Below are 72,089 nucleotides of genomic sequence, written 5' to 3' on the forward strand. Positions count from 1 at the left end.
ATTGCTGAGTAGCATTACATTTGCAAATACACCAAAATTTATTAACCTTTCCATCGATGGACCAATTGTTTCCAAATCTTTGCTATTATAATTAAAGTTGCAATAACGATTCTTGTTGATAGAAAGCCACTAGGCTGATAGTTCTCATTATCTCAAAGGGCCTTTGGTGTGGACCCCATATTAGCACAGCAGAGCAGTATGTGAGTAATGGGGTGAGACCTGGTATATATGCAATTTGAAGAGTTGTACCTGAGGTCTCATATTTATAAACAAACTTCTTGAACTAGTCCTTGGCTAGTCAGAAGGTAGGGAAATAACAGTAGTTACAACAGGACACTCTGAATGGAAGTATCCAGTTACTCTTTACGCATTCTGTAAATATTATACATTTGATAGGTGAGTCATTTGTCTTGTTTGAGGAGACATAGTAATGGAGTGACTTCCTGCATCTGATGATATTTTCCATTTGCCTGTCAGTCTTATTGACAGCTTGTTGAAAATGGACTTGGAAATCTTTGGGCTTTTCCATAACAAAAACAATATAACAAAACAACAAAAACAAAAATCAGACAAAAAAAATGAAGGCCAACCAACAAAAATCATGCAATTTTGGAGTTCATAGAGTTGGATATTGTCAATGATAAAAACTTGATGAAAGAAAAAGTAGCTGTTGGAATGTATAAAGTGCCAAACTGTGAAGGATCTACTACCAGGACAACTGGGGGTACAAGTACAAGATAGGCGGTAGTTGGTGTGCCCTAGTCAAACCCCAGGTGTAATAATCACCTTTGCATGGTTTCCAGAGGTTGCTGGGGACTTTACTCCATATCAGGATCTGGTGACCTACGGAGAGGGAAACCAGGACTTCTGAATGGAATGCTGCTTTTGCAATCAACTTCAAAATCTATACATTCTCTTTGCCCTGAAAAAGTTGATAATGGAGCTGTTGAGATCAAAAAGTGAGGAACAAACCATCAGAAATACTAATGGAAACCAAAGAACATAGGATAAAGTTGATATATAGAGCATTTCTGATAACAATTTGTGTATTTATCACTACAGTAATAGAAATTAAGGTAACAGTTTGGTATGAAGGACATAAATACATTGTAAGTGTAGTTCATCGTGTGTGTGGGCAGTTCATCCACATGGGCACAAATCATCCAAGTGATGGAGCAGTTGGGTGGGAAGATGGCAGCCAGTGTCAGAGTCCTTAGTGAGGGCTGAGGAATGACTGGGAGGCAGGAGTTGGCTGACCATACCCAGAGATAGAGAGTATAAAGCTAACTATGAAATCAGAAGATGATAAAACAAAATGTACAGTTGCCCTGTCGGAAATAAATTGTATTGCTCTGAGAAAATCACAACCGAATCATTCCATTGGGCCAAAAACTAAAATAATACTGTTGGCAACATGTTTTACTCTGATGGCAATAAAGCACAAATAGTTATTCATCCGCATCAGAGAAATGATCCCTAGTAGATGTTATATTTCTATATAAAAATTGTTAGATATGTACAACTTGATAATCTATTCTTAAATGTAAGTCATCCTAAATTTATTTTTTTCATCCTAAATTTAATATAGTGAAATGACTTTGTCCAGATAACAAACGTATGGGCTTTTTTTCCCTCTCTCTTTTATAGCCAAGAAGGCACCAGAAAGCTGCTCTAGCCTCATTACCAGCAGCTTCCCTTCAAAAGGGGATAGGATAGCTTAAATTCGTTGAAAATAGTTACTGCCCCAGAATCTGGTGTGTACATGCATGAATCTCTTGGAGAATCTCCTCTAAAAAGGTGAGTTATCATCATGGCCTTCAAAGCAGTAATATTTTCCAAGTTGTATCCCTTAGGGAGACTGATGGTCTACGTGGGGAAATATTGTGTGTTTTGAAGATTGAAAACTTTAAAACTGTTTGACTGATCCCTGAAAGTGTGGACCTCTAGACTGGAAACAAAGCCCAGTCGGTTCTGGGCAACAGACACCAATTTAAGTGAGTGAGCTCAGCTGACACTGTAAGAGATGACTGTGTATAAATTCAAATGCTAAGCGTTAAGAACTGCCACACACCAAGCTTCAGCCACTTTGGATCATTCTCTGGAGGAGCCCAATGAGCCACATCAAGTTTGTGCACACCTGAATCAGCACAGGCCTCACCCAGAAAGGAGTGGCATCATCTGCTGGGCTTGAGAACCAGCTTCCCCACGGTACCACCACACACTGGGGAGAAGAAACAGGGGCCGACAAAGCAGAAACGGTCCTCCTGCCTTGGGGGGCGGGGAGGGGGTCAAACATACCCCCTAACCATTATGAATGACCTTGGCCTTTCAGGCAAGTCAGGGAAATTGGAGAGCCCCTAAAAGAGCATTTCTGACTAACAAGGACTATGAGCTCTAGAGTAACACATTAGTAAATGAAGCATGATGCAACTGTGCCCCCATATTATGGAGCAGTTTATATTTGTGACATCAATAATGATAAGTCACTTCATGCTTCCTTGACTTTTGGCTCTTTCTCCCTCAACAGAAACAGCTAACTGGGTGTCTCAAGACGAGCAGGGAAGTAGTGAGATATGAAACTCAAACTAGTTGACATGTAGCCCTGGGAGGCAGAGCCAGCCATACCCCCCACCCCCACCCCAGGGCAGCAGGCCCAAACATCAACAGAAGGGTGGTGCTGCCTGGTGCTCAGCGCTGGAAGGGGAGCCAGGGCTGTAGGGGGCTGTGCTCTTCATCACCACACCCCGCTGCTTTGTGATCACAAGGCTGGTGGTTTCCTCCCGAAAACCTCCCTGCTCAGGCCCAGAGATGCCTTGTGACCTCCAATTCACCCAGGGGTTTTGTTTGGCTTGGTTTTTTGTTTGTTTGTTTGTTTGTTTGTTTGTTTGTTGTGGGGGTTTTTTTTTGTTGGTTGGGGTTTTTTTCTTTTATTTTTGGTGTTTTTTTAAGATTTTATTTATTTATTCATGAAAGAGAAAGAGGCTGAGGGAGAAGCAGGTTCCCTGCAGGGAGTCCAATGTGGGACTTGATCCCAGGACCCCGGGATCACAACCTGAGCCAAAGGCAGACGCTCAACCACTGAGCCACCTAGGTCCCCAGTTGGTTTTTATTTGTTTGATATTTTTTAAAATTGGTAGACAAACACCTCCATCTTTTACAAGGTTTAACATAGTAACATTAATTACTCTGGCTGGCATTTTTAATAGTTTCCCAGGTCTCAGGTCTATGTCTAGAAAGCAACCAAACCCTGAAGCTTAGAGTTTATTTACAAATTCCCAGAGATGAAAAAGACTCTCTGGCAGGTGTGGGTGCTACCAAATCAAGTACTTTATCGAATGATTGCACTTGGAGTACCACAAATCAAGATGCATTAAGGCTCACAATTCTGCTTCTACTAAAACATCCATGTATTTAAACGACGATTATTTTGTTTAGGAATTAAAACAATACTTTGCAACTTGATTACTCTTTTTTACTTCCTTCTCTTATTACTGACTGCCATTTCAACAGTGATAGGTAAAGCGGGCATTACTACTTCACCACAGCATCCTGGTATGGTGGTCAAGAGAGTGCACTCTGGAGTCACACAGATGAGCATCTACGTTTCATAAAGTTGCTTAACTTCTTTAGGTCTTCTGATAGATGCACACAAATACACTCAGGCTTCTCCCTATCCAAGAACACAGCAGATCTGTATTTCTACATCCTTTTGAATCTGGACATGGCCAAGTGATTTGCTCTGGCAGGGAAATATAAAAGAAGGTGCTACCTGTCACTTCCAGACAGCCTTTGAGAGGCAGGGGAAAATTTTCTATGATTTTCTCTTTCCCTGTTAGGGCTGTTCCATTAGCCAGGGCCCTGGAGCGAGGACAACTTGAAGCAGATCCATAGTGGACATGGCACATGGCCAAAAATTAAATCTTTGTTGCTTTAAGCCAGTAATATATTTGACATTGTTTGTTATAGCAGCATAACCTAGCCCACCCTGATGGATAAAGCCCCAATTTTCTCACTTGTCAAATAGGGGCATAAATAGAATCTACTTCCTTAGAATATTGTGAAATTTAAATAAATAATGCATGTTTTAAGAAAACTTAGCACACTGTCAACACAATACTGCTTCTGGATGAGTAAGAGGTATGAGAGGAAGAGGCAAAGAAAGGGGCAAAGACTTGCTCAAGATCATCCAGATTTTTAATCAGAGAACCATGTTCTTTCCACCCAAGCACTCACTTGGAGATTCTATAAAAGTGCTAGCTCTCTATATGGACGTGCAAATTCTGGCTTCCGAATAGTCATTCTCCCCAATGTTCATGTTAACACTGGGGTGATCATAATTTCCTTTTATTCCTTTTGGTTTAATTTGCTTGTCATTTCTCAGTAACACTTGTCTACCACAGGAAATACAACCTACTGATCCAGGTGTGAGTTTCTCCCAGCTAGTGCAGCATTTCCTCACTATCATCTAGAATTCTTTGTTCTGCCCTTTTGCAGTGATGCCAAGAATGAGACTACCTGGGAGAGACTGATGAGCAGTTCGTGGATACTATCCAGCATCATCACACACAGCAAATCATCTTTTGGTTTCTTCTATCATATAATTATGATCTACTTTCCAAAACCAAAAATAATGATTCACAAGTTGAAGATTGAATAGAACATGAGAAACACATGATCAGTAAATAGAAATGCAGTACTACTGAGTCCCTGTTATTTTTAAGGCTTTATGTTAGGTGTTGTGGTGAATGTTTTAAAGTGAATGTTTATGAACTTTTTCTCATTCCATTAAGGTTTCAGTTTGCCACAAAGTAGGACAAGATCTGTACACATGGATCTTACATTTTCATTAGAAGGGTAAAATAGTCACATGGGTTGCTAATTAGGTAAATTAGCAATACAATGCAGAAGGTAGACTTCAAATTCATGATTTTCATAGAATCCCCATTTTCTTTTTCTTTCTTCTTTCTTTCTTTTCTTTCTTTCTTTTTTTTTTTCTTTCTTTCTTTCTTTCTTTCTTTCTTTCTTTCTTTCTTTCTTTCTTTTCTTTCTTTCTTCTTTCTTTTTTTTTTAATTGGAGTTCAATTTGCCAACATATAGCATATCACCCATTGCTCATCCTGTCAAGTGCCCCCCTCAGTGCCCATCACCCAGTCACCCCAACCTCCCACCCACCTCCCTTTCCACTACCCCTTGTTCATTTCCCAGAGTTAGGAGTCTCTCACGTTGTCACCCTCTCTGATATTTCCCACTCATTTTCTCTCCTTTCCCCTATAATCCCTTTCATCATTTTTTATATCCCCCAAACGAATGAGACCATACAATGTTTGTCCTTCTCCAATTGACTTATTTCACTCAGCATAATACCCTCCAGTTCTATCCACATGGAAGCAAATGGTGGGTATTTGTCGTTTCTAATGACTGAGTAATATTCCATTGTCTTGCACTGTTGGTGGGAACGTGAACTGTTGCAGCCACTCTGGAAAACTGTGTGGAGGTTCCTCAAAGAGTTAAAAATAGAACTGGCCTATGACCTAGTAATTGCACTGCTGGGGATCTACCCCAAAGATACAGATGCAGTAAAACGCCAGGACACCTGCACCTCATTGTTTATAGCAGCAATGTCCACAATAGCTAAACTGTGGAAGGAGCCTCAGAATCCCCATTTTCTTACTTTAAATATTGATTCTGGGAACCTGGATGGCTCAGTGGTTGAGTCTGCCTTTGGCTCAGGGTGTGATCCCAGGGTCCTGGGATGGAGTCCTGCCTCAGGCTCCCTGGAGAGAGCCTGCTTCTCCCTTTGCCTGTGTCTCTGTCTCTCTCTCTCTGTGTCTCTCATGAATAAATAAATAAAACATAAAAAAAAAAAAGATTGATTCTAAAAACCAACTTTTGAAACCCCTGGGGTGCCATCCATAATACCAGCCACCTAGGACTCCCACCTTCCCTAATTTCTTCTTGTCCCATGCATCCTTGTCTTGGGGAATCCACAAACGTGTCCTCCTATAACCCAGTCAACCTTCTTCCTAGGAGATTAGCATGCAGTCATTAAACTCCAGGCAATAGGAAAGTGGCCGGCTCCCTACAAAGAAGCCTCCCAGAGTCTCCTGGCCTGACCTCGAGTCTTCCTGCTCTGCTCCCCAATGAGATGGGGGCATGACCATGTTCATGACCCAAGAGTCCTCAGGGAAGTACACTATGCTCCCCCCACCAGACAGATGTGGCTCTCACCTGAGCAGGAATCAGGAATTCAGCCCTTGGCTCTGCCCCTCTTGTCTAATCCTCCAAATTCACAACAGATAGACCAAATAAACGTTGTATACCAGTTGTTACCAAGTAAAGGTGTCATTTACACTCAACCAACAGATGGACTAGGGAACTGAAGTTTCAAAGGAATGCCTCTAGGTGTGTCAACGGTGGGGGCAGATTCTCCAAGGCAGCTGCAATCAATCTTATTGACAAATTTCAGGAGAAATAAGATATTGGAGGGTGGGGTGGGGGAAGAGTTGGTGTTCTTGGTGACAGTGGTGATGGTGGTGTGTCTGTGCACGTCCCCACATGGAAAGGTGTGCACTGCTCTAGCAGCCTTTTCACAAAGACCAAGCTGGATGAAGTCTCACATGGGCTCACAAGACCAAAGTCAAGAAAGAAATCTGGAAGAATGAAAAAATATTAAATACTTAGGCAAAAGTGGAAAAGCACAGTCACCTAGCAGGAAGAACATCACATCTGTGGTCAGTGAAGGTGGGACTCCGTGTGGAAACTCCAGCTTCTAGCTCTGCGAATCCTCCCCATCATACCAGAATCCAGCCTCTCTGCTGGGCAAGCGGTGGGTAGTAACCACTGATGGTGGGATGATCTCAGGGAACCATCTGAATACTTGCTATATGGTCATGGAGTCAACAATTGTTCAAATGACTTTGATGTTTTTTGTGGGCATCACTTCTGTTTCCCTTTCAACCTAACTTTCCTCCCCCAAAAGTATCTGCATTTTATTTTTCTAAAGAATTTATTTGAAAGAGACAGAGAGCAAGTGAGAGGGAGCACAAGCAGGGGGGTGGGATGGAGGGAGAGGAAGCAGCAGGCCCCCCCGCCCTCGCTGAGCAAGGAGCCCGATGTGGGACTGGGTCCCAGGACTCTGGGATCATGATGAGCTGAAGGCAGATGCTCAACCACTGAGCCACCCAGGCACCCAGTATCTGCACTTTAGGTGGCTCAGTTTGTTGAGCAACCGACTCGTGATTTCAGCTTCTCCCTCTCCCTCTACTCCTCCCCACCCCCTCTCTCAAATAAAATCTTTTTTTTTAATTGCTCAAATTAGACAATATCGAAATAAAGTGTCCAAACAAACATTTGGGACATTAAATCCTACAAGTAAAAATTCTGCTGTTCTAAAGAGCCCGGACGCCCCTGGGGATAGCATCTCTGGCTGCTGGACGCTCAAAGCGCCCAAAGACTACGGAGAACCGCATGTTCAGCATTAATTTCCTCATAAATCTCTTGCCTTTTAATCAGCTAAGTGGCTATCTGCTGAATTTCCCTGATTTATGGATATCTTTTGAGGGCTGAGGATATGTCCAGATACTAAGTGATTAAATGTGGATGAAAATGGCACATCACCATAATAATGACAGAAGAGAGAGTCGTGACTAGGCAGACAGCTTCTCGAAAGGGCAGGCTCCGGGCTGCAGGGAAACCTGCAGTAACAGGCTGGGTTTTGCACGAAAATCTTCCCACCTCCTCTGCCAAGGCGCTGTGCTGGCTCAGCAGGGCCCGGGCGGCCAGCCCCTCGGCATTCGGGGTTGCAGGAGCAGGAGCGCGGGCCCTGCAAGGAGCCCTGGCTTCGGTGCCTGGGAACGCCATCCTCTGGCTGCGCATCAGAGACGGTGCCCTGCCGAGGGCACTCATCGCAACACCCTCTTTGAAAACAAAACATGCTGATTTAATGGGGCATTGCGGAGGCGAAGATGAAAGAGGACGGTTCAGGTCACAGGTCTTGTTCCACCTGTTAAAGCGCCACCTGCTGGACAAGCCGTGGAGAACACGTGGGGGGCGGGGCCCGGGAAGGTGAGACGGGGGTCGGGTCGCCGTCTGTCCACAGGAGAACCTACCTTCAAAGCGCAGTGAAACGACCCCAGCACTCTTCTTCCGGCATGACCACAGGCCAAATGCACAATTTATTACCTCTATACAACATGAGGGAACAATCCAGCAGCCCTATTATACTATTCAGCAGGGGCTTTTTTTTTTTTAATGGCATGAATATCTACAAGAACATATTGAAAAATCAATATTGTCCTAATAGGCTGGAAAAGAATTTAGGAGAGGTTCTCAGCTTAAGAATGTGTTATGTTTCAAAAGCTTGTAGGTGAGCCAGATGTTTGAAAGTACATTTTCCATGAAAGTGGTTATTATAGAGACTGGTGAAACTCTCAGTCTTTACAAACTTATTTAAACCAGGATGCACAGCTTTGCAGTACTATTAATTGCCGACTGTCATTCACAGCATTGCTTCTCTGGAACACTGAATTCTAAGTGTTAATTTAGGATGCTCAGGTTCGAGAAACAGTAGAGCAGGGCAGGATAATACTGCCTGTATATGCCTGCACAAAAGGCCTTACTTGAGGTCTTCCCTTAAATGTTTTTAACTTTGACCAAAGACAAAGTTCATTTAATAAATGCCCAAGGGGGTGCCTGGGTGGCTGTCAGTCAAGCGTCTGCCTTCCACTCAGGCCATGATCCCAGGGTCCTGGGATGGGCCCCATGTCAAACTCTCTGCTCAGTAGGGAGCCTGCTTCTCCCTCTGCCGGCCAATCCCCCTGCTTGTGCCCTTTCATATAAACAAAATATTTTTTAAAAAGCTTTAAAAATTAAAAATAAATAAAAAGTTTATTCCAGCTAAAGATTGTGGGCTCGCTCTGAAATCCCCTCCATCCCAACTTAACCCGGGATGGGTCTGCATTACCTTACAGAAGACATGATTCTGAAAAGTTGCCTATGAAGAAATCCTAATATATTATTAAGTCATTGAAAATCCAGAAGGGGAACTGGTTAGTCAAAGAAACCACACAATGACTGTACTTCCATGAAATCAAAAATTTTTAATAACATGAACACTTACTCTCGATTTCTTTATTACATTAAAAAAAGTTTACATACAGAGTTTTTGTAAAGTGGCAGAGTGGTAGTTGATATAATGATGCTACATGCTTGCACTTTGTATTGAAGAAGTATCATAAAAATCTCATGGCACATTATAAATATTTGGTGAGAAGTAGTATAGAGAACAATGCAGAGAGGGTCCCTAGGTTTTCTGCACCACCCTCTTTCTAGCTTCTATGGTACACTTGTTTCTCAGGATTTCTCAAGTGCTACTCCACCCATTTTGCTGCCATATGCAATCAATCAGCAGACTTGATGTGGCATAAAGGCCACAAGGCTTGTGGACAAGGACTACCTCAGCAAGACAAAAGCCAAAAGCCTCCAACGGTGGAAAGCTACTCCACGACCACCCTGGACTGCCCAATCCCGACTGGTCAGCCCAGTGGACAACCTGCTCCCGGCTCTGTCTCAAGGCTGGATCATGCCCCACCGTGTGGGGCACCCCATTTCCCTGACGCTAGCAGGGATGGATCCTCAAACCCACAGAAACGCAATCCTAGCCATCTTGCCTTCTGCTCTATTTTCATCTTTCTACTTTTGATACATTATTTGTATTCCTTTGTAAAATCTAACCCCTGGATGCAATCCAGTGTTGCAGTGCTCGTTCCCCAGGTAGTAATTTTCCAAGCGTCCCCTCCGGGTTAGCAGGCTCAGCCTGCCTCCAGTGATAGCCCCCCATTTCCCGGGGAAACCTGGGAGGGCATCTCCTTCTCCAGCTACAAGGCGGCAGAATGTATCTCTTGCAGGGTCTCCTCAAGCTTTAGTCCTAGGTTGTCGATCCCAATGCTGGTGATGGGCGGCACGCTGCTCTCTGCAGGCTCAGCTGTGCGTGTCGGGGTGGAGCAGTACAGAATGAACCCCAACATGATGATGGTGAAGGACAGGATGTAGAGCCCGGAAAACTAGGAGAAGAACAGACTATGGATCACAGTCTCTGATAAACATGGTTGCTGCTGCCTTTGCCAACTCTGCTTTAAGGATTCCCTTCTCATCATCTTTTTTCTGAAAGCTGCCTAAGGAGAAAGTTGCCCCAAGCCCTCCCGTGTGTATACTGGTCAATGCATGGTTTTGGACAACATCACCTGCCACATCAGCCAAGTGGATCCTTGGATCTCTAGGAAATGGAACTTCTGCCTTTCTCTGTGATAGTCCAACTGTACTTTCACCTTGCAACCAGTCCCACTTAGGGGAGAGAATCAAAGGTCAGCATGAATACCATGACAGAGCCAATTTCAGACCCGAAGTACCGCATATGAAGTACTGGTATGAAACAGAGAAACACCTAAGATAAAATGTGGATGTACAGAGGTGACAAGTCCCCAACAACCCTTCATGTGTGCTATGCCATAAAATCCATGTTGTTAAAGTTTAATAAATTATCTTTCAGGAGACCAGTGTTACACAATTTTTTGAGAGAGAGAGGCAGAGACACAGGCAGAGGGAGAAGCAGGCTCCACACAGGGAGCCCCATGTGGGACTCGATCCCGAGACTCTAGGATCACACCCTGGGCTGAAGGCAGGCGCCAAACCACTGAGCCACCCAGGCATCCCTACACAATCAAATTTAAGGTGGACTGGGTAGATGCAGGTTTTTAGAGCTCATGAGACATCGTTTTTCAGAAAAGTCTCAAACCCAGAGAGGGTACAGGCCAGAAGACCACAGGGAACGATGCTCTGTGGGAGGAATCTCCTACACTCTCTGCTCCCAGCAGCTCTGGCTGCAGCAAGAGCCCATTCTGACAGACACACCACAAGGACAGACAGGAGTTCCTGGTGACCTTCTCCAACCCACCCCCTTTTCAGGAAAACAACCATACAGGGCAAAATGCAGTGAAGATAAAACATCAATTCATTGTGTATTATACTGAAAATGGCATTCTGACATATGCCCAAAGTTCAAATAAATAATATTATACACTCTATTTGCTCTGATTTGAACTGAGGATCCATACAAAAGTTCAAGTATTAAGGAAATTAATATTTGTTTTCAACAGCATGAAAGATAAAACACAGAAAGAGAAAAGCTAAAGACTGACCAAGGATGATGTAGTAAAAGTTAAGGAAAATAATGTATAATTAAATGCCTAGGATCATTTCTTTTCCTTGAAACAGTAAACTCAAATTGATGAATGGTCTTGCTAATCTGATTTTAAAGTTAAGAACGGAGCATATACTGGGGCACCTGAGTGGTTCAGTCGGTTGACTTCTGCTCAGGTCGTGATCTCAAGATTATGGGATCAAGCCCTGCGTTGGGTGCCCCACTCAGAAGGGGGAGTCTGCTTCTCCCTCTCCCTGTGTCCTCCCCACTCCTCATGCTCTCTCTCAAATAAATAAAATCTTAAAAAAAAAAAAAAAAAAAAGAATAGAGCACACTATTTTTGGTCAAGCCAATAAGATATTTTTAAATAAATATTTCATAGTATGCCCCCAAAGAGTTCTAATGCCTAAAAGGAATTCTAATAAAGGGATGACAAAGAAAAACAGTAGGAAAACACAACAGATTGGAAAAGGAGAGGAGAGGAAGAGAAAAAGAAGAAAAAAAAACAGATACTGTCCCCAAATTAGGAGGAACTAAATAGGGTTTTGAAATGAATATTAAGTACAGTGCTGGTCATCTTCAGCTCTGAGCTTCTGTGAGTCATCACTGGCTTCCCCACGTTAGTTTTTTTAAAGATGCTCAATTATTTCTTAACCGTAAGACTCTACAGCTTTTTAAGGAATGGGACAGCCACAGCCCTCTCCAAAGCCACAGCCCTCTCCTCAACTGCTGAGCCACCCAGGCGTCCCTGTGTCTGGATTTATACAGGAAGTTTCTTGTTGCTACTTTGGTCAGTATTGTTTCAAGATCAATTTCAGAGGAGGCAGAGTCTGACACTGAGGAGTATGGAAATTCTTAAACTTCTTTTTCATCCATCCATTTAAAAAAAAACAGAGCCAGGAGACACCTGGGTGGCTCAGCGGTCGAGCATCTGCTTTTGGCTCAAGGTGTGATCCCGGAGTCCTGGGATCGAGTCCTGCTTCGGGCTCCCTGCAGGGAGCCTGCTTCTGCCTCTGCCTGTGTCTCTCCCTCTCTCTGTGTGTGTCTCTCATGAAATAAATAAACAAATAAATAAATAAAAATAAAAAAATAAAAAATCAGAGCCAAAGTTATTGTAGATACTACAATTTTAAGAACTGGTAGTATATTGGGCTTATAATTTTGTCTTTAAAAACTGTTTCTAAAATGCCAGGTCTCTTCTTTAAGCTCTGAATGGTTTTCCACCTCTGTAATTTACTCTAAAGATCACACAAGACTTCCCCTTTGGTCTACAAGTCTTGAAACGGCCTTTGAACAAAAACAATCAAATCTGATCTAAGAGTGAGCTGCTAGACATGCAGGGACAAAAATACGTAAGGCAAAAGAACTGAGAAAGAACTGAAAGTTTGCATGCTCTAATTTTGAGAATAACAGTTTAAAGTTACACAGTCAAAAAAATGACACACAAAAAGGCTTTTGCATGTTAACATTAAGAGCAGTGATGGGCAGCCCCAGTGGCTCAGCGGTTTAGCGCTGCCTTCAGCCAAGGGTGTGATCCTGGAGACCCGGGATCGGGTCCCACGTCAGGCTCCCTGCATGGAGCCTGCTTCTCCCTCTGCCTGTCTCTCTCTCGTACGAATAAATAAATAAAATATTAAAAAAAAAAAAACATTAAGAGCAGCGAAAGAGCAAATATCTACAGAAGGGAGCTGACAATAGGTAGTGGCAGGTATACTTTCCCTTCAAAGCTTTTATTTCTGTAACCTTACTTCCTCCTTCCCACCTGGATACTATTTTACTTAGAAGAAGTTAAACTACTAAAGCTAAATCAATATACTGGGTTTAAAAAGAAAAAAGCGCAGGTGAGTGGGGCCGTATGTCCCATAGATAACCCATCACCACTAAGCTTCACCGTAGAGTAGAAACACCATCATCCCCTAGTGGCGGCCACCTGAAATGCGAGCACAGCACCACAGCTCACTTCTAAGGCTCACTTTGCAGCCCTCAGCAATTGTTCTCATTCAAAAAGAGAAAAACCTGGGCCTGTCAGATCATTTCTCTGATTCTCTGCATCTGTTACTTTTTAATGATGCTACTAAAAAGCTATAAATACTCCTCCGGTCTTAGTTCAGGAATACCTTAACCAGCAAGTTTGTAAAGATAACACCCAGTTTCTGTAACCTTGCAAGGCAAAATGGTCTATGCTTGTTAAGCAAAAATTTCTGAGAACTCACTGAACTAGGCATTGTGAGCTCATGGCCAGTTCCTGGGAATAGTGTAAATCAGTGCCAAACAATTTCTGCCTGGATACAAAATTTTTACAAGGACAAAGAAATGTATCAAGCAACAGTCAATATTCTAACTTATTTGTTCCAAGGTGGTCAACAAGCATTCACTGAAGGTATACTAAAGAAAGACTCCAGTGTAGCAGTTCTGAAAGTGTGCTCCCCAGACCTTGAGGGTACCCAAGACCCCCTTCAGAAGTAACATCAAAACTCTTATAACACTAATAAGATGCTATCTGCCTGGAGTGTGGACTGTCCAATGAAATTCTTGCCAGCAAGATAGGTTTTATTTTTGGATCTAAAATATTAAAGACACCTATTACTTCTTTTAGACCAAGCAAGTGTTCCTCTTTGAACATGTTCAATTTGCTTACCTTGTAGCCAAACAGAAAGAGTCCAAAGAAAAGACTGTAGAGGTCGGCTGTCAGGATGCCCAAGTTGACAGAAGTGGCACTAGTGACTTTAATCACTAGTGGCATGAAGCTGTATAGGCAAAACATACAGAGGGCAAACGCCACAAACAGCAGGGCTATGGGGAAAAAAAGTGGAGTACTTACTTAAAATTACGGGAGAAATTCCCTGATCCTTTAACACACCATATACAAAGCCACTTTGTTAACGCTCAGCATTGCACATGAGACACAGAAAGTGCTTGGGGAAAAAAAATAATAATAACCAGATATGACACAGAGGAAGGACTTCAAAATTGCAACAGGGTGTTAGATGGTGAAGGCCATGGACTTGCTCATGGCGTTACTAACAGCTCTGGCTGCCACTTCATCCACCCACCCCAGGCAGCGGGACGCCGGGATAAAAGGCCAACCAGTGATCCTGAAACCAGGATCACTAAGAAAAATCACCCAGTATCTCTCGTGTGCTTTTATCTGGTTCACTGGTTGGACATGATTTGTGTAACCTGATTCAGAATAAAGTAATTTTATTCATCCAAGGCAGCTGGCTGTTAGATCCATTATCTTTTGTTCATCTCATTAAACTGAGCACTTCCAGAAAGCACAGTGTAACCACCCTCTTCAGGACCCAGCTCATCACAGAGGGGCCTTGCTATTTAGGTCCACAACCACTCTTTCAACTCCACCCCCATATTCAACACCCCCACCCCACTCACACTCTCACACACTCTGGCAATCCAAAGTTACTTAATTGAATTAAATTATCCAAGCACAGCATATGAACTTCAATGACATTTTACAGACTATTTTTAACTTCTTTCCACCCACCATTAAGTGGCTCGAGTCTTTCCTAACTGTTCCACCACTGTTTTCTACATTATTTATTTGTGCAGATGCCCAGGAATATGAGGCGAGAGTCATAATGGAAGGTGGTGGGTGATGACACGCCATCACATTATTTGGGTTAATGTTTCACAGATTACATCAAGCAGACAAGCTGCACACGAAGTTTGAAGACTTGCCATGCAGATCTAATTGAAAGTCGGTGTGACCAAAGGTCAGCCTTGTTCAGAATTCCTAGTAAAGAAAAGCTATTCCTGAAGGTAAAGATTAAGAATTAACTCCTGTGGGGGTTCATTTTCAGAGAAAACTCACTATAAACCCCTGGAGTTCTCTGTGTATCGAATTACTCTGTGATTTTACGTAAAGGTTAAATATTACTTAAATGAAGTATTTATTTCTCAACGTATGTTTTTGTCACTTGGAGGAAAGGATACTGACCAAAAAAAAAAAAAAAAGATGATCATTTATGTACGTACCAATTTTCCAGTCCCACTGAATGCTGGCAATATCCTTATATTCCACGATCAATCTATAAGATTAAAACAAGAAGTCAACGAGAGATCCAAATACTCATTTTCACTAGTTTATAAGCATTTTATTTGCTATCCTTCAGCTAAGGTGAGGAGTTATGTTGACTTTTAAATTTTTCTTAGGGTATAAAAATAAATATCTTTAATATAAGTGACAAAGAATAAAAACAAAGGAGCCCACAAACATGCTTGACACCCTTCAAAGCACTTTTCCAATAGCAGCCAGCATGGCATTATGTTTTCCATTTGAATAGGGAGCTACTATTTTCTGGAAATAATTGAAAAATAAAGTCTGTACTGGTAATGCCTCTACCACACTGTAAGCAGAAATCCTAAGCATTGCACACACATGGAAAATGAGGCAAAATCCTTGCTATTTCGAGAATCTTCTAACAGCTGGTTACACGTTACTGATTTCAAATGGGAATGGGGGCCAAATCAACAATGAATATTAGTAGCTGGAAAGTAATCATGTACCATATATGTGCTTATTTTGGTTTTTAAAGGAGATTTTAGACTCTTACAGCTGTATGCCGCTGATGAGTGTCCCAAATAAGCCCACCATCCCTAAAAACTCCTGTCTGCTCAGCTTCTTCACAACATATTCTTCACACACGTTGGAAACAGCATAGAGGGATGCTCCAAGAAGGACCAAGATGTCACCAATCAGTACATCACTACCTACAGGAAGATAAGACACAGAAAGGTAGAAGGTATCACTGTAGGGGATCTGCTCTAGCTTGTTTCTGGGAGTTCATCTGGTTAGCATTCATTTAAATAAGATTTTACAGAAGGAGAAACCCTGGTTTCTGGACATTTAAGGACTCTAACTCCTCCTCTCACTTCCTGGCACAATCCTGCTGTGATGTTTCATGTTTTGACCCCTTAGGAGACAATGAGACTGGAAGATGGAGTACATACGATAATGTAAGGAAACGATTCTATGACATAGAAATTAATGGAATTTATGGAAGGGAATTCACTAAAAACTACAGAGAAGGAAGTGAGGTGGTCAAGGGAATTGTCCTTCAAAGGACACAGTGAAGTCACTCCCTTCACTATGAACTCAAAGACTGTTTTTAGATTTTATACCATCAATTGCCTGAACTTTGACCCAAAGAATGTCCAAGTGTTCACGCACAGAGCGACTGGAAAAGAAGTCATACCAAGTTTCCTTTTGATAAAAACCCAAGAACCTACAGTAGGTTTTCCAGTAGCTAATCTAAATGTATGGACCAAAAGAAGACTACTGCAAATATTTAAAGACACTTCTCTCTCATGAGACAAAACAAAACTATTTAGTGTGACAAAAATGAGCAAGGACCATGGGTGAGGAGGAACATGAAGTGTGCTTTGTGGAAGAGGTTTCCATAGCAGAAGCAAGTAAATCTGAAAGTAAAACTTAAAAGACAGTCTAACCAGGACATGTTTTCTGTCTTTTGCCATATATCTTTTCAACAGAAAAGTAAAAACATGAGTAAAACTTTTTTCTGTGAACTGAACGGGAAATGAGTACCACAGCCTCACCTGAGTTGTCTTCCCTCCCTGCTAGTATGTCTGCACCAACCATCGTCCCCACACCCAACAGACAAACAGCCACAGCGATGAAGTGGATCACTCTGTATCTTGCATAAAGGATAAACCATGAGAGAGCCATCAACACAGGAATCCCAAAGCAGTCCAAAAGCTGCAGGGAAGGAAAAACAAACAGCTTCAGGCATCCGTCCTTGGCTAAAAGATGGGTAAATAATAATTAGCACTGATTACTGCCAGCTCTGGATATTTCATTCAGTGATTTACCTGGATTAACTCTTTGAATCTTCACAACCCTGTGAGATTGAAATCACAATACCCATTTTTACACATGAGGGAAACAAAGGCACAGACAGGTGAAATGAGCTGCCCTCAAATCCTATAGATTTGGAAGAAGTGGGAGAACCAGCTGAGGACCCCAGGAATCCTGCCTGACAGCCTGTGCTGTGCATTCATCCTTAGGCCCAGGAGGCTGACCTGCCTTCCCTCCTGCACCAGCTCACTCACTCAACGAATACTTTCGCATCTCACATGTGGGACACATGAAGAGAAGAGCTGGAGTGTAGAAAACAGGAGGGACACAGCCCAGTCCTCAGGAGCATGCAAAAGGCTAGACAGACAGACTAAATAGTCAAGCAAGCAGATACTTAATTGTAGTTGGGCTGAGTGCCACTAAGAAATGCAGGTGATCGTCAGAAAGGCTAAAGACGCCGTCTCCCTGGACAAAGTGTCCAACCCCACCCTAGCTCACAGCAAATCCTCTCGTACATCTTCAACGTATATTCATTCCTCCATCACCTGTTGTTTGTGGGTCCAGAAAATACTTGCTATACCTCTGATACTGCCAGCCTAAAAGGCAGTGCCAAAATCACAATGAATTCAAAATCACTTGTAAGATAAAGGGAAAATGGAGATTATATTCACTCCATTCTTGAATTCACAGATTTTGTGAAGTGAAATCAAGGATAAAATATATTCCGCATACTAACAACATTCCTGAACCCGTTTTATATCTCCTGCTGTTCTTTTTTTAACCTTGTCTCTGACTCCCTCTGTATCTGTCTAGTTTTGGACAGGGCAGGCCCTAAATCTCCAGCAGCCTGTTTGATCCCGTCCATAGCTGCTGACTGATTGCCTTTCAAGCAATGCCATTGTTGGAGGCCGGGCACCTTGCCTCCTTATTTATTCCAGAGGCAGAACTCTAATCCCCTAAGTGGTTTACTGAGCCTGCCTGAATAACCATAAAACGATGCAAATGATAACAGTCTGTCCCTGAAGACACCAGCACAATCCAGCCATAATGACTTAACAAAGTCATTAAATATAAAAAGTAAAAAAAGGTCACTCTCAAAACTCTCACAGGAGATTCCCTACCCTTAAATTGTGTCTTAAAATCAAACTTAAATTTGTTCTATTTTGGGGGGCGGCTGGGAGTCTCCGTGGGTGGAAGCATCTGCCTTCGGCTCAAGTTATGATCTCAGGGTCCTGGGATCAAGTCCTGCATTGGGCTCCCTGTTCAGTGGGGAGTCTGCTTCTCCCTCTCCTGCTCCCCAAATAAATCATTTTCTCTGCCAAATAAATCAATAAAATCTCTAAAAAAATTTTTTTGTTCTATTTTTAACGATTTTTGGTGGGCAGTAGGTGGCCATATAAGGGAGCCGCCTGTGTCATCCTGCCATTGACCAGCTGTGTGCACTCTGAGTCCCTTGGCGTGACAGTATGAAATGAAGAGATCAGACAAATGATCCCCCAGGTCCCTTCCTACCATAAAGTTCCACAACTTTTCATCTGATATCCAGTATACTCAGCCATCTATCTATATCGATTCCCCTTTTCACCTGTACTATTGGTGATGGATGTCTTCTCTTTGATGCTTTCAGCCCCAAGAGCCTCCCTACTTAATTTAATCTTTAAAAATTATTGTTCAGCCACAGTAGGCAAGGTACTAAGACCCTCGGGTAGGGGAGGCATACATACAAAATGAGTTAGACTTTGTTAGAAATACTTTATTAGAGATAGTGCACAGAGGAGAAAGTGAGATTGAATTAAGCCTTAGAGAATGGAGGACAGGGCTTCAAAAAGTATTGTGTTCTAGAAAGACCAGAGAAATGCAATGGAGGAGAAGCTGGCTGTGGGTGGGGAATGAGCAGAAGTGGCCGTCAAGTGGGAGCCCTAGTCCACGCAGTGCCAATGGCCATGTCATGAACTTCATCAGTGGCTGCAATTACAGAATCTCTGAAGGAATCCTTAAGGAGGAGGTTCAGAGACCCCCTGAGGCAAGCTTCCACCTGCCCCGCAGATTTACCCAAACAGAGAATCAGCTTAAGGAATCCCAGTGACAGTCACCACCCACTGCAGCAGGGAGCATTAGCTCTTAGATGCCCTTTTTATAATATACTCCTTGCGAGGATCAAAAGCACCTAACTTTTGACAACCAAATGCTTAGGTTCTTCTAAGAGGCTAGAATGAAAGAAATTGTTTTTTTTTTCTCTCTCTCTTTTTTTTTTTTAAGATTTTATTTATTTGAGAGAGAGAGCATGAGAGAGATTACAAGCAGGGGGGGGGGTCAGGAGAGAAGCAGACTCCCCGCTGAGCAGAGAGCATGATGTGGGGCTTGATTCCAGAACCCTGGGATCATGACCTGAGCTGAAGGCAGATGCTTAACTGACTGAGCCACCCAGATGCCCAAAGAAATTGTTTTCAATAATAAGGCATGGACTTCAGTCACAAAGACCAACTGTAAGTGTTTTTGCTTAGCTATGTTTAGACCTTGTACCAATTCAAAACTGACAATCATTGGTCATCAAGCAACCAAAGTTTCTGGGAATTATAATCAAGCAATTAAATTGCATATGAGATTAGGAGGGTAGATGTGACTAGAACAATGCCATCGTCTACATACATATATGCTTAGTACCCATAATTAAAAGCACACGTAATCCTATTTGTGATTAACTTCATCCTTTAGATAACTTCTGGCTTTAATTTTTATGAATGCTGGGTTGTCTGCGTGCCTCCTGTTGATATCTGTCTGAACGCATAATTCCCCAAACCAAAAGGTCTGATGAAGACAATGCTTAGCACAAGTCAGCACAAGGTTGGGACGCCTGCGTGGCTCAATAGTTGAGCATCTGCCTTCAGCCCAAAGCATGATCCTGGGGTCCTGGGATTGAGTCCCATATCAGGCTCTCTGCATGAAGCCTGCTTCTCTCTCTGCCTGTGTCTCTGCCTCTGTGTGTGTGTGTGTGTGTGTGTGTGTGTCTCATGAATAAATAAATAAAACCTTAAAAAAAAATAGTACCAGGTTACAGAAGAGGAAATATTTAATATGATGCATTTCCAATAACAGTAGCATTTAATGTATATTCATGCTGGGACAGTACTGAATTTTCATCAATCCTTATGTCTTCCAAGTCAAATAAGTCTCATTATACTACAATTTTTCCAGAGATGAAATAAGGACATCTCTGCTTCCTAATGAGAAAACTGATGCACCCAAAAGTTGCAGATTTACTATACTGTGAAGACTAAACCTGGTATCAGAGTCTCTCACCTTCACCTCCCTTCTTAAACCATTTCATTGTTAGCAGTGGTGAGTCAGTGTCATGATACAGCTCAGAGTCTGCTAATATTAAGACAACTGAATCAGTCTTCTCAACATTGAATTAAAAAGTTCTGCTCTGCAGGAACATTTTTCTTTCAATCCAGCCAGAATAAACCTAAAAAAGGAACAGGGATACCAGTTTTACCTCTGGCTACCCAAGATGCTTAATCTCTATCCCAGATATCTACAAGTTTCCTTCCAGTGATCTCAATGGTTCCTTTGTACTGAATATCTACTTTCCTAGAAAACTTCCTACTGGTCTGTAGCACAAAAGTATATTCCCTTGATATGCCATCTTTAGGCAAACTTAAAAAAGAACTCTTGTCAACATCATAGCATCAATTGCCAACTAAATATTTATGCTTATTTTGGTAGAAGCTGTTCTCTTCTGCAACAGCATTGGCAGTTTGGGAACCTATTAACTTGTATACATTTTCACTAATTCCAGGAAGTTTTACTCATTAGCACATATGCTCCATGAAGAAACAGATAGTATCCACCTATGTTTAGGTTTTCTGCAAGGAACAGGTTTTCAATAAAATTCGGTTAGCACATATGGGTTCAGATTCTTTTCTTGAACCTGGAAAACCCACACTGGTCAGAGGATGCCGCCTTACCTGGACGCTGGTGAGAGTCGTGTACTGGTATGCCCTGACGATCAGGTAATTAGCTTCCACGTCCGCTAGTCCAAGCAGGATATATTTCCACCATTTTCTCTTCAAGATGCACAAAAGGTTATCACCACCTGGATTAAAGAAACTTGGGTTGGGACATGTGACTTGAAAATGATGCTAGGTAGGTTAATTTAGAGATTGAAGAGTCAAAGCAAGGGTTTACTATGTATTTTGAATGCGGCCACTCCTAATTTCCATTACTTATAACCAAAATGCCTACAATAGCATTTTTTTCTGAGACCCAAGCTGTCAGCATAGATCAAGTGTTTAAAGAAAACACCAGAGACAAAGTAAATAGGACAAAAGTGATTAGATTTCCTTTCCTACTGTAACAGAAATATAATATCCAGGTATGGGTTTGGATGCTGTCATTTCTGACAAGCACAGATTATTCTAAAAAAAAAATCTCATGTTTTCTTATGAATTCATTGGTTATTTAACCTCTATACATGGTCATTCTTTTGGAAGAGATGTGCTTTCAAGAGAAAATTAAGTCAGTGATGGGTTTGGAAAAAAAAAGACTTGGTGGGACCCTTGAAGAAACACCTTTTATCTCCCAAATTCTACTTTATTCAAGTTTAACAGCAATTCACTCCTTTTGAGAATCTAGTAGGCAGGAGCTATATAGTTAGCACAGATATGAGAAGGCTTTATGGTAAAAAATAATAATAATAATAACCTACAAGTGGGAATCATAATCAAATAATTATCATTAAAGCCCAATTAGCAGGAACATCTGAAAATACAAAGTTAGTCTTCCTCAACACAATATGGCATGGCAGGTACCCACCAACCATCCCTTTGGGGAGACCTCACCGATATATTTATGAGTCACACTGACTTTCTCCTAAGGCCAATGCTTACAGAGGAGCAAAGTCCAAAGCTATCAACCATGTGTCCAATTCTACTTCCAACTCCCGAAGCTCTTGTCAAATTTGACACCTTCCCCATAAGAAGTTTTTCCCCCTCCCACAACTGGTTTCCACTTTCTTTCAAAAGTCAATCACCAATCCCGACACTGGAACACCACTGATGCACCCAGGTTCACATTACATATGATTCGCAAACACTACTCATTTGTTACAGACCTTAAAGTGATGAAAATGGAAGGTCTGCCCTTCTCGATCAGTTTGGGTTATACCCATCGTCTTCACATTTCTGAATTCAATTTCATATCATTTATTCTCATGAAGGACTATTTCATGAGTCCTGCTCTATCCTTGCGGGAAGGATGTCTGCCAGGACTAGTAGCTCCTGGTGCAGAGCAGTGGGGACAGTGGGGCTCAGAGGCAGGCTGTCTGGGCTGGATCCCAGCTCCACCACATCCCACCTATATGACTCACAGCCAGTCACCTAGGTGCTACATGCCTCAGTTTCCTCATCTGCAAAGTGGAGATAATAGTCACACCTACCTGCTTCCTTGGGAGGATCCAGTGAGGTAACACATAACCAAAATGCATTAAACAATTAAAATGATGCTTGACACAATAATATTGGCCAGAATCTAGCTTTTCCCATTTTCTAGCTAGCTAGAAATCATAATTCTATGATTCTAAAACAATTTCACCCAGGCGTCTGGGTGGCTCAGGTGGTTAAACCTCTGACTCCTGATTTCGGCTCAGGTGGTGATCTCAGGGTGGTGGGATGGAGCCCATGTCAGGCTCAGTGGGGAGTCTGCTGGAGATTCTCACCCTCTGCCCCTCCCGCTGCTTGTATGCATGTACTTTCTCTCTCTAAAATAAATAAAACTTGGGAAAAAAAAAAACTGATAAATTCTTAAAAAGAAAAAGCCAGTGCTAAAGATGTTAATTCCTTGCCAATTCTTTGTCTTTGTTTCTCTCACAACACAGACTGGATCCACATGCAACTGACGTTCCATTTAACATTCTCCACTTGGCTGGAAATACATATTTTGCAGAGTGAGCCTCTTTTTAAGGGTTTTTTTGTATTTTCTCTTAACTGTATCAACCACAGGAGAAAAACAATAACCTAACTCATAATGGCATCTACACTTTTTTTGTATTTTTATTTTTTAATTTTATTTTTTTAAAGTAATCTCTACATTCAACATGGGGCTCAAACTCACTACCCTAAGATCAAGAATCCTGTGCTGAGCCAGCCAGGCACCCCAGTGCCTTTCTTTTTTTTTTTGACAACTTCTGAAATAGTTTGGTGCTTCCTGTTTTAATCAACAATTTCAGAGAATTACACATAAATGTCCAGTCACTATTTTCATAGCATTCATACTTTTCTACTAACTTCTATGAAAAAATAATTTCCTGTTTTTGGCTTTACTTCACATTTTATTTTCTAAATATCTAGAAGCCAAACATTTTTATGAAGATAATTTGTTGAAAAGGTCATTTCCACATTTGACCTACCTGACTGAAATGCCAGCATCACTGTATAAAATAGAAACAGCAAGCAATAGTTGATAAAGCTCTGAAGCATAGGGGCGTTCACTTTGTATTTTTCTGCCAGGTACTGGCTGGTGATGGCGGTCCCGCATATACACAAGGACAACATCTGACCCAGGGCAATTGTCTTCAAAATATTCCTAGAAAATAAAGGAGAAAGTCAGAATAATTCACAAGTTATTCTTTACACACACACACACACACACACACACACACACACAATCCACACAAAGAAATATTCTAATTATTCTAGGTGCTTCTTTATTTCACTTTATTGGTTACTTCATATACACAAAAACTAAAGTTTTGTATCTTGAGACACTGTATCTTTACTCTTTCACATTTCTGATTTTTCCCTTCATTCCCAGAAAAATACATATTCCCCTCTTGATCACATAGAGATTGTTTTGATTTCCAAGCTGTGTCATATACTATCTGAAGTGTGTGTGTGATTTTTCTTTAATGCAACTTTAACTCTAGTTTTAAATTCTTCCTATGCAGTAAGTATTTAGCATTTTCTCATCTTTCATTCTTCCAGAGACTTGATTTCTTCAACTAAGAAGCAATGGCTTTCAAGGTAGCCTGCATCTTTGAATCATGGACACTTTTTTAAAGCATTATTTATTTATTTATTTATTTATTTATTTATTTATTTATTTATGTATGTATGTATGTATGTGAGAGAGGACACATGCATAAGTGTGAGTGGGTGGAGGAACAGAGACAGAATCTCAAGCAGAGTCTCCACTGAGTGCGGAGCCGGACACAGTGCTCGATTCCACGTCCCCAAGATTATGACCTGAGTTGAAATCAAGAGTCTGACGCTAAACGACTGAGCCACCCAGGCACCCCCGAATAATGGAGATTTTGAACACCAATGTCCAGCTGTACCAGAACCAACTGCATCATCTCTGGCAGTGGATCCCAGGCACCAGTGATGTTCCAAGCTACCTGGGTGACTCCAATATGCAGCCAAGCCTCTGAATCTGCCAAGCTCCAGAAGCTGGCACTTTGGATCCATAAAAGAGAAAAACCCAGACTCTGCCTTTGGCATTTAAAAAAAGAGGCATCTTAACAACCAACCAAAGCCTTGTCAGTGCCGATGAAAAGTAGAGGATGATATGAAAGATGCCACAGGGGCTGAGTGCACAGAACCTAGCAGCCCATTAACCCTCTGGGGGAAGTGTTGAAATGATCTCTGGGTTTCTTTTTGTTTGTTTGTTTAATATTTTATTTATTTGAGAGAGAGAGCGCGTGTGCACAATGAGCAAGCTCATGGTGGGGAGGGGCAGAGGGAGAGAGTCCGTCTTCAGGCAGACTGTGCTGAGGGCAGAGCCCACCACGGGGCTTGATACCATAACCCTGACACCAGTGACCTAAGTTGGACACACAACTAACTGCCAATGGAAGAATGAGGAACAGTGTTGAAGACAGATTTATTATTATTATCATCATCATCATCTTATTAAAGGAGCAAGGAAGTTTAAACATCTGGGAGATGAGCAGAAGGCAGTATGAGTGAAAACTTGAAGACTGACAAAAAAGGAATTGAAAAAAGATTATGAAGATAGTTCCTGGAAGATCAGAGATCAGGAATGGGAACACTGCAATTTTTGCTTAAATTGCTCTCTATATAAATAATTCTCTAAGCAAAGTAGAAAATACTAAGAATGCAGAAGACAAAGAGGATCTCTTTGTCTCTAAGAGTTTACAATGTATTTTTTTCCTCTGGAATGTTGCTTCAGTAATTTACAAGTGACCTCAAACAATCCTAGCACAGGGACAGAAAGAGAAAGGGGAAGTCCACTGGGTGAGTCAACCCTAAACACGCTTGTAGAGCCTTTGCCACATGCCAGGACATGAAGGTAAAAACTGAGGGGCACCTGGGTGGCTCAGGTGGTTAAGTGTCCAACTTGAATTCAGCTCAAGTCACAATCTCAGGGTCATGGGATGGAGCCCCCTGTTGGGCTCTGTGCTGGGCATGGATCCTGTTTAACATTCTCTCCCTCTCGATCCTGTTTAACATTCTCTCCCTCTCCTTCTGCTCTTCCCTCACACTGTGTGTGCACACACCCTCTCTCAAATTAAAAAAAAAAAAATCAAACTAAATAGGCACCCTCTGTACCTCAGAGGTTCAGAGTCTACTGGGGATAAAGAGACACATAAACTAGGAATTAGGGCAAGACAAGTGCTACAATGGGCTAGCTTACAAAACTTCAAGAGGTCGCCAAACACAGCAAGGAAAGGCATTCTAAGCATAAGGAACAGCATATACCGAGGCACACAGCCCTAAGGCAATATGGCACAATCAGGGATTTCAAGTGGGTTGCTGTAACTGCAAAGGAGGTGAGAGAGGAATATGGTAGCAGATGAGGATGGTAAAAGTCCACACAAGCCAGATCAAGAAGGGCCTTCGATATAATGCTCTAAAGTTCGCATCTTATCTTGCTGGTGGTGAGATCACTGAAATCTTCTAAATAGGACAGAGTAAAGTGACCAGCAAGTCAGTAATCATTCCTGAGTCCCTAAATATGTCATAGCACATAGCACCAAGACCTTACCCTTAATGCCTAACATGAAAACCAGTTAAAGAGGAAAGTGGACAGAGAGGATCTGAATACCTGGTTTTCTAAATCAGGCAACTGGATAGCTCACAATATGGTTAACCAAGAGCCAAAGGGCAGCAGAAAAAGGCACATCTGCACAAGATAATAACTCCATCTCAGATATGCTGGACTTTGTTTAATTATGAGACAGTCAAGAAAAAATATCCAGTAGGCAGTTTAGAGCTGGGAAAAAGGACTAGGTTGTAGAAACAAATTTGAGAATCAAGAGCAAAGAGATGGTAACTGAAGTTGGGATATACATGATAATAAGATATATACCTAAAAAATGAAAAGAAGTTAAAAAAAAAAATTCTCGGAAACGGCAACACTAACGGGCCTGAGAAAGAAGAGGAATTAGACATGGGGATGAAGAGGTATGGCCAGAGATGATGGAAAGAACAAGGAAGGAAGAACATTCTGGAAGCAGGAGAAAATGGCAGTTTAAGGAGAAAGCACTCTACTGTGTGGGCTGTGCCACTCTCCACAAACCCAATCTCCACTCAGTAGCAGGAGTCGGTGTCCCGAAGGTGTCCCGAAGCGTGACCACTCCCACGCTTCCTGAAACCTTTCTATGGATCCCTCTATGCCTAAACAAAAACTAAACCTTAAAATGGCCTATAGGGCACCCCATCATCTTACTCCTGTCTCTCTTTGCCAGTCTCATCTGGGACTACTCTTTCACAGCTTTAATTTTTGATTTTATATATAACAAAGTATAATGTATAGCCAACATGTATTTATGTATCTATCAGAATAAAATAGAGGCAACATCAACACATCCTCCTCCTGCTGTCCCCTGCCTCAGCTCTCCTGGTATTTATGCCATACATTTCCATATATTTTAATATTTATGTAAATATCCCTAAGCAATAAATAGTATTGTTTTGCCTATTTTAAAATTCTATATGAACAGCATAATATGTATGTTTACTTTTACAACTCACTATTTTGATCATTATGGGAGAGTCATCCATGTTGCTACACTGGTTCTGGTTCATTCCTTTCTACTACATGATCATCACTTGATCCATTCCCTTCTTGATATTTAGGTTGTATTCGAATGTGTGTGTGTGTGTGTGTGTGTGTGTGTGTGTGTGCGCGCATGCGCTCTTATAAACAATGCCTCTGCAAATATTCTTGCCTATGTCTCCCAATGTACACAGCTAAGAATTTTTCTGGTTTTTACAAATGGGTTGCTGATATGCTAAGATATAATCTCCTCAGGATGGCCTGATTATAAGCACTCAGGATGGCCTGATAGGGACTACTCAGAGCATCCTACAAATATAATGACTTCCTATTTGCTTCATGAAGTTTAAAGGAATCATTTGCTCTGGAGAAATACCAAGAGTGGAATCGTTGCTCTTAGGCTAGCAGAAACATCTTTGATTTTATTTGCTTTGCTAGATGGCTCTTCTAAAGGTTCTATTATTTCATGTTGTTTACTATGTTACTTTCAAAAGGAAGGCACTGAAGGAATCTCCACCCTTCGAGGGGAAGAATGGTATCAGTAACTGGCCAGATGCAAAGACATTTTTTTAGGCTACTGAAGGAAATTTTCATCCAGGTGAGCAGAGTTCAGCACTTGCTCCCACAAGGGTAGCATCCTTTCTAGGGATGCTCTACCCATCACAGCGTGATAAAACAACATGGATCCAGGGGTTCTGACCTCTTCCCCTTGAGCTCACTTCTTTCTAAAGGAGAAACTTATTCTAGATTTTAGGCTAAACAAAAGAAATTTGCTACTTGGTCTATATAGAGCACCAGGAGTCTACAGAAGTTAGAGAACCAAAGCCAAAACATGGGAACATGTATCCATTTTGTGTCCCTGTCCCCAGCTACATACTCAGGATCATGTGAAGAAGCACCAAAGTTCTGTACTCCTGAGACTTTCTTCCAGGTAGGACAGGATGTTTCCTCAGGTCCCTTTCTTTAAGCAAATTTGAACCTGATCTATTTAGTCTTTTAAGAGCTGAGAGCACTGACTTCCTTTCCCTCCTCCACACTGGACGACTGTGGGTGAATTATGGAGCCCTTCAGTCATTTTTCTCATCTGTAACAGGAGGGTAATGATACTTCTTCTCTGGATAGTTGTGAGGATTATGTGGAGAATGTGTGTTAGTATGATACCAGTTGACAATGAAATGCAGGAGAATTGGAACCATTTCTTCATTTAGATCCCCTTCCTCACATGATCCTGAGTATGTAGCTGGGGACAGGGACACAACTTTTGTTACCATGGCTTCACATTTAAGCATCTGGACAAGGTCCAAGTTCCCTCGAATCTGGAACTGAACATGGGGGCCTCTCTAAACCATAACAAAACCTGTCCCTTTCTAAGGGAAGCTGCCAGAAGCAACGTGCACCTAACCATGGGACATATCCTGTCACGGTTTTTCAGATGGAAACTCCCCTGCCATGAGCTTCAATGGCAGGATGTGGTCCAACTCTAAGACATGCCTCCTCAGGTGGCTGCACGCTGCGAGAGCCAGGCCACCGGAAAGCAGAGCAAACAAGAGTCCTCGCTACTTAGGGGGCAGGGGTGGGAAAGCAGGCAGGAGATAAAAGAATGTGGCCACTGCCAGCCACATTACTACCACTTGAATATAGTATGAATTTAAGAACTTCCTATTAAGGATGGAAAGAAGAAAAGAGTTTCAAAGCATTTTATTGCCCCTCTTTCTTCTTCCAGAAAATATAAAAGTACATATCTTAATATCCCTTCCATTCCAAAATACATACTCATGCACACACTTGCTAATGAAACCTTATCTTCTAACTTCTCTTATTCATGTATTCAGCCCAGAAGCTCTTCAGTCTTCAATTCACTAAAGTTTGTTGGGTGCCTAACACATGCCAAGCAAAAGGGATTTAGAATTTGGGGCACCTGAGTGGCTCAGTGGTTGAGCATCTGACTTTGGCCTGGGTTGTTTTCCCGGGGTTCCAGGATCAAGTCCTGCGTAAGGCTCCCTGCATGGAGCCTGCTTCTCCCTCTGCCTATGTGTCTGCCTCTCTCTCTGTGTGTGTCTCTCCTGAATAAATAAATAAAATCATTTTTTAAAAAAAGCGGGAGGGGATAAAAAAATTTTTAAAGGGAGATTCAGAATGTTTTTTTAAAGATTTTATTTATTTATTCATGAGAGACACACACACACAGAGAGGCAGAGACACAGGCAGAGGAAGAAGCAGGCTCTATACAGGGAGCCCGACGTGGGACTTGATCCCGGGACCCCAGGATCTCACCCTGGGCTGAAGGCGGCGCTAAACCGCTGAGCCACCTGGGCTGCCCGAGATTCAGAATTTAAAAGGCCCAAGTATTTCCCAGTCCCAGACCCTATTCTACCCAGAGCAGATCAGGAGGTTCACGCTTTGTGCCCTAAAAAAGTACCACCTCCATCTATGATAGCACCTAGCACGCTGCTTATGGATCTCTTCTCTCCAACTCTATACTCCAAGAGGACAGGGACATTACGTCTACCAACATAGTGCCTGGTACATGTAAGTGCTTAATGGACACTGGCCATTTTCAAACATGTCAAGGAGCTTTCTGTCTGGTCAAGGAGAGAGATCCCACCACACAGAACCACAACAAAACGGGAAAGTGTCAGGGTTCGGTGTGTGCCCAAGGGGAAGAAAGGATCCAGACTGGCAAGAGAAGGTTCACAGAGGATGAAACACCTGATTATGGACCAGAAAAGTGAACAATTTCCAAGAAGATTCAGGAATGAAGAAGAAAAAGCTTTTTCTCTACGAGTTCTTGCCTATTTCAAACACTAGTTTTACATCAAATATACATGAGACACAACGATCAGATTGATTTATTTCTTTAGCTCTTATCTTACAACAAGTTAGACCAGCAGTCCTCAACTTAAGTGTAAAATGTATATTTAAAAAAAAAATCATTGGAGGATTAAAAACAAATAAACAAACCTGACCTCAGCCCAAACCAGCTCAATGAGATTCTCAGAAGGTAGGGTCCAAATACTAGTCTATCTGAATAACCTCCTAGGTGAGTTTAATATACAACAAGGATAGCAAACCGAGTTATTCTCCCCATTTTATCTGAAAAAAAAAAAAGTTTCAAATGAGTGATAAAATGCATTGTTGGAATGCAAATCATCTTTCTTCACTTTATGTCTCAATAAATCTGTGCTGCTGGGGTGCACCTTGTCAGCTAAAGCAGGATTTCATATTAGGGCTAAAAGACTTGTGTTGAGCACAGCTTCCTTGGGGAGATTGTGAAATCCATCACACCTGCCACCTGTAAATACCTGGCACAGAACAATAACTTCCAGCCCATCTATAAAAATCCTGTAACAATTCTGAAAAGAAATATTCATTTAGACCAAATCCACATACTCAGCATATAAGATTATCCAGTGTCTATTACTAGAGCATTTTAAATTATACTGGCAACAAGCTAGAAAATAGTCTTTCTTTACATAGTGAGAAGCAACCTCGATGACAGGTTATAGTCTTTCCATATCTACATTTCTATGATTCAAAAATTTAGCCATCAGTGTATCATGTAATTCTAATAAACATGAGGAGCTAGCAACTTTGAAGAACCCACAGTCTGTTAAAAAGGCATATTCAAGGCCACAGAAGCCAAATTTCAAAGATTAGAAAGCATACAGTATATATAATTACCTTAAAAGGAAGGCAGGTGGGATGCCTGGGTGGCTCAGTCCTTGAGCATCTGTCTGCCTTTGGCTCAGGGCATGATCCTGGGGTCCCAGGATTGAGTCCCACATCGGGCTACTCCCAGAAAGCCTACTTCTCCCTCTGCCTATGTTTCTGCCTCGGTCTCTCATGAATAAATAAATAAATAAATAATTTTTGAAAGGCTGGTAAGGAAAGGTAGTGTGGGTTTTCTTTTCCCCCCACTAGATTATGTCTCACTTAGAGCAGATGCTCAGTAAATGTTTAAGAGATTAGTGAATAAATGTAACTCATTCTTAAGATGTGGTAATGTTAAATGAGATGTCATAATGTTAAATGAAACTCTGTAATATTAAAATGCAAGGCAGACAAATACTGTATAGCTAGGAGACACTTAGAAGTAAATGCAAGCAAGGTTCTAGAGGAACGAATGTGAGCACAGGAATCAGAGAACACTGGGGTCTAGATGGAAATCTGAAACATGAAAGAGAAGAGAAACAGGTGCAGGCAAGTGGCAAACAGTGGTTAATATCGTGTTTTGTTTGATAAAAGGCTGCTGGAGATTGTACCCCAGATGCGATCTCTAGGAAAGAATTTCCTGTGACTACAGTGGAAAGAATCAAATCAGATGGCCTAACTCCACCCTTTATTAGTGTTATGAAGTTGAATTAGTCTCTCAAAACTGTCTTTTTTTTTTTTTTTTAAGATTTATTTGAGAGAGAGTGAGAGAGAGGGGGGGAATGCGCACACAAATGGGAGGATAGGGACGGAGGGAGAGAGAGAATCCCAAGCTGACTCCCAGCTGAGTGCAGAGCCCAGCACAGGGCTCCATCCCATGACTCATGTAATGAAGAACCTGAGCCGAAATTAGGAATCAGATGCTCCACTGACTGTGCCATCCAGGTGAACTCCTGTTTTTTTCTAATGAATATAAAACCACCTGTATGGGTTAAAGGTTAATTAATGTAACCTATATAAAAAGTACCTACCATCTTAGGCTTTCAATGAATGTTCTTTCCTGCCTTCCTATGGCTCACCCAGGCTTTTGGAAACCTTTGGACCAGAGCTGTCCAACAGAGGTTTCTGCAATGACAAAAATGTTTCATTCCATAGAGTTGCCTCCAGCCATACATAGCAATAAAGCACTTGTAAAGCATAGCACTTGTAATAGGCTAATGGAAATGAGGAACTGAATTTTGAATGTTATGTAACTTCAATTTAAATTAAAACAGCCATAAATGGCTAGAGGTTAGAGGTCTTTGGAGCCACAGACCAACGCTGTGCACTGGAATTACTGCAGGGATGGAAATGTTTGAGAAGTGGCTAGAAAGCATGTGAAATGTGGCTAGGAATATGAATGAGGACCTGAAGTTTTTACTGTATTTCAATGTAATTCACTTTAAGTAGCCACATTGGCTGGTGGCTAAAGCACCAAAGACTGTAATTCAAGACCAGTGCTTCTCAAATCTTTTTTTTTTTTTTTTTTTTTTTTGCTTCTCAAATCTTAATGGGATGTGAAACACCTGAAGATCTTGTTAAATTGCACATTCTGGGGGCACGTGGGTGGCTCAGTCAGTTAAGCGACTGCCTTCGGTTCAGGTCATGATCTTAGGCTCCTGGGATGGAGCCCTGCATCGGGCCCCTGCTCAACAGGGAGTCTGCTTCTCCCTCTTCCTCTGCCACCACTCATGCTCATGCTCTCTCACATAAACAAATATTTAAAAATTGCATGTTCTGATTCAGTAAGTTTGGAGAGAACCCTGAGATTCTGCACTTCAAACAAGGTCTCAGATGATGCCTGTGCTTCTAGTCCATGGACCACACTTTGAGTAGCAGGGCCTTAGAGCAGTGCTTCCAATTCTGAGGTCTCTCAATTCTAGGAATCCATGGAATTAATGACAGCAATCTGGTCAGAATCTGTTTTTGACACTTCAAATAGCTTAACAGAACTTCTGACCATTGCTAGTAAGAAAGCAAAATGACACAATCTTTACTGGGGGAGGTCCTGGGGATGGGGTGCATTTCTAGCAATTTCAGTCCTAGGGGTCTATCACAAAGATACTCTGGCAAAAATACAAAAGGCAGGGATCCCTGGGTGGCTCAGCGGTTTGGCGCCTGCCTTTGGCCCAGGGCACGATCCTGGGGTCCCGGGATCGAGTCCCACGTCGGGCTCCCCACATGAGCCTGCTTCTCCCTCTGCCTGTGTCTCTGCCTCTCTCTCTCTGTGTCTAATGTGAATAAATAAATCAATCTTTAAAAGAGAAAAAAAATACAAAAGGCATATGTACAGGCTATGCATTACAACACTATCAATAATAGTAAAAGACTAAAGAAAAAACCTAAATGTCTAACAATAGAGAACCAGTCAAATAAACACAAAGGAGTACTGTGCTCTATAAAAAGCCAGGCAGACATTTCTATACGCTGCTAGAACACGACTGCCAGGGTATACTTTAAAAAGCAGCAAATGTGGAGGAAAATGGGTTTGGAATACTAGCATTTACCTAAATTTGTTATTTTTAAGTGTAAAGATAAAACCAAAACTGTTTTTACAAGTTATCTCTAGGTCAGGAAAGAGAGCAAAGTAAAAGGTATATGTCTGAATATATCTTGTTTTACAGGTTGTCTTGGGAGCCATGTGAATGTTTTACAAAATCATATAACAAAAATTTTTAAATTTTAAAAAGCCACATCCAAAAGAAAAAAAAAAACACACACACACACAGGTGCCTGGCTAGCTCAGTCAGTACAGCAAGCAACTCTTGATCTTGGGGATGTGAGTTCAAGGCCCATGATGGGTATAGAGATTACTTAAAAATAAATTTAATAAAATAAAATAATAAAATAAAATAAAATCCTAAATGTTACATGACTTAAGGATGCTTCAAGTTGGTAGCAAAACAAAATTGAGAAGAATTCTTTCAAGTAATTTTAAAACATTAATTTGACTATGTGTTCCTAATGGAATAGACCATAGGAACAGCAAGAACTGTAAAATATCTTAAACTATTTGGAGGCAGTATTGGGGAGATGGGGGCAGGGTTAGAGGGAGAGGGAGTGAGGGAGAATCTTAAGTAGAATCCATGCCCAGTGCTGAGCCCAGTGCAGGGTTCAATCTCACAATCCTGAGATCACAACCTAAGCCGAAATCAAGAGCTGGACACTTAACCAACTGAGCCACCAAGGTGCTGATATTATTTTGGGACTGTGTATATATTCCATAGAATAAAGCAGAAAAGAAATTATACTAACATATTGATTTATAGCATAGGTAAAAGGAATGAAGACGTAAGATTGAACAGGGTAAGTTAAAACCCGGGCAGGGCAGCCCAGGTGGCTCAGTGGTTTAGCACCGCCTTCAGCCCAGGGCTTGATCCTGGAGACCTGGGATCAAGTCCTGCATCGGGCTCCTTGCATGGAGCCTGCTTCTCCCTCTGCCTATGTCTCTGCCTCTCTCTCTCTCTCTCTCTCTCTCTCAATCCCTCTCTCTGTCTGTCTCTCATGAATAAATAAATAAAATCTTTTAAAAAATAAAACCCCTTACTATTCTGAACGTCACTGAAAATTAGAATTAACTCAAAGGACATTTTATATAACTTAAAAATAGATAATTCCTATCTCTGTGCACTGAAAAGCCAGTCTGAAACAATGACCAACCAACAATCATGAACACATTTAGTGCCTAGATATGGCAACTAAATATGATCGTCCACTAAAAAGAACTAAGGCCCCTTGAAGAATGGCTGATTTCAGACCTGGAGTAAGAACTGTGCAAAATAAGCCTGGAATACCTTGTCACACCAGATGGCAAGAAAGTGATCAAAAGACTAGTGGAGACATAACGAAAAGACATTCTGAACATCAGGAACAACAACTGCAATGGATTGAAATACATGAAATACATTTGAATCCACAAATTAATAAGCAATGCTTAAAATTAAAAAAAATAAAATAAAATAAAATAAAATAAAATAAAATAATAAAATAAAACAAAACAAAACTCATGGGGCACCTGAGTGGGTTAAGGGTCTGACTCTTGATTTCCACTCAGGTTGTGATCTCAAGATCATGGAATCGAGCCCAGCCTTGGGCTGCGCACTCAGTCTGCTTGAGAATCTCTCTTCCTCCCTCTCTATCTCTCTCTCTCTCTAAAATAACAAATAAATATTTAAAAAATAAAAATAGGGCAGCCCCGGTGGCACAGCGGTTTAGTGCTGCTTGCAGCCCGGGGTGTGATCCTGGAGACCCGGGATTGAGTCCCACGTTGGGCTCCCTGCATGGAGCCAGCTTCTCCCTCTGCCTGAGTCTCTGCCCCTCTCTCTCTCTCTGTGTGTGTCTCTATGAATAAATAAATAAAATCTTTAAAAAAAATAAAAATAAGAATAAAAAAATAAAAGTAAAACTCACTGGTCATTTTAAAGGATGCTAGGGAATCAACAACCCATTATTTTGAAAACTGATATATAAAGAGGAGGAAGCAAACATTTACCCTCCCCTTCCTATACAAATGATACTTCAGGGTAATGAGTGGATGACAGAGTTTGTCTATGTAGAAATACTTGAATAATAATTAAAAATGGAATGACAGAAACAGAATAGCTTACAACCCCTAATAACATAATGAATCTAGGCAATAAACCTCAATAGCTCCTAGCATAACAAAGAAACAAGCAAACATTATGCATCTCCTGATGGCAGTACACAGTATCTATGAAATATTCTTGCCAAAGGTGGGGGAAGGACCACAGGGTTTTTAATGGGGTCCATGGACAGGTCAATGAAAATATTCAGGAGAATCTATGAACTTGGATGGGAAAAAAAATACAATCTGATTTTCAGTAACATTTAACTGAAGTTTAATTTTCCCTTCCATTATGAAATAGGCAACTAACTAAAGCAGTAGTATGAGCGCCTAAGACCTTGCTGCCAAAGAATCACAAACATTTTCTTATCAGATGGCAACTGTTGCTGAAATTCAAAATAACATTTACATTCATCAGGACTGCACATCATGAGAGATAAACTCCCACGGTGAGATCCCTTATTTCATGTGTTCTTTTTTTTAAAAAAAGAAACATATATACTAACATGTATCACAGTGTGTTTTTAATAGTTCAATACCCAAACAGATGTAACTGGTTGCCATTATAACCCCATTTATACCCCATTTATGTTACTCTATGCATTTAAAAACATTTTGAGAAGGAAATACTGTAAACCCACCAGAAATATACAATCAGCAAACCCCTGAATGTGGTAAACTCTACATGACAGTTTCTTCAGGAATAAACTGCAAGAAAATAAGAGCAAGAGGAAGCCTACAGAAGATGTCAATATAACAATGTAACAACCCACTGAAACGTGTGGACCTTATATGCATCTCGATGTGAAGAAACTTTTAAAAATTATGTGGTAGTTGGGAAAATTTGAACATGCACTAGATATTTGATATTAAGGAATTATTGTTAATTTTTAGGTGGAAAATGGTATTATGACTGTTTTTTAGGTCCTTATCTCTTAGAGATTAACACTGAAATATTTATGCATGAAGTTGTATGATGCCTGAGATTTACTTCCAGATAATCCAGGAGGGAGGAAGTGTAGAGGTGAAACAAGATGAGTTGATAAGTATTGAAAATGGGTGAAAGGCAAAAATAAACTCCAAAGGGCTTAAAAACCTAAATGAGAGGCCTGAAACCATAAACACCTTAAAAGAGAGCACAAACCGTAATCTCTATTATCAGTTGTAGCAACATTTTTCTACGTATGTCTCCTGAGGCAAGGGAAACAAAAGCAAAAATAAACTGTTGGAACTACATCAAAATAAAAAGCCGTGCACAGCAAAGGAAGCAAAACTAAAAGGCAACCTACTGAACAGGAGAAGGTATTTGCAAATGATATATCCCATAAAGGGTTAGTATCCAAAATGTATACAGAATTTAAACAATTCAACATCAAAAAAAAAAAAATCAAATACTCCAATTAAAAAATGAGAAGACATAAACAGTCATTTCTTCAAAGAAGACACTCAGATGGCCAACAGTCCCAGGAAAAGATGCTCAACATCACTCATCATCAAGGAAATGCAAATCAAAACTACAATGAGGGGCACCTGGGTGGCTCAGTCTGTTAAGCATCTGAATCTTGGTTTTGGCTCAGGTCATTATCTCAGGGTCATGAGATCCACCCCCAATTTGGCTCCCTGCTCAGCAGGGGGGTCTGCTTCTCCCACTCTGTTTGCCCCTCCCCCTGCTTGGGGTGCGTGCACACCTTCTCTTTCTAATAAATAAAATCTTAAAAATAAAATAAAATGAAAATGTAAAATAAGTTGCATTGCATATTGATATGGATGGGGTGACAGTGCTCTGCTCTGCTGGACAATATAAATTCCAGAAAAAGGAAATTTGGCAAGTTACCAGTTTCTCCCGTCCTGCAAGGGAGCAAGAGTCCCTTGATCTATTATCACATGTCTCATAATTGGAAGGCAGATACCAAGAGTAGAAGTATGGGTGTCATGAAGGTGGGGGGTGATTTGGACAGACTTGTAATTTCCTTTGTCTTTGTTCTAACATTCACCACGCAACTGAAGATCCTGTATCTCCTATGCAGATTTTTCTATTGGGATGGTCTTCCTGTGAGCAGCGGTCAAATTTAACAGCAAAAATTCTGATTATAAATTAATACATTTATTTTCAGGCATAAATGTGAGCTTGAAAGAAAGAATCATTTTATCTAGAGACTGATGATCTCCTCAAATGAACTGACCATGATGTCCCAGACACAGAAAACTGGAATATTCCGCCAACATACAGGAATCCAGAGCTTCAGATGTCAGCTTTCTTATCTACAATGCTAGAAGCATGTTCATAAAGGTTTGCCAAAACCAGAGTCCAGTACTTTAAGTAATGAAGCAAGCTTTTCCAAAAATTGTGCCACACAAAAGAAACAAAAGCAAAAATGAACTATTGGGACTTCATCAAGATAAGAAGCTTTTGCACAGCAAAGGATACAGTCAACAAAACTCAAAGACAACCTACAGAATGGGAGAAGATATTTGCAAATGACATATCAGATAAAGGGCTAGTTTCCAAAATCTATAAAGAACTTATCAAACTCAACACCAAAGAAACAAACAATCCAATCATGAAATGGGCAAAAGACATGAACAGAAATCTCACAGAGGAAGACATAGACATGGCCAACATGCACATGAGAAAATGCTCTGCATCACTTGCCATCAGGGAAATACAAATCAAAACCACAATGAGATACCACCTCACACCAGTGAGAATGGGGCAAATTAACAAGGCAGGAAACAACAAATGTTGGAGAGGATGCGGAGAAAAGGGAACCCTCTTACACTGTTGGTGGGAATGTGAACTGGTGCAGCCACTCTGGAAAACTGTGTGGAGGTTCCTCAAACAGTTAAAAATAGACCTGCCCTACGACCCAGCAATTGCACTGTTGGGGATTTACCCCAAAGATACAAATGCAATGAAACGCCGGGACACCTGCACCCCGATGTTTATAGCAGCAATGGCCACGATAGCCAAACTGTGGAAGGAGCCTCGGTGTCCAACGAAAGATGAATGGATAAAGAAGATGTGGTTTATGTATACAATGGAATATTACTCAGCTATTAGAAATGACAAATACCCACCATTTGCTTCAACATGGATGGAACTGGAGGGTATTATGCTGAGTGAAGTAAGTCAGTCGGAGAAGGACAAACATTATATGTTCTCATTCATTTGGGGAATATAAATAATAGTGAAAGGGAATATAAGGGAAGGGGGAAGAAATGTGTGGGAAATATCAGAAAGGGAGACAGAACGTAAAGACTGCTAACTCTGGGAAACGAACTAGGGGTGGTGGAAGGGGAGGAGGGCGGGGGGTGGGAGTGAATGGGTGACGGGCACTGGGGGTTATTCTGTATGTTAGTAAATTGAACACCAATAAAAAATAAAAAAAAAATTGTGCCACAAATAACACCCATCAAATTTTCTTATATTTAGATTATTATACAAAACAATGGAAAGGACACTTCTGAAATCTGCAAAACATGTTTCCTCTATTTATCTTCACAATATGTCCTATTGAACTTCTTAGACTAGAGGCTACAGAGTGGGACTAACCCATTTTTCAGTATTCTGTAACAATACAACAGAAGTTGAGAGAAGAGCAAGCTTAATATGGGGTCTAAACCCAGCAAGGAACCTACCCAATTGCACCCATTCACTTTAATTGTACCTCAGTGTATTTTCACCCAGTACGAACTTCAACCTCTGGACCTTCCCAACCTTGCTCATTCCTGGAACTGTTTCTTTCTTTCTCCCCCTGCCCCACAAAGATTTTATTTATTTGAGAGAGAGTGAGTGAGAAAAAGAGAGAGAATTTCAAGCAGGCTCCTCATCCAGCACAGAGCCCAACATGGGGCTTGATCCCATGACCCTGAGATCATGACATGAGCCTAAATCAAAAGTTGAGCCTAAATCAAGAGTTGGACACTCAACCAACTGAGCCACACAGGGGCCCGGGAACTGTTTCCATTCTGACTCTGGGAACACCAGAGGGTCTACAACCTAAGGGTGCTAGTGGAAGAGATAAGAAGTCAATGACTACAGTGATGGATGAGTTAAATTGCCTGATGGAACCTTAAAATTAACAAGAGTTTTTAGGTGGGATTATAGGACATTTTTTGGTTGTTTTCTTCTTTCTCCATTTGTACATATCAAATTTTCTAGCAAGGAGAAATCTATTTTTTTCCAATCTGTGTTCTTTCTTAAAAGAACCAAGATAGGACTCTTGGGTGCTTCAGCAGTTGAGTGTCTCTCTTTGGCTCAGGGCATGATCCTGGAGTCCTAGGATCGAGTCCCACATCAGGCTTCCTGCAAGGAGCCTGCTTCTCCCTTTGCCTATGTCTCTGCCTCTGTGTGTCTCTCATGAATAAATAAATAAATCTTAAAAAAAAAAAAAAAAAAAGAACCAAGAAAGCAAAGGGACCTAAGCCAGCACGAAGAATGACTTCAGAAGCCTTCTTGACTCATTTTGAATCCTTGTGCTAATTTGGATTCAGAGCTCACCTTCTCTCTTTCATTTCTCCCCCAGTCTCCTATGACCTGTGATTCTTTGTTGACAATTTGAGGTTTCCAAACTGCTGACTTAAAGCTCCCTGGATTTGCCAATGTGGTATCCATCAGCATCAAGTATTATTTATTACACTCATGCTAATAGACCCCATCAGAATACCTGTTTTCTACAGTGCCTTGTCATTCACAAAAACTTTTCTGTACCCTCTCGTTTTTAATTTTTGACCCATGGGACAGTGCCACTGAACTAAAGATGAAGAAAGTGAAGCTCAGAGAGGTGAAATGAGTCACCTAACTAATGTTGTTCAACAGTGGCAAAATCAGGTGCAAAATAGAAACCCCCAGCACTAAGTGCATTTGCTAGCCTACTATGTTCCCTCCTACGTGATTAAATAACTTCAGGGGTGCCCAGAGGATGAGGCTGGTTAAGTGTCAGACTCTTGGTTTCAGCTCAGGTCATGATCTCAGGGTCCTGGAATTGAGCCCAGTATGGCGCTCTATGGTCAGCGGGAAGTCAGCTTAGGATTCTCTCTCTCCCTCTCCTTCTGACCTTCCCCGCCATTCCCTGGCTCACACACACACGCTCCCCTTTTCTCTCAAATAAATAAATAAATAAAATAAAATAAAATAACTTCAGAACAGATGATCTATAGCTTTTTTTCTCTCTCTAACCAATATTTGATGGAAATGGATAAAGCTGCAAAAGTACAGATCAGACGATTCGAGCGCTCTTTTTTAAATGCCTGGCCTTTTATCCAGATCACTGAGAATGACTTCAATATTATATTTTCCCACATATTTTATAATGGATAATATAGTCCACGATAACTGCAGATTCGGTTATCATAGAATAAAATCAGTTACCATAGAATTATAACTATTTTATATTTTACTTGGAATTTTATGGGCAAATATATCCTAACACACTCCAACTGATTTAATACTGCCACACTACTAAAATACACAACCTTCTGCAATGTGTCCACTTTAATCATCACATCATCCCACAGCCAATAAGGCAAAGCTAGCAATATCAATCTTCTGGAAAAATAGTTTGGCAGACAATCAAGTGAGCACTAGTTGAAGGGGCCAGCATGCACTGCCTTGATTGGCTACTGAATTTTACACACACACCCCTGAACAAAGACAGAAGTATGCAGTGAGAAGAGCCAGCTGAAGTATTTGAAGGTAACCACACCTATGGCCTGGACATGGCACACCTAGCTGATCTGTCTCAGGGACGATCAAATCAAGTTTATATCTGTGCCTTTTTGGAGACAGGATGTAGCCCTTGCACTAGTACACCACTCCCAGACTCCCACTAAAGACCAGAATGTGTGAGAATTATCCTCGTCTGCTTGGTGGAAATAGTCCAGCAACTTCACCAGGCCACAGTGACCTTTTTATTACCATCTTCTTAATGGCATCCAGTTCAATTCAGCCAATATTTTTTACTACCCTGTTGGTTCTTGACCCCGCCAGACTCCAGAGTACAAAGAAACAACAGGCCCTGCCCTCATGGAATTCATAATTCAGCAGGGAAGAAAAACACTGAAGGAACAAGATGACTCACTTCATTTAGCATTGTACCTACCATCTAGGTCCATGTGCGTTCTCAAAATTGTCTGAATGGGATGTAACCTAATCTCAGATTCCATGGGAGGCTTTCCTCATCAAGGGATTCTTCATCTGAGACTTGGTCAATGAAGACAAGTCGTTCAGGTCAAGAGAAAGGGAACAGGAACTGCTGCCCAGCAGAAAGGTCCGTATTGCCCATTACCCTCCATGACTAGAGCCCGTAGAGGTAGCTCATCCAGAGGAGCAGCCACTTCATCTCTTTCAAATCTTTCCTGCAGCTTCAAGAGAGTCTAGCAAATCTTGGTTGATTATTTCAAAGGGTGTGGGTTAGATGAGCTGAGAAAACAATTCCTTGACATTTTATGAATTATTGTTTGTTTACCTTTTCACCAGCGTCTGGTCTTTGTGCTCTACTTTCTTATTGGAGCCATGTTTAGATTCTACCACCAAATGTAGTAGACAGAATAATGGCTCCTCAAAAATGCCCACACACTAGGCCCCAGGAACCTGTGAAGAGGTCACCTCACATACCATGAGATAATAAGAAATACAGGGGCACCTGGGGGGTCCAGTGGTGGAGCATCTGCCTTCCACTCAGGTCATGATCCCAGGGTCCAGGAACAGGCTCCCCATGGTGGGGGGAGGGGGGCTGCTTCTCCCTCTGCCTGTGTCTCTGCCTCTCTCTCCCCGTGTCTCTCATGAATAAATAAATAAAACCTTAAAAAAAAAAGAAATACATTTTAATCATGCCCCTCCACCAGAGCTTCTAAAGGTGATGAGAAGGGGTCATCTTCAGTCATTCATAGCAAGCGCCATTCAATGACACCAAGTTTATGTTAATGAGGTGACTTTTGGAAAGCCCCTAAAGGAGGGGAGCTGGTTGCCACTTGAACCAACAGGAGCTAATGGGGTTGTGACTTTCAGCCCCACCCCAGGGAGCAGACAGGGGCTGGAGGTAGAGCCAATCCCCAATGACCAAAGATTTCATTCATCACCTGTGCCTACATAGTGAAGCCTTCCCTAGAACTCCTAATGGAAAAGGGCGCTTGAGGGCTCAGTATGTTAAGCATCTGGCTCCTGATTTCAGCTCAGGTCATGATCTCAGGATCCTGGGATCGAGCCCCACTCGGAGCCCAACTTTGGGCTCCCCGCTCAGAGCTCAGCCAGGAGTCTGCTTGAGGATTCTCTCCCTCCCTCTGCCACCTCCCCGCCCTGCACTCTTGCTCTAAAATAAATACATAAATCTTAAAACAAACAAACAAACAAACAAACAAAAAACCCTAACTAAAGGACTCAGAGGCTTTCCAGGTCCCATGAACACCCTGATGTGCTGAGGTGAGGATGAGGGGGGTGGGGCGGTGAAGCTACATGCCCTTTACCTTCCCCCATACCTTGCCCTATGTGTCTCTCCTATCCAGCTGTTTCTGAGTTTTATCTTTTCACAATAAACTGGTAATTTAATAAACTGTTTCCCTGAGTTCTAGGAGCCGCTCTAGCAAATTACTGAGCCCAAGGCAGAGGCCATGGGAACCTCTGCTGTGTAGTCAGACAATCAGAAGTACAAGGTGTCAACCTGGGAGGTGTCTAAAATGGGGGGTGGGGAGCCGGAGGAGGGCAATCTTGGGGGATTGGGCCCTTAGTCTATGGGGTTTTTGCTAACTCCAGGCAGTGTCATAACTAAATCATAAGACACTCAAGTTTGTATGAAGAAATGGCACTCTAAGAAAAATCCACATACATTTGTGGTCAGAAGTAAAGTGCTGAGTACAGGAAAACAGTTTTTTTCCTTTTTCCATGACAAGAGGGCCTATGCTGATGGGATCACCGGTAAATACCTTGAGATGCAGAGATTATCCTGGATTTATTCAGGGAGGCCCCATCTAATCACACGATTTCTTGAAAGGGAGAACCTTTCCCAGCTGTAGTCAGAGGAGAGTCAGCAAGAGAGGCAGCGTTGCTGGCTTTGCAGACAGAGGGGGACAGAGGGGGACCCTAGGAGCCCAGGAAGCCAGGCGGCCTCCCAACAGGAGAGCCAGGAAATCCACCCTCCCCCACACCTCCCAGGAAAGAACACAACCTTGTCAAATGCCTTGATTTTAGCCTGGATTCACCTGTGTCCCATTTCCCTCCTACAGAACTGGTCAGGTAATAAACTCATGTTGTTTTAAGCCACTACATTCGTGGTGATATTTTAACAGTAATAGAAAAGTAATACTAGGTCAACAACGGGTGTGATACCTTAAAACGACACTCGAATGGTGATGTTAGAACTATTTATATTCATCTCAATGAATTTCCTTAGTAACAAGACAGGTCTCAAATTAACTGCAGACAACGCTGATCAAAAGCCATCCTACACTTAAACACTTTCACCATTTGCCAAGGAGAAAAGGGAACCATGCCATCAAACTAGTTTTATGCAAACGAAAGTAAAAATTATAAATTCAGTGACCTCTTCTTAAATGTTCTGTCCTGCATGACCCTTAGATACTCAAGAATACAGAAGAAACAAATTAATACTCACCCCCTCTGCCATAAATGGAAGGGAGACTAGTGACAGCCACCGTACTAACCTCTTATGTACATGAACTTACCGGATTTTCATACAACCCTAAAATGTAGGTATCATCTTGCTGAAATTCAAGTCATTCAATAAGGTTCATAAGGTAAATAAGAGCGCTAGATCAAAATCCAAATTAGGCTCAAAAGTCTGTTTTTTTTTTCCATTCCCCTTCGCTAAAAGAATAATTGTGGGAAGAAAATTAGAAAGGTACTCATTTCCAGAATGATGACCTCTCAGTTCCTACAGCATTGGAACCATTTTCTACAACCTGCCTGTAGTGTGTTATGTTGCATTTGCTTTACTAGATTATACATGCAGAAACTATGCCATGGATACTTTTGTGCTCCCCCCATATACATATCTACACAGTATCTAATATTGTTATTATTATGGTTGTGGTTACCCTTGTTAGGGTTACTATTGTAATTACCATCATTGTTGTTAAAATTGTTACTATTAACAGTGAAAACAGTATCTAACACACTTGAGTTCACTCTATGTACCAGGCACGGGCTCAACAATTTCAGGATTTCACAGTTCTAATTAATTCCATCCTCCCAACAATCCTAAGAGGTAGGTGCTACTGTTATTGCTATTTATAAAGAAACTGAGGCACAGAGATGTCACACAACGTGCCCAATATCACACAGCTAGCATCTGGTAGAACCTGGAGGGCAAACCAAGCAGCGCAGCTCATCATCACTGTCCCACTGGAAGTGTACTACTGGTATCTATTAGGGACTCAAAAGCCTTTCTCAGCCTAATAAAAGTGAGATGGCTTAATAAAAATAACGACATGGCAGGTGCCATGCTAAGTGCTTACCTAAGTTACTCCATTTAAAACTCATGATACCTCTCACGGGATAGGAATGCGTACAATTGCACCGGTGACCAACTTGCCTAAGGTCGAAAAATCAGGGGCACCTGGGTGGCTCAGCAGGTGAACATCTGCCTTTGGCTCAGGTCATGATCCCGGGGTCCTGGGATCGAGTCCCGCATCAGGCTCCCCACAGGGCGTCTGCTTCTCCCTCTGCCTATGTCTCTGCCTCTGTGTGTGTGTCTCTCATGAATAATTTTTTTTAAATCAAAAAATCATTGTCTCTGTTTTCCCCTTCTACACACTGCCTCCCTGATAACAAAAATAAATCATAATATTGAAGATTCTGAACTATGCAAGGAGATCAAGAGAAACAAATTATCCTGCATCTCCAACAGTGTGTATTGATTAGCATGGCCCATTTGATTATATATGTTCAACAATTATTTTACTAAGGGATGTTTTAATGAAAATGAAGGGACATAATATTTATATGTGATAGCCTCCCTCCATCCTCTGATTTGTGATTGGTTGAAATGAGAAAACATGAAACGAATGGACAAATCACCTATTCTCTCTGAATATGTGAGGACCACGAGCCCTACAGCCTAGATGTGGGGAGGGGGCAGCATAAACTGTGGTCAGTATGTGGAGGACTGGCCTCTTCCCTGCAGGACCCTCCCAATCCCTGGACACTTCTGTGAGAATTCTCCGAGGGGCACCCATGTGAACACACAGAGGCCAGGAACAGGAGCTCCAGGCGGGTGGGCAAGGAGGGTTGGGGATGGAGGAAGGGTAGATTCTGAAGGATGGGATCGGTACAGGGTAACAAGTGCATGCTGTTTCAAGAGTCTGGATGATGAGGGTTTATGACAGACACACCACCCTCTCTCCACCCGCCCTGGTCTGGCACAGGCACAGAAGAAAACAGACTAACCCTGTTCTCAGGAGGCAGTCAAGAAGCCACAGCCCACGAAACTTTAAATTTCTACTACCGCCTGCCCTCTGAGGCTCAATCAGAAGTTTGGAAGGACTATTTTTTTTTTTTAACTGTTGTAAAATCTAAATGAGCCTTCCTGTGGATTATCAAAACAAAATTGCTTGTTTCTGTGTCTGGTTTAAACTGTCAAATGGGATCCTGGGGTGAAGACAATCAACCAGTGAGCAGTTAAAAGAAGGAAATCCAAAGCCAGTCCAAACACAGACGCAGAATCCCGGTGCGGCTGGGTTCCGGGCTCCAGCTGTGTCCCTGCCCTCTGCGGTTTGGCACTTGAACCTCCTCAAACTCTGTAGTCATAAATCCTCTGTTTTACCTACACCAGCAGTGAGCTGGATTTCTAACTAACACACTCATCAAACACCAACCAGGCACCAGAAAAGAGCAGTTTGAGCCTGATCTAGAAACTTCCTGGCACTCGGCCTGGAGGGAACGGGAGGTGGAGGCGGAAGGTAGATTTCCTGTGAGCTTTTCAATACTCCACAAGGGCTCACAGCAGAAAAACTCACTCCCCTCCTTAGTCAGCTTCCCGGCATCTGATTTAACCCAGCCAACTCCCAAACTTTTCAACGGAACGCCTCTATTAGGCAAAGAGAAGCAAATTACCATTTCCCACGGGAAGCTGGTGCCAGCCCCAAGCTTCATCAACTTTCAAGGATGATCCTTAAAAATCCATGTAAATTGCACTGTGTATAGGGCAAACCATTTAGTATAGAAATAATGTGCAAAATGTGATTCTTTCACAGGTAGTACGGGCATCTCTCAGAAGTGGAAACGTGGAAGGCCAGTGAACAGAGGCCCACCTGCACTGGTGATCAGGGATATGCAGATGAGAGATACATCTTACATTCATTCCACTGTCAAAACTTTATGTCTAATAATACCAAGTGTTCAGATGTTTGTTTTCATACTCAGCTGGTAGCAGTGTAAACTGGCACAACCCTTTGGGAAACCAGTTTGGCATTTTGTGAAGTTGAAAAGTCACATTCTCTACCACCTAGTTGGCCCCCTCCCACACGCTCTATATACACCTGCGTGTGTGTAAAAGTAGTGCTGGGGTGCCTGAAAGGCTCAGTTGGTTGAGCATCTGACCCTTGATTTTGGCTGGGGTGGTGGTCTCAGGGTTGTGAGATCTGAGCTCTGCTCTGAGTGCAGCACCTACTTAACATTCTCTCCCTTTCCCTCTGCTCATGCAAACATGATCTCACTCTCTCACTAAAAAAAAATAAAAATAAATAAAATAAAAAATAAAAAAAAAAGTGCTTATATGTGATCAATAGGAGACCTGTAGAAGAATGTTCCTGGAAATCCTTTTCGCTATAGGAAAAAACCTGGAAAAAAACCAAATGTCCATTAAGTGATTTAATAAACTATGGTATATGCACAGGAAAGAATATTGTAGAGTCACAGTGAGGGTTCTTGCAGCATTAGGCAACAGCACGGATGAATCTTGGCAGTGTGATATAGAAGGGGAAATAAATCACAACAGATTATCTATAGTATGATATCCTTTTAATAAAGTAAAAAATAAATAAAAGCATACTTTTTAGAAATACACAAAGGCACAAAATCGTACCCAAAAGAATGAGAGCAAGGGAATGGGGAGAGGTATATTCAGGATGGTAATTATCTCTGGTTGGGGAGGAATGTGGGTAGAGGGCATGACTGGGTACATGGAAGTTACCATCATGATTCTAGTTCTAGGGTGGTGATGGGTTTGAGGAACTTACTGCATAAAAAAAGTTATTTAGCCGGGATCCCTGGGTGGCGCAGCGGTTTGGCGCCTGCCTTTGGCCCAGGGCGCGATCCTGGAGACCCAGGATCGAATCCCACGTCGGGCTCCCAGTGCATGGAGCCTGCTTCTCCCTCTGCCTGTGTCTCTGCCTCTCTCTCTCTCTCTCTCTCTCTCTCTCTCTGTGTGACTATCATAAATAAATAAAAAAAATTAAAAAAAAAAAAGTTATTTAGCCATTCATGAGCCAACTGAATGTTATGAGCCAGGGATTATTACTCCACTTCCATGCGACTGGAGCCTAAAAAATAAATTAAATCAGGGGCACTCAGCTGGCTCAGCCAGTGGAGCACTCGATTCTTGATCTCAGAGTCATGAGTTCAAGCTCCGCACTGGGGGCAGAGCTTATGTAAAAAAATAAAAAATAGGGGATCCCTGGGTGGCTCAGAGGTTTAGCGCCTGCCTTTGGCCCAAGGCGCGATCCTGGAGTCCCGGGATCGAGTCCCCCATCGGGCTCCCTGCATGCAGCCTGCTTCTCCCCCTCTGCCTGTGTCTCTGCCTCTCTCTCTCTATGTCTATCATGAATAAATAAAAAAATTAAAAATAAAAAAATAAAATAAATAAAAAATAAATGATGATCCAGGAAGACACATTATATTTTATATCCTGTGATGTTATATACTTTCTGGAACTCCTGGAGACACAAATAGCAAAGAGCCTGGGGAGGGGGTGGAGGGACAATGAGGGAAGGGGACACAGCGTTAATTGTTCAAGGCCTTTTTTTTTCCAGTTTGCTGCCTAACTCGCAAGAGGTTAGTGGTTAGGAGCATGGGCTCTAGGGCCAGACTGCCTTGCAGGGGAGGAGGCAAAACCTCACTGCATTCCTTACTACTGTGTAACTGTGTGACTGTGTGACTTTTAGGGAAAACACTTGACCACTCTGTGTCTCAGCTTCCACGTGTCCAGTGGGGCTGGCAATGACAGCATCATAATGCTCAGAGCAGAAAATTATTGTAGGATGACACTGAATTAGCCCACCCTGAAGCCCTGGAATAATGAGGTTGTTCTAAGTGTATCAACTAAGCTTTACTCAACAAGGACTTTATTTATTAATTATTGTTTTTATCTCTGGCTTGATACCACTGTGAAAAGTTTAAGAAATGGCTCTTCTATACTCTTTTGCTTTAAGATTTCATTTTGGGGGCACCAGGGTGGCTCAGTGGTTGAGTGTCTGCCTTTGGCTCAGGGTGTGATCCCAGGCCCCTGGGATGGAGTCCTGCATCAGGCTCCCTGTGGGGAGTCTGCTTCTCCCTCTGCCTATGTCTCTGCTTCTTTCTGTGTGTCTCTCATGAATAAATAAATAAATACAATTTTTTTAAAAGATTTTATTTTTTCAGTAATTTCTTCATGCAACATAGGGCTTGAACCCACAACCCTGAGATCAAGAGTCACATGCTCCAGTGACTGAGCCAGCCAGGCGCCTCTCTTCTAAATCTGCCTGAGCAGGCTCATCCCAATACTACTCTGTACTCTGGCAAGATGTAAATCTCACACAATACTAGCCTCAGACTCTCAGGAAGGATTTGTTGAAGACCCAAGTCAGTATGTTCCTTAAATACTCCTGCTTGGGAATTACTAGAAAGAAGTTTGGGACCTAACTGTGATTTTTCATAGATTCTCTCTCTCTACATCATTAACATAAATAGCCAAGTTCCTGTGATCACTTAATCTGATGACTTTAATTAACACAAAAAAAGTCCCTAAATCTGTGGACTAAAAGTTTTTATTAAATTTATTACAATGAAAATTATCTAAATCTTTATTCAGGGCCTATTTAAACTTTCACTACAAGCAATTCTGAGAGATTGGGTTATCTAGTTTCTACGATGTTAGCAAGTTGGAAGCCATCATTTAGAAAGAATGCAGGCTTCTGGAGATATGTTCAATAACACAGAAAAAATCACATGTGACAACTGTGAGAAAAAAGGCAGGAAAAAACATGACAAATAATTCACTTCAGTGACTCCTGAGCAGCATATTACTATTACTGCCACTCAGCAGAATAATTAAACTTCATAATGATGATCCTGAATCAAGAAGAAAAGGTGTTATGTTGAATGCACTTTACTTAAAGGCAAGTAGTTGCATATATTTGTTTTAAATATACCACGAGGGGATCCCTGGGTGGCTCAGAGGTTTGGTGCCTGCCTTTGGCCCAGGGCAGGATCCTGGAGTCCCGGGATCGAGTCCCACGTTAGGCTCCTGGCATTAGTCTGCTTCTCCCTCTGCCTGTATCTCTGCCTCTCTCTCTCTCTCTCTCTCTATCGTGAAAAAATAAATAAAATCTTTAAAAAAATTTAAATATACCATGAAGACTTTTTTTTTTTTTAAGAGAAGACAGGTGAGGGGAGAAACGGAGAGAGAGAGAGGGAGACAGAGGATCTGAAGCAGACTCCACACCCAGTGCAGAGCCCGACACAGGGCCCAATCTCATGACCCTGAGATCATGACCTGAGCTGAAATCAAGAGTCAGACACTCAACAGACTGAGCCACCCAGGTGCCCCTACCATGAAGACTTTTAAATGTTTTATTTTTTTCTGGGCAAAATCTCCAGGATTAGTTGCAAATGGACCTACCAAATAATGACATGCCCTAGAAAGTTATTCAGTAGCAACCAGTAAAATGCTGAAGAACTACTACCCAAAATTATGAATTAGTTAACAGAAGTGAGTCATCCATTACATGAATACTGCCGCTCAATTGGGTTTAAAAAAACTTTAATAGATTGAAGGAGCATGTTTTAAGTTATCCATAAAATTCACCTGTGAAAGGATTTGTTTTTCTGATGATCCTCAATAAATAATACTATAAGGAAGTTTTTGTAGCTTTTTTAATAACCTTACCAAAACTGATATACTCAAGCAACGAACCTGGGAGGCAATTCAGGGTGGCTACTGTTCAGACTTCAAAAATAGCCTGCTTTAATTTCAGCCCTCATCCTTACACCTAATTTACCAAATCTTGCTGCAAACAGGTTATTACTGTTCCAAGGAATCAACTGCTACCATTTCGGTTCAAAGCCAGACACAAAGTAAGCAGTACAGGTATTTCAAAGATGAACTGCCATCTCCAGCTGTAAGGCATTCTCCCAGGCTGGTGATTACCTTTATGTCACAATATGGTAAGTGTAATGAATGAGGAACAGTGTCTGAAAGGTACAGAAGAAGGGACCTAAGTCAAGATGTGTGTGGAGAGGGAAGAAGAAGACTGCCTGACTGACTTGGGCATCTACAGAGTCTTTAAGTAGCTAGCCACAGAGGGGGGCAGGAAGAGCATCCACGGAGGAAGCTGCAGGTGCAAGGGTGCAGACCAAGGTGTCTGTGGGGGATCACAGGCATGTCCCTGTCACCAGCATACCCTCTGACAGGTGGACATGCTGGGAGACGAGCCTGGCAAGGGAGGTAGGCTGGTGACAGGGGGCCCCATAGTGAACATCAAGAAGCTTGGCTCTCATAAAAGGACAAATATTGCATGATTGCACTTACATGGGGGATCCAGAATTGTCAGAGTCATAGAAGAAGAAAGGAAAATAGTGCTTCCTAGGGGCTGAGAGGAGAGGTGAACGTGGAGTTAGAGTTGCTGTACGGGATAACGAGCAAATTCTGGAAATGGGCAGTGGTCATAGGTGTGCAACACTGTGAGTGTAATTAATGTCACCGAATTGTACCCTTAAAAATGGTTACAATGGGGATCCCTGGGTGGCGCAGCGGTTTGGCACCTGCCTTTGGCCCGGGGCGCGATCCTGGAGACCCGGGATCGAATCCCACATCGGGCTCCTGGTGCATGGAGCCTGCTTCTCCCTCTGCCTGTGTCTCTGCACCTCTCTCTCTCTCTCTCTCTCTCTGTGACTATCATAAATAAATAAAAATTAAAAAAAAAATTTAAAAAAAAAATGGTTACAATGGTAAATTTTATGCTACATACATTTTACCACAACGAACACCACCAGAAATGTAATCATTGTAAAGGTAAAGAAGCGGGGAGGAAGAGGGGGAAGAGCTCGAGCCACAGTTCGAGCTCTATCGGGTATCCAGAGCCCTTTCTTCAAACATCTGGCATAAACCAGGCAGAGCAACAGACCTGATGGGTGCCAGAGACCCACCCAGAAGCCCACCACTTCCTACTTCCCAACTGAGGACCCTCCAGGGAACCCCACAAGCATCCCTGGTCTGTGAACCCGGGGCAGGTCCTGAGGGGAGCCCCAACAGGATGCAGAGGGATTTCTGAACTACTAAAGCAGGCCTGGTCTTTAGAATCAAAGGAATCATGGAGCACCTGGGTGGCTCCATTGGTCAAGAGTCCAACTCTGGTTTTCAGCTCAGGTTCTGATCTCAAGGTTGCGGGATCAAACCCTGTGTCGAGCTTTGTGCTCAGTGTGGAGTTGGCTTCAGATTCCATCTCCCTCTCCCTTACTCTCTTTCTTTCTCTCTCAAATAAATAAATAAAATCTTATTAAAAAAAAGGAATTAAAGAAAACTGTCAGGCCTCTGCCTCAGCAGCCATGTACCCATGGGCAAGTTACTTACCCACCATCAACAGAAGTAAACATATTTGTACAGGATTGTGGAAACACCTGACAGCTGGGCATGGAGTGAGTCCCCACCTGCTGGAAGCTACCCATAGCCTCTGGTGGTATCTGGCATCACGCTGGCTACCACGAGCAGGGACAGGCAGGGGTAGCAGCTGTGACAAGTTCCCCGTGAGAGAGATACAGGCCTACTCTGAAGTTGTGACCGCAGGGATTAGACGGGGAGGTGGGCCCCGGAAAGAGTCTGGAAGTGCTGTCAAGATGCACTAGGTGGCACAGTGATCATCTGGGGAGGGTGCTGTTCTCCCGGTCACGAGACTGAGCCCCATGAGACTGAGCCCCGTGCCACACTGAGCATGGGGTCTGCTTGTCCCTCTCCCCACACGCGCTCGCTCTCACTCACTCTCGAATAAATAAATCTTTTTTTAAAAAAAGAAAAAGAAGGGGCACCTAGGTGGGTCAGTGATTGAGCATCAGCCTTTGGCTCACATCCTGGGATAGAGTCCCCCAATGGGCTCCCTACGGGGACCCTATTTCTCCCTCTGCCTATGTCTCTGCCTCTCTCTCTGTGTCTCTCATGAATAAATAAAACTTTTAAAAAGAAAAAGAAAGGAATAAGCACTAGCAGCCATCATCTCATTTTTCTCACAATCAACCTGAAGGAAGGAGCAGAGATAAGCAAGCAGTAACCTAAAGGTTGTCTGCGGGAGGGAGAGGTCACTAGCCTGGGGCAGGGGACAGCCAGGGGCCCAGTCAGGTCATGTTGGATGGAAGCTTGTGAAGTCCACCTTCACCTCTGTCCTACGCTTTACTGCCTGTCCCTTGACCAACTCCCTGCATTACTGAGACGTTTAACGAAAAGGTTCAAACTCTCCAGCCAAAGATCATTCCCCCACCCACGCCCTCCAAGCTCTTAGGGCTAATGGGCCACACCGAGAGAGACAGGCCTCCTCCTCCTTCCAGGGCAGCTGCCACGGTCCCAGAAAGGTACAGGACAACAGCAATCAGCAGTAAGGCTGCGGCACCCACAGAGTCTCCAGCCTGGGGTTTATCAGGAGCCTGAGCCTGGCCACTGGCTCTTCCCAGTACACAAGGGGACACGTGTGAGCATAGTTGTCACAGTGTGGTTTGTGGCAGCTGAGAGATGGAAACTCCCCGGGGGGGCATCACTGGAGGACGGCACACCCTGCAGCGCTCAGTTAGAAACAATAGGCCTAAATCAGAGGTTTTCAACCAGGGCGACTTTTCCCCCAGGAGCCATGTGACAATGTCTGGAAAGAATTTTGATCATCACCCGCTCAGGGGTGGGAGGGACTGGGGGGTGCTCTGTGGGCATCTAGTGGGCTAAGATCAGGGGTGCTGCTGCATCCGACAACATAGTCCGCCACAACAAAGAATTATTCCACCTAAACTGTCAATAAGGCCAGACTGAGAAACAGAGATACAAGACAACATGACTATGTGATAAACATAGTTTTTTGTTTTTGTTTTTGTTTTGGTGTCTGATCTTATTTATTTTGTCACTCTTAGAAAATCTCATTTTTGGGATCCCTGGGTGGCGCAGCGGTTTGGCGCCTGCCTTTGGCCCAGGGCGCGATCCTGGAGACCCGGGATCGAATCCCATGCATCGGGCTCCCGGTGCATGGGGCCTGCTTCTCCCTCTGCCTATGTCTCTGCCTCTCTCTCTCTCTGTGACTATCATAAATAAATAAAAATTTAAAAAAAAAAGGAAAATTTCATTTTTGACTGGACTCAGACTTAGAGGTAGAAGCTCTCAGAGAGGACAGCCTCCGTCTCTTGGCAATCTGTTCCTGGCGTTTTTCTTTGGCCTCCTTCATTCTCTTGGCCAAAAGTTTAGCATATTCTGTAGCCTCTTCCTTATTTTTCTTAGTACGCTGTTTCTTCAAAGCAATACGCCGACGTTTGTGTTGGAGGACACGTGGAGTAACAAGACTCTGAATCTTGGGTGCTTTGGTTCTAGGTTTCTTACCTTCTTTGTTTAGGGGCTTTCTAACAACATACTGGCGGACATCGTCTTCTTTTGACAGATTAAAAAGCTTTTGGATTCTGCTGGCTCTTTTGGGCCCCAGGCGACGAGGCACAGTAGTATCCGTGAGTCCAGGAATATCCTTCTCCCCTTTTTTCACAATAACCAAATTGAGAACACTGAGATTGGCATCCACAGTGCAACCCCGAACAGATCTGCGCCTCCTCTCTCCAGTCCTCCTGGGTCGGTAGCAGGAATGCCCCTTACTCAGCAGCAGGCGGCCGCGGCCGTGGGTCAAGACACCCTGCTTCATGGGGAAGCCTTGTCATTGCCACCGCTGATGCGCACCACGTAACCCAGAGCATCGGCAGCAACTTCTGTGGCCATAGGCTTCTCATAAAAGGTAGGCAGTTTGCGCTCATCATCCACTTCAATGAGTTTCTGGCAGCCAGTAGCTGGGAAAGAGATGTTCAGCCTCATCCTGAAGCGGCCTACCGCCTCGGAGGCGCCACGAAAAAGAGCAGTTTTTTTTGTTTTTTTGTCTTTTGTTTTTGTTTTTATTTCAGAGAGACATGGGGGCACCTGGGTGGCTCAGCTGGTTGAGCATCTGGCTCTTGATTTCAGCTCAGATTGCAGCTCAGATTGTGATCTCAGGGTCGGGACATTGAGCCCCACATCAGGCTTAGCGCTAGGCAGGGAGCCTACTTAGGATTCTCTCCCTCCCTCTCCCTTTGTCCCTTCCCCTACTCACGCCTGTGTTCTCTGGTTCTCTGTCTCTCTCTCTCTCTCTAAAATAAATAATCTTAAAAAAAAAAAAAAAGAAATGTGATCTATTATAAAATTCCTATTGGGGATTAGGGATTCATTCAACCATCTGATGTTCATTGTGTATCTATTGTAAGGTAGGCACTGTGCTCAGCAGAGTCTATAGTAGTGACTAAAAAGTAAGTAGTATTGGGGCACCTGGGGCTCAGTCAGTGAAGCATCTGCCTTCAGCACAGGGCGTGATACCAGAGTCCTGGGATCGAGTCCCACATGGGCTCCCTGCTCAGCGTCTGCTTCTCCCTCTGCCTCTGCCCTTGCTTGTGTGCTGTCGTGCACACGTTCTCTCTCTCTCTCTCTCTCTCTCAAATACATCATGAAAATCTTTTTTTAAAAATGTAGTATTTCTCACCTCTTGGAGTTGGTAAAGGAGGCAGATGTTAATTTAATAATCTCACAAAGGAAAAGGAGAAGGAAGGAGCTACTTTGGAGACTGGCAGGATCTAGAGTTGCCCAATCCTGCACTACACAAACCACAAAAAGCCCTTCCACCTACTTCTTTGCTTCACTGCCACCAGACAACAGTGCTCTTCAGCAGAGTGCATGCCAGCTTGAGACCTTGCTATGCACACTGTGAGCACTCAGGAGATGTTTGCTGAATGAATAGACGAACACCCCTAAATGACTCCTTCAAAAACGTCTGGGCCTTAACCTTTGAAACGAGGAAACTGAACAGAAAGGAGGAGCCCAAGGGCCAGGTCGTTTGCCAGACTATCACAGGTGTGCACCTGTCCACCCACTACCAGTGCTCCTTCCTCCTCATGCCCATACCCACCTCACTCACACCAAGCCACTTGCAGTTCCTTAAGCAAAACGTTCTCGTACATCCATGCCTGGATTGGCCTTCCTCTCCTAGTTCACCTGGAAACCTCCTATTCATGCTTCTAATTTCCTGATCCCCTTCCCGGCCATGCTCCCTAACCCTACACCTCACCCTTTGTGCCATCTGTACTTGTGCTCACCTCTAGAACATCTGCCATAACTTCTTACCATAACTTGATTGTGAACTCCCTGAAACTAAATCCTACTCATCCCTGTAGGCCAGAGAGTAGTCCAGAACCTAGAACATCATAGATCCTCAAGGTTCAGCAATTGAAAGAATGAATGAACAACACATCTTGCACCGAGCTACAAAAAAGAGTGGGATAAAGTCTGTGCCCTCAAAGGCTTACCATCTCAGATAACAAATAAATAAAAAGATGTAGAAAAACTAGTTAAGAATTCAAATATTAGAATTTTAAGTCAACATTATGTGTAACATAAATTACTATATCAAAAAGTCCCTTCATGTATACCATCACTCATTCTCACAAAATTCAGAAATATAAGACTAGAAATAAACACACAAAATATAAAGGTAAATACAGTTAGTGGAATGCAAATGATTCTGATCTTTTTATGTGTCTGCATATCATATTTAAAATGAGTGTGAACTCATTTTTCATCAGAATAAAATATTCAAAATAAATATAACAAAAAAAGCTTACCACCTATTCAATGGGAAAAGGATAAATATGTGAAATAGTAACTGCAGGTTTTTGCTAGAGATGTAAACTTGATAATCATTATAAGAAATATGTACTTTTTCATATATGAATTACAGTATAGGTATTAGGATGTAAACTGCTAGATGGTATACAATTAAATAAATATCCTCAGGTCCTCTAGGAAACACATATTCTCTTATCAGTTGTCATTTGTGCTACTAGCAATAATGACAGAAGCTGAAGTTACAAGCAGAGTCCAGTCGAAAACACAGTGCTTCTTATCATGAATGCCTGGCACATAGTAAGTCCTCAATAAACTTTTATTGAATAAGTGATGTGATATTCTTAATCAAAGGGAAAAACTGGGCAGCCCAGGTGGCTCAGTGGTTTACCGCCTCCTTCGGCCCAGGGCCTGATCCTAGAGACCTGGGATCAAATCCCAGGTCAGGCTCCCTACATGGGGCCTGCTCCTCCCTCTGCCTGTATCTCTACCACTCTCTCTCTCTCTCTCTCTATCTCTCTGTGTGTGTGTGTGTGTGTCCCATGAATAAATAAATAAAATCTAAAAAAAAAGGGAAAATTATCTACTAATGAGGCAAACTATATCAGGAGTTGGGGTTACCTAGAATACTTCCTTCTCATAATGAAACAAGGCCCCAAATGTTTCCCCTGTATTTAGTTAGTACCCAGTTGCCAAAAGGGCTATTCATTCCCCTTTTTGGTAAAAGGTGTAGAATTGTGTCTGTCCCCCTACATACACAGTATCCATATTGTAATAACACATCCACTCACCAGCCTCTGTCCATCTCATGGCTCCCCAGATATGGTTGGGGATTCATGGAGCCAAACTTACAACTGGGAGGTGAGTTTTAATGAGGGTTTAAAATATTGAGTATATAGAATACTGGATATTTAGTAAACTGAATTTTTCTGATTGCTGGGTCAGACAAGGAAAAACTGTGAACCAGAATACAAGTCTGGATGGTTGCCAGACATTAAGAATGGAAACCTTAATGAACAAAGAACTCTGCCAACCAGGGCGCCTGGGTGGCTCAGGCTTAACCAAAGTGTGTAAACTTGGTTTTGACTCAGGTCCTGATCTCATGGGTCATGAGATGGAGTCCAGCACATCCAGGCTCTGGGAGTCTGCTCGAGATGCTCTCTCTCTCTCTGCCTGTTCCCCTGCTCACCCTTTCTCTCTCTCTAAAATAAACTAATTAATTTAAAAAAAAAGTTCTGCCAACCAAAAAAAAAAAAAAAAAAAGACGAAGTGCCACCCCAAGATAGAATAAAGATCAATGAAGGAAGAATGCAAGGTGTGTGGCAGAAAGTAAAGGAAGCCTCAAGCACCCTTGCCACCCCTCATTCATTCGTGTATTCACATGCTAAGGGTTGTGGGACATAGAAAAAGGAAAAATTCTTAATTCCTGCTATGAAGGACTCACTCCGCCAGTGATATAAGATGGCCACAAACAGCTATCACACAAGGAAGAAAGTCACAATCTGTAAAGGAGGTACAAAAAAGTGTGCTCGGAGACAGAAGAAATCTCATATTTAGGAAGCTATTAGATACTCCTGACTGTACAATATGCCAATATTTTGAAAATATTAGAACATAAGGAGAAAAAAGAAACCATCGCTACTCCTTATTCTTAAATCTTGCTATACTGCTCTCTGCCATACTGTCTGTCCATCTCAGGGCCTCTGGCATCTCCCAACACCCAAGAATGGAGACTGATGGAAATGACAAGTAGCCTCTACAGAGCCGTACCATGAGCCAGGCTATGGAGTCAGCCACATAATCCTCACAATTTCCCTACCAGTTAGAAACTGCTATTATCTCCAGTTTACAAATAAGAAAATGGGGCACAGAGAAGTTAAGTGACTTGCCCAAGGTCACCCAGCTGGTAAGTGGCACACACGGGATAGGATTCCAGAATCTGGGTCCTTAGCCATTACCTTATGCTGCCTCCCAGCTGAGAACCTGTGGCCATTTATCAGGACATACACAACTGGAGGACACAAGGTGATTTCTGGCCAACTCTGCCCTGTAAGTACACGCATCTATTTCAAACTATTCTTTTACACAACAAAAATGCATACACCATTCTTGATCTGGTAAACCAGAAAATGAGTTTTCACAATCTTTCGTTGGATACTTTTTTACGTTAACTAGAAGGAAAAAAAAAAAAAAAAAGCAAATGCCTGTTAGACGCGGTGCCAGCGGCCAGAAGTGGTTAAATCACAGTTGTGACTGGGTTTTGTGGGCACCACCCTTCACGGGTCATCATCTCTTGGTCTTGGGCAAAATGCTCAGCCTCGTTTGTTTCTCCGCCAGCGAAGCGTCTAGAATAGTGCCATCTCATAAAGTGGTAAAAGTACACGACAGCGTCCACATAACCGGCCAGGCCCTGAGCTCAAGCACCGTGGCTCGGGCTCCTCGGGTCCCAAGTCCCCAGGCCCTGCGCCCGCACAAGGCAGGTCCGCGGCGGCCGCAGCGGGGCTCCCCCGGCCCGGGCCCGCGGCGGGTCCCCGGAGCGCTCCTCGGCCGCCCCCGGGCGCGGACACCGCAGACGCGGCTTCCCCCGCCGCCCCCTCGCCCGGGGCCAGGACGCCGCGGGCTCCCCGCGACCTCAGGGCGGGACCTCAAAACTTAACCCCGATTTCTCACTCGGGGGAACTCGCTGCCTCGTGGAGGGAGGATCGCGGCCGAGGGTGACCGCCTGGCGGCGCCGCGATCGCCAGTTGCCCACCTGCCCGGGGTGGGCGGGTCGCCCCGCCTTCGCGGCATCCCCCGGGCGCCCTCCCCGCGCCCACTCGGCCGAGACCCCCGTCGCCCCCAGCACACACACCGGCCGATTTCCAAGAGGGCGGCGAGGGCGGGGCGCGCGGCTTCACAAAGCCAGGTGAGCCACACGTGGGGGCCGCCCGAGCGCCACCGCCGCGCCGCCTCCCCGGCCGCGTGCGCCCGCACCCCGTGCGCGCAGGGACCCCGCTCCCGGCCCCCGGCCCCCGGCCCCCGGCCCGGCTTCCCCCGCCGGCCCCGCACTCACCAGGTGAAAAGCCGGCCCCGGAGCCCGCGCAGCAGGCTGCCCAGCGCGCTCGCCGCTCCCGGCGCGCCGGGTCCCGCGGGCGAGGCCGCCTCCATGCGCCCCTGCAGGCTCGGCGCCCGGAACCCCCGAGCGGCCGGGGCGGGGCGGGGCGGGGCGGGCGGGGCGGGCGGGGACGGCGCCGGGCGGCCTGGGGACCCGGCCCCGCGCTCGCGGCCTCCCGCCCCCCTGCGCTCCCGCCCACGCTCCCTGCCCCGGCGCTCGCTCGCCGGCCTCCTCTGCGGGCTGGGCCGCCCCCGGGCCTCCGCCGTCAGTTCTCCCGGCCGGGCCCACACGTCTGCAGGCGACGACCTGGCCCCTCCCGGGGAGCTGAGCACTAGGGGCGCGCTGCTCCCGCGCCCTGGCGGTGGGGCCTCGGGGATGGGCGACACCGCGCGGGCACCCCGGGGTGTTACGGCCCCTGGTCGACACCAGCCCGTGAGCCGAGGTTACACCGGCCCTAAAGAGCAGTGACTTTGCAGCGCCTGAACTTTGCTAAGTGGAGACGGCCGGCTGACTCCTCCCCTGCCTCCCCGGCCGGCCACCCTCCCTCTGACTAGGTCACGAAACACACCTACCATCTAAAAGAACTGAGGACGCTTCTGAGCTGTTTCTTTAAATTGCAAAACCTGGGTAAAATCCCAAGGGGATTTTTGCACCGCGTCTCTATGGGGCCCGCGCTGCGCACGCTGTCACCAGCTGGCGGCAGGCACAGGCACCCGGGGCGCCCTGCAGCCGGGGCCACGCCGTGGGATGCCTCTCCGCGGAGGAGAAACAACCACCTGAGGTGGAAAGGTTCCCGATCCTCATCGATCCTCTCCAGAAGACGAGAGAGAGAGAGAGAGAGAGAGAGAGAGAGAGAGAGGCGTGTGGGACCATTTCTTTTCCCGACCACCTCCCTCCCAGCGCCAGCGAGGAGGGTGGAGGACCGGTATGAAGGAGCAAAATAAAGGTAAATTCAAATGAGCTGGCAGTTCTGTGAGAAGGTTCTAAGAAAGAAAATGGATTTTAAAAAATGGTGTGGCTTTAGGAACCCCGAGTTTAGCAGCAACAGGAACCCCAAACTTAAAATCATTTTTTGACTGTTGAAGAACATGGTCATCCAGTAGAGGGGTGACTATTATGGTGCAACAGCATCTTCTGGCAAAGAGCTGTACCAAGAGATGGGAAGAGTTTATTTCGCTATTTTTAAGTGAAAAAAAAAGCAAAATATACAGAAGTACGTGTGATGTAATCTCAGTTTTGTAAAGCAAACAGTCCACTAAACCTTATATATTGACAGTGTTGAATTTTACCTGAGTCCTGTGCTCCTGGAAGATAGTAATGGTTATGAAATGCACCCATAGTGGAGCACCTGGGTGGTTCTGACTCTTGCTTTTGGCTCAGGTCATGATCTCATGGTCCTAGGATCGAGCTCTTGGAGGGACATCCCAGCTGTGCCCTCCCCCCCTCCCAGAGTTTGCTTAAGATTCTCCTCTCTCCCTCTCCCTCTGCCCTTCCTATTGCACTCTCCATGCTTTTTCTCTTTAAAAAAAAAAAAAAAGTTTTTTAATGCTCCATACTTTGGTATTCTTAGAAGTGGCATGCTCCAAAGAAACACACACTTCCCATATGCCTCAGATAAGACCCAGAGTTGTTTTCACTCAGGACAAAACCAGACAGACCCTCCAAGTTCCCATCCTCTCCTTCCTCAATGATGGCTAAACTGCTTTTCCCCACTGACTGTTCAGAACAAAATACTTGTTAACTCAACTAGCTACATTCCTCTTCTTCCCCAGGCCTGGGACTTATCCCTGCCTCAGCCTGAGCCAGCTTATAACCACCCTTAATGGGCCCCTCTTGAGACTGTGGTCACCTCAAGGTGAAACACTCTCTGATCTACTATTTGGTCAAGCCACTCTTTTTTTTTTTTTATAAAGATTTTATTTATTTATTCATGATAGACATAGAGAGAGTGAGAGGCAGAGACACAGGCAGAGGGAGAAACGCTCCATGCCAGGAGCCTGACACGGGACTCGGTCCCGGGACTCGATCCTGGGACTCCAGGATCGCGCCCTGGGCCAAAGGCAGGCGCTAAACCGCTGAGGCACCCAGGGACCCCCAAGCCACTCTTTCATTCCACCTTTTTCCTAGGCAAGGAAGAGTCCTCCTCCCCCTTTTGCAATAATCTTCCTCCTCTGATAATTCTTTCAAATAAAGTCTCTTCTCACCTAAATCAGTTTTGGTTTTGTTTTTAAGATTTTATTTAAGTGGGGCATCTGGGTGGCTTAGTGGGTTAAGCATCTACCTTGGGCTCGGGTCATGATCCTGGAGTCCTGGGATGGAGCCCTTCATGGGGAAATCCCTGCTCACTGGGGAGCCTGCTGCTCTCCCTCTTCCTCTGCCTACTGTCCCCCCCCCCCCGCTTATGCTCTCTCTCTCTCTCTCTTTCTCTCTCTCAAGTAGATAAATAAAATCTTAAAAGAAAAAAATCTTATTTAAGTAATCTCCCTAGAATCTGAGAATGTTCTTTTAAATATATGTGGTATCTGTCCTGGTCAGATGGGGCCCCCAAATGTGGGGTGACCTGATTGGGTGGAGGCTGGTGGTATAGGTGGTGAAAAGATTCACCTGAGGCAGAACAAAGAAGTTTATGGAATACACAGCAAGGGAGCTTCGGACAAGGACAAGGGTGTGACAGATAGACAGCAAAGGAGAGACTGTCTGCCAGGGGCAGTGGGTGGGGGCTGTATTTAAATGGGAAAGTTGGGGAGATATGGGAATAGAATGCATGGAATTTGCCTTTTTTGGTACCTGTGTCCAGGAGTAAGTAACTCATTGGTCAGTTAGGGCTTATGGATGTTTTGAGATGGGTCGCAGGATGGACCTGTTTGTATTCAGCCAGCTGTGAGTCCTTTCTTCATTCCATTGTGCAAGCAAGCCTGTTGCCTAAAAGCAGCCTCTACACTCTAGCAAAAAGAGATCTGCAGATGTGATTAAATGACATACCTTGAGATCAAGACATTTTCCTGAATTTATCTGGTGGGCTTTAACGTAATTGCAAGTGTCCTTATGAGAGAGAAACAGATGGAGATTTTTTTTTAAGGTTTTATTTATTTATTCATGAAGACAGAGAAAGGCCGAGCCATAGGCAAAGGGAGAAGGAGCCTGATGCAGGACTCAATCCCAGCACCCTGGGATCATGCCCTGAGCCAAAGGTAGATGCTCAACCACTGAGACACCCAGGTGCCCCCAGATGGAGACAGAGTGGAAGAGAAAGTGACACTGTGACAGAAGCAGAAATTGGGGAACACAGAGATTTGGGAAATTCAGCTTGAAAATACATTTCCAAAGCCAAGGCGTCCAGACAGCCATTAGAAGCTCAGAGCCTCAAGCAGGAAGTAGCACTGCCGACTTTAGCCTCATCTATAGCCAATAACACTGATTTCGAACTTCTGACCTCCAGAACTGTAAGAGAATAACTTTTGCTGTTTTAAGCCACTACATTGGTGGCAATTTGTTACAGCAGCCAGAGGAAACAAATGCAGATTGCATATACACTGACTTGTAGAGATCATGATATGCTGTCAGGTGAAAAAAGCAAGTTGAAGACTAAAAAGCAAGTTGCAGACTTGCAGAATAATTATATCATGTGATTCTGTTTTAGTAAATACCACCAACTAAGTAACTAAATATCTTTATATATAGTATACATCTATATGCATGTATTTTTTTAAATTTTTTTTTATTTATTTATGATAGTCACACAGAGAGAGAGAGAGGCAGAGACACAGGCAGAGGGAGAAGCAGGCTCCATGCACTGGGAGCCCGACGTGGGATTCGATCCCGGGTCTCCAGGATCGCACCCTGGGCCAAAGGCAGGCGCCAAACCGCTGCGCCACCCAGGGATCCCTATATGCATGTATTTATGCTTGCTTGTGTTTATATGAAGGAAGAGGAGGAGGAGAAGAAGAAGAAGAAAGAAGAAGAAAGAAAGAAAGAAAGAAAGAAAGAAAGAAAGAAAGAAAGAAAGAAAGAAAGAAAGAAAGAAAGAGAGAGAAAGAAAGAAGAAAGAAAGAAAGAAAGAAAGAAAGAAAGAAAGAAAGAAAGAAAGAAAGAAAGAAAGAAAGAAAGAAAGAAAATAAATATATATATATACCGGGCTACAGATTACTGTTTAGGTCATGGGAGTGATGGCAGGGAGGTGGAAGAGAGGGAGAAGGGAGGAGAAACACCCTCATATTATACATCTTCATTTTGTGTTGTTACTAATGGGCATAGACTACTTCTGCAACTTGAAAAATACTCAATTAAGACTTTTTTTCCATGGGTCATATTAATCCTAATTAAAAACCAATTAGGCTCAACATCTTACCCCCACATAAAAATTAGGTCAGGAAACATAGTCAACCACTGGTGTGATTCTGAAGTTCTGCACAGTTACATGTATTTTCTAAACAGAAGATCCTCCTCAAAAAGTAGCCATAGTAGTAACACTCTAACATTGCTCCAAAATGAACTCATCCCTCTTACTGAAGTTTATTGATCAGTCTGTATTATTTTGGTAGCAGGATTAACATATATTCAGTGGATCTGTGGGCATCATTCCACAAAGTTCTTTCAAAGGAAATTTTTTTAAAGATTTTATTTACTTATTCATGAGAGACACAGAGAGAGAGAGGCAGAGGCACAGGCAGAGGGAGAAGCAGGCTCCATGCAGGGAGCCCTACACGGGACTTGATCCCAGGACTCCAGGATCACACCCTGAGCCAAAGGCAGACGCTCAACCACTGAGCCACCCAGGCATCCCTGTCAGAGGAAATTTACTAAAAAAAAAGTATTCAGTTGTTGGAAGATTCTGCACATAATAGCCTTACTTCTTACAAGTACCAAAAACAGCTACCACTTATTAAGCACCTACTGTGTGTGCCAGATACTTCATATACATTTTCAATTCTGTTCCAGTTATCTATTGTATGTTTCAAATAACCCAAAATCTTAGTGGCTTTGGACAATAATCATTTTATTATCTCTTTTGGTTCCTGTGGGTCAGAAATTGAGGAAGTCTTCACCAAGTGGTCTGGCTCCAGGTCTTTCATGCAGTTGCAGTCAAAGATAATTGAAGCTGAAAGGTGAGGGTATTGGTGGGTGGTCAGGTGTCAGGGCTGGAGCAGCCAGGGACTGACCAACCTCTCTCTTGTTACTTAGTTCCATGGGGTCTCTTGTTGTGAGCTAATTTGGGCTTCCTCACAGCCTGGTGACTTTGGGGTAGTTGTCTGCTTATATGGCAACTGGTTCCCCCACCCCTATACTAGTGTCCCAAGAGAAAAAAAGGCCAAAACATTGTTAATGTCCTCCAGCCAAAGACCACCAAGAATATACGTATACTTAAACAGTTGAATTTAGTATCAAGGAGAGAACAAACCCCGTGGGAGAACCATTGGCTTGCATCAAGGGAGAACAAACCCCGTGGGAGAACCATTGGCTTTCTCAGTAAGAAGATGTTAGAAAAAATCTGTTCTAGGATTTGGCCTTCGGCTGAATGATTTGAGGAAGGATGTCAGGAAGCAAGGATTTTCTCTGGGTTGAATGCTATTGGACTGGATAAAATTCTGATTGGTATCTCAATCAGTAAGTCTTACCTATATGGAGGGCCAAATACTGCAATTGGTAAAGAAGTAGCATCCACTCATTTTGACCAAGAGAGAAGGAGAGTTGGTATTCTGTGGGTGGCACAGCGATCCTGGCTTCTGCTTAGATAAAATTATGAACTGGCCTTGCTTTGTCTCATTTTTTTCAGTCTCAGAGTAATCTTGTCTGAGGATGGTACTTTGTGAGATTGTTTATGTCCAATAAGAAAAAAAAATGAAAAATGGCCTGACTATGAGTGCCAGGCCAGCTTCCAAATGTTAAAGACTAAAAAAAAACAAAAAACAAAAAACAAATATTAAAGACTGCTTTTCTTTCTTTTTCTTTTTTCTTTTTTTTTTTTTTTTTTTTTTGGAGTTGGGGGAGGGTCTTAGTATCCTCCTTTATGGCCTAGCATCAAAAGTCACATAGCATCATCTTCAATATTATCACAAGACCGTCAAGCCGCAAGAGTGGGGGGGGGGGTGGGCCGGGGGGACGGCGGGGGAGGGGCAGAATACAGGACTCCTGTTTTGGATTGAATGCTTGTGCCCCTCCAAAATTCGTATGTTGAAATCTAATTCCCAATGTGATGGTATTTGGAGGTGGGGTCTTTGGGAGGTAATTTAGGTTGTGAGAGTGGACTACCCATGAACAGAGGCCATAGAGCTGGCTCACTTTTTCTCTGTCATGTGAGGATACAATGAGAAGTAAGCAGTCTACACCCCAGAGTGGGGCTCTCACCAGAACCTAACCATCCTGGCACCTGCTTCTTGGACTGACAGCTTCCTGAACAGAGAAATAAATGTCTGTTGTTTAAGGAACACGGTCTATCGTAATTTGTTAAAGCAGCTCAAATAGACTAAGACAATTCCCCACCTCTCCTTGGGAGACATGTCACAGGGAAGCCACAGGAAAGAGCTTGTGGGATGGAAGACAGTGTTGCAGACATCTTTGGAAAGTAGAGTCTGCCACAGATGCTTTCCAAAATGCTAGCCTCATTAGCTCTTACTAGCCTATTAGCACTATTTTTTCAGGTGAGTAAATGAAGGCTCATAATGATTAAGTGATTTGCTTATGTTCTGTAGGATAGTAACTGACTCTGACATCAAGTCACCAGTTTGCTTCTCCAATTTAACTGACAAGCACACCTGAGCCTCTTTCTCAATATCTTTTTCTCCGTTTATAAAAATAATTGTAAATAAACACACTTAAATCTCATCAGATATTACATACTGTCTTTTTTTTTTAGATTTTATTTATTTATTCATGAGAGACACAGAGAGAGAGAGAGGGAGAGAGCGGCAGAGACACAGGCAGAGGGAGAAGCAGACTCCATGCAAGGATCCCAACACAGGACTTGATCCCAGGACTCCAGGATCACATCCTGGGCCTGAGGCAGGCGCTCAACTGCTGAGCCACCCAGGCGTCCCTATAACATACTGTCTTAACAAAAGCTGTTAGATCACATCCATAGTGAATCTCATCAATCAAAAAACATAAGATTGTGGTTCTCGGTGTTGACGATTTTTTGTCATGTTATTTTGTGAGGCATATATGAATACTAAAAATACCATATTCATAACGGACTGCAACTTTTGTATTGAACAGAATCAGAAAGAAGAAACATTTGAAACCAATTCAGACATCAGTATTTAAAACTCTTTGAATCTAGGGTTGCCTCGGTGGTTCAGTCAGTTAAGTGTCTGACTCTTGATCTCAGCTCAGGTCATTGATCTCAGGATTGTGAGTTCAAGCACCATGCTGGATGTGGAGGCTACTTAAAAAAAAAAAAAAAAAAAAAAAAAAAAAGACTCTTTAAATCCAGAACTAAACTAGGCTACAGTCATTTTCTTGAAAAGTAAATGGGAACTTTTCAAATGCAATCTGTATTTAACTTCCTCTTAAAGCCTTTATATAAAAGCCTTATTTTAATACAATGTAATATTATTCAGCTATAGCAAGGGAAATCCTGCCATTTACAGCAACATAGATGAATCTTAAGGACAAGGTGAACTCCTAGAAATAGAGTAGAATATGGGTGGTCACCAGGGGCTAGGAAGTAGAAATGGGGAGATGTTGGTCAGGGTATTAACTTTCAGTTATAAGATGAATAAGTTCTGGGATCTAATGTACAGCCTGGTGACCACAGCTAACCACACTGAATTGTAAACTTGAAATTTGCTAGAATAGACCTTAACTGTTCCCACCACAAAAACAAAACAAAAACAAAAAAGGAAGTAACCATGTGAGGTGATGGATGTGTTAACTAACCTTAATGTGATAATCACTTTGCTATGCACACACGCACATATATATGGATGTCAAATCATCATATCATATGCTTTAAACTTACACAATGTTGTCAATTATATCTCAATAAAGCTGGAGGAAAAAACTCTTATTTTAAAAGACCACTGTTTCTTTTTAAAAATGATTTTATTTTATTTATTTATTCATGAGAGACATGGAGAGAGAGGCAGAGACAACGGCAGAGGGAGAAGCAAGCTCCCTGCAGGGAGCCAAGTGCGGGACTCAATCCCAGGACATCAGGATCATGACTTTAACCAAAGGCAGAGGCTCAACCACTGAGCCACCCAAGCGTCTCAAGACCCCTGTTTCTAGCATCCTATTATCACTACATTTGAGGCCCACAAACAAAGACAAACAGCTGACTTGTTCTAGCTAAGCCTCCTTATTTTCTCTTTCTCAGAGTGTTCTACGAATCTTGGTGTCTAGCTATCTTCGATTTGAACTGCTGGAAGTACACAAGGTACCGAAAAAGAGAACATCAGAATTATTTGTCATTAAACAGAGTGAATCAATAATACTGTGCGCTTAGATGTCAGGTTTGGAGAATTCACATTAAAACCATTATCTTATGATAGAGAATATTATAAATCAATCAACCAGGTATTGGTTGAAGGCAAATTATGTGCAGACCACAGTTCCAGATATGACCAGCAATATTTGAGACATGAAAATTACCCTTACTTTTTCTCCCATCTTTCTTTTCTTCCTCCTCTCCACCAATACTTTTAGAAAAACTGCTATAATCAGGGACCTGTGTAGGTGGCAGGGAAAATGTGATAATGAATAAGACATGGTTCTTGCCCTGAAATTGTCTAAAATTTAATAGAGAAGATCTGTACACAACCCTAAAGGACCTTATTATCTATGCAAGGAAAGAAGAGTTTGAAACATGAGCCTTTACCAAGATTATTTCTTATTCCCAGCCAGGCCTCACTTCCTACCTTCTTTTCTGCTCAGTCCTGAAGGATTTCTCTTCCCTTCACCTCTCCAGGCACTATTGCCTGAATCCTTTCCCCCACCACCCCCACCACCCCCGAGATTGTCCAACCTCTGATATAAGGAGTTAAGAGTCATTGAAAAGAGTGCAGATGTGCAGTTGAACAACAATTTTTTAAAAATTGAAAAAAGAAGGGGAGAATCATCTGGAGAAACATAAAGTTTGTATTACCTATAGCTATTTCTTTTTGTCCAGTTGCATGATTTCAAATAGTATCCATAGGCTGATGACTCCCAAATTTTATAAGTCTGGTATGGGATTCCTCTGAGCTGAAAATTCACACATCTGTTTACCTGGCATCTCCACTAGGAAATCTTAAAGACTTCTCAAACATGGCACCAACGAAACTCAGTTTCCCCATTTCCTGTTCTCTACCATTCATTCCAGTCCTAGGACATAGCACCTCAGTGTATCAGTTCTCAAGCTAAAATCTAGGGGTCATGCTTGACTCCTCCCTTTCTCTGATCCTCCTCATGCAATCCAATAGCCAGTCTTCTTTTCCCATTTCCAAAATATATCTTGAACCTACTCACTTTTCTCTATCTCTATCACCTTAGAACAGACTACCAAAATCTCTAGCCTGAACCATTGCACTGAAGTCCTGTATCTTTGGATGTATTCTGTTCCTGCCTCTCTATAACCATTATCCAAAATGCCTATGAAATAAGGTCACTCACTTGCTTGCAAGCTATCAATGCTGCCTGTCTTATTCCGAATAAAAATTAGACTTCTTACTCCAGTCTACAACTCTGTCTCTCCAACTTGCACAGGATACTATTCTTCCTATTCCTCTAACTCCAAATTTTTCCCATTTCCTCTACCTAGAATAATCTGCCTCAGATTATTAGAGCATAATTTCAGCATCATCTCAGGTCCAATGTCACTTATGTAGAGAAGACTTCCCTGATGTAAATTAATCCACTGTCTCCCAGTCTCTATCAAATTTAATGGGTACATTTTTACCATAGACATCTTTATGGATGAATTGTGTTCCCCAAAATTCATATGTTCAAGTCAACCAGGACCGGGGGTGAGGGACCATCATCCTGGTTGGCGCAAATGACAGAGCATCAAGCCAAAGAAGGCTTAAAATCTAATGGAATTTGCCCTGCTAGTGTTCTGACTTATTTGGGACAGTAACCTCTTTCTTATTTCTGATTTCTCCCTTTTAGTGTCTGTCCTATGCCTGTCCCACCACTGAATTTGGAAAGTAGATAATCTGTCTCATTGCACAGATTCACAGCCCTGAAGAGGAATTTTGCCTCAGGATAAGCCAAACCAAGTCTCACCCATACCTGACTGAGATTAAATTTAGATGAGATTCTAGATTTAGAATTGATGCTAGAGTGGGTTAGGCTCCTGAAGCTATCTATTGATATAGGCTAAATATATTTTGCATGTGAAAAGTGTTGCGCATGCTGTGGCAACATGATCAGGGTCCTGAGGATAAGGGGATGAGGAAAATAAAAGAAAAGAGATGGGGACAGGAGGGACACAGTGGATGATGTCCAAGCAGTGCCAGCTTTATTCAAGGTTTTACAACATTTTATAGCATGAGCAAAACAAAGCCAAGAAGGTGTTTATTTTTAGCAGGTTTGTGAAACCCTCCAAAGTTCCCCTTTCTCAGCATGCAGGACAGACTCACAGGTGCCAGAAGACCTTGGTAAATAGATAAGCTTGTTGCTCCAGATGTGCATACTTCAAAGGAATATTAGGTATGGTAAACAGACCAGCAAGGACAGACAGACCGTTATTTACATTTTTGACCAGGTCAGAATAAGTTGTATCTATTGTGTTATGTGGGCGATCACGTACAAGCGAGCCCTGAGAACCATTGCTCAAGCCCTTTCTCAAGCGTCTACCAGCTATTCACCCTTTATTTTTTTTTAATTTTTAATTTTATTTATGATAGTCACACAGAGAGAAAGAGAGAGAGAGGCAGAGACACAGGCAGAGGGAGAAGCAGGCTCCATACACCGGGAGCCCGATGTGGGATTCGATCCCGGGTCTCCAGGATCGCGCCCTGGGCCAAAGGCAGGCGCTAAACCGGGGCGCCACCCAGGGATCCCCTATTCACCCTTTAGGCTCCAGAGCCTTTTGAGTGAATGAAGGACGCAAGTCCGGGCCTGGTTTGGTTCAGTTACTCCAGCTAGTCCGTGGTTGCCCACAGAAGTCATAGATTTTGGGGGGCCAGAAGGCAGAGTGCTTTGGGCTGAACTGTTTCCCACCAAAATTCATATGTTTAAGTCGTAACTCCCAATACCCCAGAATGTAACCATATTTGGAGATCAGATCATTCAAAAGATAATTAAATAAAATGATGTGATTAAGGTGGGCTCTAAACCAATATGACTGGTATACTCATAAGAGGAAGAAATTAGGACATAGTTACAGAAGGAAGACCATGTAAGGGCACAGGGAGAAGATGACCATCTACAAGCCAAGTAGAGATGCTTATAAGGAATCTACCCTGTTCAACTTGACCTTAGACTTCCAGTCTCTAAAACTTTGAGAAATACATTCCTGGTTTTTTATGCCCCCCAGTGTGTGGTACCTTGTTATGGCAACCCTAGCAAGCTAATTCAGAAATTACCTGAAATTGGCTTGTTTATTTAATGACTAATTTGATGTTCCACTGCTCCCCAAAAACATCGCCTTATTCTAGTAGGAACAGCTCCATAAGTGCCTCAATAATCATGTTAGAGATCAACAAAAGAGGCTGACCGTAAAGCATTCAGGTAACCCTCTTCAAAAATATTTTTTATCTTTTCATATACATATTCCATAAATTTTAATGTAATAATCTCAGTGCCCCTCTCACTACCTGTCATATTTGTTTTCTATTTCATTAATTTTTGTTTCAATCTGTATTACTTCCTTCCTTCCTTCTACATTATTTGGGTTTATCCTTCTAGTCCCCTAATTCCTTAAATCATAATTTAAGTTCATTAATTTTGAGCTGCATCTCACAACTTAATAGTTTTGCTATCATTCACTTATAAGTATTTTTCAATTTCCATTATGATTTCTTCTTTGATCATGAGTTCAAGACATCTCATTATTTCTAAGCACAGTAAGATTTTTTAAGTTCTTTTTCTAAAATTAATTTCAAGCTTTAATCCATGAACACAGCCTATATAATACCAATAATTTGAAAATGGCCAAAATTAGCTTTGAGACCTAAACAGACAGTGAATTTCCTTAAATGTCTCATGTGTGTTTAAAATGTCTATTCTCGGGATCCCTGGATGGCACAGTGGTTTGGCGCCTGCCTTTGGCCCAGGGCGCGTTCCTGGAGACCCGGGATCGAATCCCACGTCGGGCTCCCGGTGCATGGAGCCTGCTTCTCCCTCTGCCTATGTCTCTGCCTCTCTCTCTCTCTGTGTGACTATCATAAATAAATAAATAAATAAATAAATAAATAAATAAATAAATAAATAAAATGTCTATTCTCTGGCTAAAATTAACAACACAAGAAACAATAGATGTTGTCAAGGATGTGGAGAAGGGGAACCTTCTTGCAATGTTGGTGAGAATGCCAACTGATGCAGCCACTCTGGAAAACAGTATGGAGGTTCCTCAAAAAGTTAAAAATAAACTACCCTATGCCCTGGCAATTGCACTACTAATTTTTATCCAAAGAATACAAAAATACAGATTCAAAGGGGTACATCACCCCCAA

General features: G+C 42.9%; 1 protein-coding gene and 1 pseudogene across 3 annotated transcripts; both read right to left on the minus strand.

Annotated features, from left to right (window-relative positions):
* Positions 1-9,078: 9,078 nt before the first annotated feature.
* SLC35F2 (solute carrier family 35 member F2) lies at positions 9,079-59,596 on the minus strand. Of its 3 annotated transcripts, XM_072821825.1 has the most exons (9): positions 59,455-59,520; positions 31,730-31,823; positions 23,437-23,612; positions 20,999-21,126; positions 16,772-16,931; positions 15,769-15,925; positions 15,191-15,243; positions 13,836-13,990; positions 9,079-10,061 (listed from the first exon to the last, which is right to left on the minus strand). In XM_072821825.1, the coding sequence occupies exons 3-9, from the start codon at positions 23,579-23,581 to the stop codon at positions 9,876-9,878; spliced, it is 984 nt and encodes a 327-aa protein (XP_072677926.1). In that variant the 5' UTR covers positions 23,582-23,612; positions 31,730-31,823; positions 59,455-59,520; the 3' UTR covers positions 9,079-9,875. The 3 variants fall into 3 exon arrangements, with proteins under 3 accessions (XP_072677926.1, XP_072677925.1, XP_072677927.1); XM_072821824.1 differs by lacking the exon at positions 31,730-31,823 and having other exon boundaries at positions 59,455-59,596; XM_072821826.1 differs by lacking the exons at positions 31,730-31,823; positions 59,455-59,520 and adding an exon at positions 41,967-42,121.
* Positions 53,840-54,633, minus strand: LOC140625089 (small ribosomal subunit protein eS6-like; annotated as a pseudogene).
* Positions 59,597-72,089: the final 12,493 nt, after the last annotated feature.

This window comes from Canis lupus, chromosome 3, assembly GCF_048164855.1.
Source record: "Canis lupus baileyi chromosome 3, mCanLup2.hap1, whole genome shotgun sequence".
Taxonomy (NCBI): Eukaryota; Metazoa; Chordata; class Mammalia; order Carnivora; family Canidae; genus Canis; species Canis lupus.

Excerpts from the sequence above, each read along its gene's own strand:
- SLC35F2 (XM_072821824.1), bottom strand. The coding sequence starts at position 59,549 with ATGGAGGCGGCCTCGCCCGCGGGACCCGGCGCGCCGGGAGCGGCGAGC. Across the intron at positions 21,127-23,436 it reads GATGCTGGCATTTCAGTCAG|GTGGTGATAACCTTTTGTGC; the intron begins GTAGGTCAAATG and ends TCTTTAATCCAG. Across the intron at positions 15,244-15,768 it reads CTCATCAGCGGCATACAGCT|ATTGATCGTGGAATATAAGG; the intron begins GTAAGAGTCTAA and ends TTAATCTTATAG.